The sequence below is a fragment of the Saccoglossus kowalevskii genome, unplaced genomic scaffold, assembly GCF_978046115.1.
Source record: "Saccoglossus kowalevskii unplaced genomic scaffold, keSacKowa6.1 SCAFFOLD_110, whole genome shotgun sequence".
NCBI lineage: Eukaryota > Metazoa > Hemichordata > Enteropneusta > Harrimaniidae > Saccoglossus > Saccoglossus kowalevskii.
In genome coordinates, this window is record NW_028188638.1 from 49,656 (window position 1) to 120,535 (window position 70,880).

General features: G+C 41.5%; 1 non-coding gene and 47 pseudogenes across 1 annotated transcript; all 48 read left to right on the forward strand.

Moving 5' to 3' along the window:
* Positions 1-21,537: 21,537 nt before the first annotated feature.
* On the forward strand, positions 21,538-21,657 carry LOC146726001 (5S ribosomal RNA; annotated as a pseudogene).
* A 96-nt stretch (positions 21,658-21,753) lies between these two features.
* On the forward strand, positions 21,754-21,872 carry LOC146726002 (5S ribosomal RNA; annotated as a pseudogene).
* A 496-nt stretch (positions 21,873-22,368) lies between these two features.
* Positions 22,369-22,488, forward strand: LOC146726003 (5S ribosomal RNA; annotated as a pseudogene).
* Positions 22,489-22,584: 96 nt separating this feature from the next.
* Positions 22,585-22,704, forward strand: LOC146726004 (5S ribosomal RNA; annotated as a pseudogene).
* A 214-nt stretch (positions 22,705-22,918) lies between these two features.
* LOC146726005 (5S ribosomal RNA) lies at positions 22,919-23,038 on the forward strand (annotated as a pseudogene).
* A 96-nt stretch (positions 23,039-23,134) lies between these two features.
* On the forward strand, positions 23,135-23,254 carry LOC146726006 (5S ribosomal RNA; annotated as a pseudogene).
* Positions 23,255-23,350: 96 nt separating this feature from the next.
* On the forward strand, positions 23,351-23,470 carry LOC146726007 (5S ribosomal RNA; annotated as a pseudogene).
* A 96-nt stretch (positions 23,471-23,566) lies between these two features.
* LOC146726008 (5S ribosomal RNA) lies at positions 23,567-23,685 on the forward strand (annotated as a pseudogene).
* Positions 23,686-23,780: 95 nt separating this feature from the next.
* Positions 23,781-23,899, forward strand: LOC146726009 (5S ribosomal RNA; annotated as a pseudogene).
* A 96-nt stretch (positions 23,900-23,995) lies between these two features.
* On the forward strand, positions 23,996-24,115 carry LOC146726010 (5S ribosomal RNA; annotated as a pseudogene).
* Positions 24,116-24,213: 98 nt separating this feature from the next.
* Positions 24,214-24,333, forward strand: LOC146726011 (5S ribosomal RNA; annotated as a pseudogene).
* Positions 24,334-24,429: 96 nt separating this feature from the next.
* Positions 24,430-24,549, forward strand: LOC146726012 (5S ribosomal RNA; annotated as a pseudogene).
* A 283-nt stretch (positions 24,550-24,832) lies between these two features.
* Positions 24,833-24,951, forward strand: LOC146726013 (5S ribosomal RNA; annotated as a pseudogene).
* Positions 24,952-25,047: 96 nt separating this feature from the next.
* Positions 25,048-25,167, forward strand: LOC146726014 (5S ribosomal RNA; annotated as a pseudogene).
* Positions 25,168-25,265: 98 nt separating this feature from the next.
* On the forward strand, positions 25,266-25,385 carry LOC146726015 (5S ribosomal RNA; annotated as a pseudogene).
* A 96-nt stretch (positions 25,386-25,481) lies between these two features.
* On the forward strand, positions 25,482-25,601 carry LOC146726016 (5S ribosomal RNA; annotated as a pseudogene).
* A 98-nt stretch (positions 25,602-25,699) lies between these two features.
* Positions 25,700-25,819, forward strand: LOC146726017 (5S ribosomal RNA; annotated as a pseudogene).
* A 283-nt stretch (positions 25,820-26,102) lies between these two features.
* On the forward strand, positions 26,103-26,222 carry LOC146726018 (5S ribosomal RNA; annotated as a pseudogene).
* Positions 26,223-26,319: 97 nt separating this feature from the next.
* Positions 26,320-26,439, forward strand: LOC146726019 (5S ribosomal RNA; annotated as a pseudogene).
* Positions 26,440-26,535: 96 nt separating this feature from the next.
* On the forward strand, positions 26,536-26,655 carry LOC146726020 (5S ribosomal RNA; annotated as a pseudogene).
* Positions 26,656-26,938: 283 nt separating this feature from the next.
* On the forward strand, positions 26,939-27,058 carry LOC146726021 (5S ribosomal RNA; annotated as a pseudogene).
* Positions 27,059-27,157: 99 nt separating this feature from the next.
* LOC146726022 (5S ribosomal RNA) lies at positions 27,158-27,277 on the forward strand (annotated as a pseudogene).
* A 96-nt stretch (positions 27,278-27,373) lies between these two features.
* On the forward strand, positions 27,374-27,493 carry LOC146726023 (5S ribosomal RNA; annotated as a pseudogene).
* Positions 27,494-27,589: 96 nt separating this feature from the next.
* LOC146726024 (5S ribosomal RNA) lies at positions 27,590-27,709 on the forward strand (annotated as a pseudogene).
* A 283-nt stretch (positions 27,710-27,992) lies between these two features.
* On the forward strand, positions 27,993-28,112 carry LOC146726025 (5S ribosomal RNA; annotated as a pseudogene).
* Positions 28,113-28,211: 99 nt separating this feature from the next.
* On the forward strand, positions 28,212-28,331 carry LOC146726026 (5S ribosomal RNA; annotated as a pseudogene).
* A 96-nt stretch (positions 28,332-28,427) lies between these two features.
* On the forward strand, positions 28,428-28,547 carry LOC146726027 (5S ribosomal RNA; annotated as a pseudogene).
* Positions 28,548-28,858: 311 nt separating this feature from the next.
* LOC146726028 (5S ribosomal RNA) lies at positions 28,859-28,978 on the forward strand (annotated as a pseudogene).
* Positions 28,979-29,074: 96 nt separating this feature from the next.
* LOC146726029 (5S ribosomal RNA) lies at positions 29,075-29,194 on the forward strand (annotated as a pseudogene).
* A 96-nt stretch (positions 29,195-29,290) lies between these two features.
* LOC146726030 (5S ribosomal RNA) lies at positions 29,291-29,410 on the forward strand (annotated as a pseudogene).
* Positions 29,411-29,506: 96 nt separating this feature from the next.
* On the forward strand, positions 29,507-29,626 carry LOC146726031 (5S ribosomal RNA; annotated as a pseudogene).
* A 96-nt stretch (positions 29,627-29,722) lies between these two features.
* Positions 29,723-29,842, forward strand: LOC146726032 (5S ribosomal RNA; annotated as a pseudogene).
* A 96-nt stretch (positions 29,843-29,938) lies between these two features.
* Positions 29,939-30,058, forward strand: LOC146726033 (5S ribosomal RNA; annotated as a pseudogene).
* Positions 30,059-30,154: 96 nt separating this feature from the next.
* LOC146726034 (5S ribosomal RNA) lies at positions 30,155-30,273 on the forward strand (annotated as a pseudogene).
* Positions 30,274-30,370: 97 nt separating this feature from the next.
* On the forward strand, positions 30,371-30,490 carry LOC146726035 (5S ribosomal RNA; annotated as a pseudogene).
* Positions 30,491-30,588: 98 nt separating this feature from the next.
* On the forward strand, positions 30,589-30,708 carry LOC146726036 (5S ribosomal RNA; annotated as a pseudogene).
* Positions 30,709-31,439: 731 nt separating this feature from the next.
* LOC146726037 (5S ribosomal RNA) lies at positions 31,440-31,559 on the forward strand (annotated as a pseudogene).
* A 96-nt stretch (positions 31,560-31,655) lies between these two features.
* Positions 31,656-31,775, forward strand: LOC146726038 (5S ribosomal RNA; annotated as a pseudogene).
* A 96-nt stretch (positions 31,776-31,871) lies between these two features.
* LOC146726039 (5S ribosomal RNA) lies at positions 31,872-31,991 on the forward strand (annotated as a pseudogene).
* A 96-nt stretch (positions 31,992-32,087) lies between these two features.
* LOC146726040 (5S ribosomal RNA) lies at positions 32,088-32,207 on the forward strand (annotated as a pseudogene).
* A 305-nt stretch (positions 32,208-32,512) lies between these two features.
* On the forward strand, positions 32,513-32,632 carry LOC146726041 (5S ribosomal RNA; annotated as a pseudogene).
* Positions 32,633-32,728: 96 nt separating this feature from the next.
* Positions 32,729-32,848, forward strand: LOC146726042 (5S ribosomal RNA; annotated as a pseudogene).
* Positions 32,849-32,944: 96 nt separating this feature from the next.
* LOC146726043 (5S ribosomal RNA) lies at positions 32,945-33,064 on the forward strand (annotated as a pseudogene).
* Positions 33,065-33,160: 96 nt separating this feature from the next.
* LOC146726044 (5S ribosomal RNA) lies at positions 33,161-33,280 on the forward strand (annotated as a pseudogene).
* Positions 33,281-33,376: 96 nt separating this feature from the next.
* On the forward strand, positions 33,377-33,495 carry LOC146726045 (5S ribosomal RNA; annotated as a pseudogene).
* A 96-nt stretch (positions 33,496-33,591) lies between these two features.
* Positions 33,592-33,711, forward strand: LOC146726046 (5S ribosomal RNA; annotated as a pseudogene).
* Positions 33,712-33,807: 96 nt separating this feature from the next.
* On the forward strand, positions 33,808-33,927 carry LOC146726047 (5S ribosomal RNA; annotated as a pseudogene).
* Positions 33,928-34,023: 96 nt separating this feature from the next.
* Positions 34,024-34,143, forward strand: LOC146726048 (5S ribosomal RNA). Its single transcript, XR_014928674.1, has one exon. It is a non-coding gene; the product is annotated as a 5S ribosomal RNA (ribosomal RNA).
* Positions 34,144-70,880: the final 36,737 nt, after the last annotated feature.

The window sequence follows — 70,880 nt, forward strand, 5'->3', positions numbered from 1 at the left end:
TTTTCAGTTCTTTTCCACGACTTTGCCACAACTTTTCAGTACTTTGCCACACTTTTCAGCACATTGCCACAACATTTCAGTACTTTGCCATAACTTTGCCACAACTTTTCAGTACTTTGCCACACATTTCAGTATTTTGCCACCCTTTTCACTACTTTGCAACTGCTTTTCAGTCTTTGCCACTAATTTTCAGCACTTTGCCACAACTTTTCAGTACTTTGCCACACTTTTCAGCACTTTGCCTCAACTTTTTTGTAATTTGCCACACTTTTCAGTACTTTGCCACGACTTTGCCACAACTTTGCAGTACTTTGCCACCCTTTTCAGTACTTTGCAACTGCTTTTCAGTACTTTGCCACTAATTTTCAGCACTTTGCCACAACTTTTCATTACTTTGCCACACTTTTCAGCACTTTGACACTACTTTTCAGTACTTTGCCACTTCTTTTCAGCACTTTGCCACGACTTTGCCGCAACTTTTCAGTACTTTGCCACACTTTTCAGTACTTTGCCACTACTTTTCAGCACTTTGCCACAACTTTTCTGTACTTTGCCACGCTTTTCAGTACTTTGCCACGACTTTGCCACAACTTGTCAGTACTTTGCCACACTTTTCAGCACTTTGCCTCTACTTTTCAGTATTTTGCCACTACTTTTCAGCACTTTTCCACAACTTTTCAGTACTTTGCCACACTTTTCAGTACATTGCCACAACTTTTCAGTACTTTGCCACTGCTTTTCAGTACTTTGACACTACTTTTCAGCACTTTGCCACAACTTTTCAGTACTTTGCCACACTTTTCAGAACTTTGCCACTGCTTTTCAATACTTTGCCACTACTTTTCAGCACTTTGCCACAACTTTTCAGTACTTTGCCAAACTTTTCAGTAATTTGCCTCTACTTTTCAGCATTTTGCCACAACTTTTCAGTACTTTGCCACACTTTTCAGTACTTTGCCACGACATTGCCACAACTTTTCAGTACTTTTCCACACTTTTCAGTACTTTGCCACTGATTTTCAGTACTTTGCCACAACTTGTCAGCACTTTGCCACAACTTTTCATTACTTTGCCACACTTTTTCAGTACTTTGCCACTACTTTTCCGCACTTCGCCACCGCCTCTCAGTACTTTGCCACAACTTTTCAGTACTTTGCCACACTTTTCAGCACTTTGCCAATACTTGTTAGTACTTTGCCACACTTTTCAGTACTTTTCCACGACTTTGCCACAACTTTTCAGTACTTTGCCACTACTTTTCATCACTTTGCCACACTTTTCAACACTTTGTCACTGCTTTTCAGTACTTTGCCACTACTTTTCAGCACTTTGCCACAACTTTTCAGTACTTGGCCACACTTTTCAGGACGTTGCCACACTTTTTAGTACTTTGCCACTACTTTTCAGTACTGTGCCACACTTTTCAGCACTTTGCCACAACTTGTCAGTACTTTGCCACACTTTTCAGTACTTTGCCTCTACTTTTCAGCACTTTGCCACAACTTTTCAGTACTTTGCCACACTTTTCAGTACTTTGCCACTACTTTTCAGCACTTTGCCAAAACTTTTCAGTACTTTGCCACAACTTTTCAGTACTTTGCCACACTGTTTAGTACTTTGTCACTGCTTTTCAGTAATTTGCCACAACTTTTCAGTACTTTGCCACACTTTTTCAGTACTTTGCCACTACTTTTCAGCACTTCGCCACTGAATTGCAGTACTTTGCCACAATTTTTCAGTACTTTGCCACTATATTTCACCACTTTGCCACAACTTTTCAGTACTTTGCCACACTTTTCAGCACTTTGCCACTACTTTTCAGTACTTTGCCACTACTTTTCAGCACTTTGCCACAACTTTTCAGTACTTTGCCACACTTTTCAGCACATTGCCACAACATTTCAGTACTTTGCCATAACTTTGCCACAACTTTTCAGTACTTTGCCACACATTTCAGTATTTTGCCACCCTTTTCACTACTTTGCAACTGCTTTTCAGTCTTTGCCACTAATTTTCAGCACTTTGCCACAACTTTTCAGTACTTTGCCACGACTTTGCCACAACTTTGCAGTACTTTGCCACCCTTTTCAGTACTTTGCAACTGCTTTTCAGTACTTTGCCACTAATTTTCAGCACTTTGCCACAACTTTTCAGTACTTTGCCACACTTTTCAGCACTTTGACACTACATTTCAGTACTTTGCCACTTTTTTCAGCACTTTGCCACGACTTTGCCGCAACTTTTCAGTACTTTGCCACACTTTTCAGTACTTTGCCACTACTTTTCAGCACTTTGCCACAACTTTTCTGTACTTTGCCACGCTTTTCAGTACTTTGCCACGACTTTGCCACAACTTGTCAGTACTTTGCCACACTTTTCAGCTCTTTGCCTCTACTTTTCAGTATTTTGCCACTACTTTTCAGCACTTTTCCACAACTTTTCAGTACTTTGCCACACTTTTCAGTACATTGCCACAACTTTTCAGTACTTTGCCACTGCTTTTCAGTACTTTGCCACTACTTTTCAGCATTTTGCCACAACTTTTCAGTACTTTGCCACACTTTTCAGCACTTTGCCACTACTTTTCAATACTTTGCCACTACTTTTCAGCACTTTGCCACAACTTTTCAGTACTTTGCCAAACTTTTCAGTAATTTGCCTCTACTTTTCAGCATTTTGCCACAACTTTTCAGTACTTTGCCACACTTTTCAGTACTTTGCCACGACATTGCCACAACTTTTCAGTACTTTTCCACACTTTTCAGTACTTTGCCACTGATTTTCAGTGCTTTGCCACAACTTGTCAGCACTTTGCCACAACTTTTCATTACTTTGCCACACTTTTTCAGTACTTTGCCACTACTTTTCCGCACTTCGCCACCGCCTCTCAGTACTTTGCCACAACTTTTCAGTACTTTGCCACACTTTTCAGTACTTTTCCACGACTTTGCCACAACTTTTCAGTACTTTGCCACTACTTTTCATCACTTTGCCACACTTTTCAACACTTTGTCACTGCTTTTCAGTACTTTGCCACTACTTTTCAGCACTTTGCCACAACTTTTCAGTACTTGGCCACACTTTTCAGGACGTTGCCACACTTTTTAGTACTTTGCCACTACTTTTCAGTACTTTGCCACACTTTTCAGCACTTTGCCACAACTTGTCAGTACTTTGCCACACTTTTCAGTACTTTGCCTCTACTTTTCATCACTTTGCCACAACTTTTCAGTACTTTGCCACACTTTTCAGTACTTTGCCACTACTTTTCAACACTTTGCCAAAACTTTTCAGTACTTAGCCACAACTTTTCAGTACTTTGCCACACTTTTTATTACTTTGTCACTGCTTTTCAGTACTTTGCCACAACTTTTCAGTACTTTGCCACACTTTTTCAGTACTTTGCCACTACTTTTCAGCACTTCGCCGCTGAATTGCAGTACTTTGCCACAATTTTTCAGTACTTTGCCACTAATTTTCAGCACTTTGCCACAACTTTTCAGTACTTTGCCACACTTTTCAGCACTTTGACACTACTTTTCAGTACTTTGCCACTTTTTTTCAGCACTTTGCCACGACTTTGCCGCAACTTTTCAGTACTTTGCCACACTTTTCAGTACTTTGCCACACTTTTCAGTACATTGCCACAACTTTTCAGTACTTTGCCACTGCTTTTCAGTACTTTGCCACTACTTTTCAGCATTTTGCCACAACTTTTCAGTACTTTGCCACACTTTTCAGCACTTTGCCACTACTTTTCAATACTTTGCCACTACTTTTCAGCACTTTGCCACAACTTTTCAGTACTTTGCCAAACTTTTCAGTAATTTGCCTCTACTTTTCAGCATTTTGCCACAACTTTTCAGTACTTTGCCACACTTTTCAGTACTTTGCCACGACATTGCCACAACTTTTCAGTACTTTTCCACACTTTTCAGTACTTTGCCACTGATTTTCAGTGCTTTGCCACAACTTGTCAGCACTTTGCCACAACTTTTCATTACTTTGCCACACTTTTTCAGAACTTTGCCACTACTTTTCCGCACTTCGCCACTGCCTCTCAGTACTTTGCCACAACTTTTCAGTACTTTGCCACACTTTTCAGTACTTTTCCACGACTTTGCCACAACTTTTCAGTACTTTGCCACTACTTTTCATCACTTTGCCACACTTTTCAGGACGTTGCCACACTTTTTAGTACTTTGCCACTACTTTTCAGTACTTTGCCACACTTTTCAGCACTTTGCCACAACTTGTCAGTACTTTGCCACACTTTTCAGTACTTTGCCTCTACTTTTCAGCACTTTGCCACAACTTTTCAGTACTTTGCCACACTTTTCAGTACTTTGCCACTACTTTTCAACACTTTGCCAAAACTTTTCAGTACTTAGCCACAACTTTTCAGTACTTTGCCACACTTTTTAGTACTTTGTCACTGCTTTTCAGTACTTTGCCACAACTTTTCAGTACTTTGCCACACTTTTTCAGTACTTTGCCACTACTTTTCAGCACTTCGCCGCTGAATTGCAGTACTTTGCCACAATTTTTCAGTACTTTGCCACTATATTTCACCACTTTGCCACAACTTTTCAGTACTTTGCCACACTTTTCAGCACTTTGCCACTACTTTTCAGTACTTTGCCACTACTTTTCAGCACTTTGCCACAACTTTTCAGTACTTTGCCACACTTTTCAGTACTTTGTCAAGGCTTTTCAGCACTTTGCCACAACTTTTCAGTACTTTGCTACACTTTTCAGTACTTTGCCACTACTTTTCAGCATTTTGACAAAACTTTTCAGTACTTTGCCACGACTTTGCCACAACTTTGCCACGACTTTGCCACAACTTTTCAATACATTGCCTCACTTTTCATTACTTTGCCACTGCTTTTCAGTACTTTGCCACTACTTTTCAGCACATTGCTACAACTTTTCAGTACTTTGCCACACTTTTCATCACTTTGCCACTACTTTTCAGAACTTTGCCACAACTTTTCAGTACTTTGCCACACTTTTCAGTACTTTGCCACGACTTTGTCACAATTTTTCAGTACTTTGCCACACTTTTCAGTACTTTGCCACACTTTTTCAGTACTTTTCCACGACTTTGCCACAACTTTTCAGTACTTTGCCACACTTTTCAGCACATTGCCACAACATTTCAGTACTTTGCCATGACTTTGCCACAACTTTTCAGTACTTTGCCACACATTTCAGTACTTTGCCACTACTTTTCATTACTTTGCCACAACTTTGCAGTATTTTGCCACCCTTTTCAGTACTTTGCAACTGCTTTTCAGTCTTTGCCACTAATTTTCAGCACTTTGCCACAACTTTTCAGTACTTTGCCACACTTTTCAGCACTTTGCCACAACTTTTCTGTAATTTGCCACACTTTTCAGTACTTTGCCACGACTTTGCCACAACTTTGCAGTACTTTGCCACCCTTTTCAGTACTTTGCAACTGCTTTTCAGTACTTTGCCACTAATTTTCAGCACTTTGCCACAACTTTTCAGTACTTTGCCCCTTCTTTTCAGCACTTTGCGACGACTTTGCCGCAACTTTTCAGTACTTTGCCACACTTTTCAGTACTTTGCCACTAATTTTCAGCACTTTGCCACAACTATTCTGTACTTTGCAACGCTTTTCAGTACTTTGCCACGACTTTGCCACAACTTGTCAGTACTTTGCCACACTTTTCAGTACTTTGCCACTACTTTTCAGCACATTGCTACAACTTTTCAGTACTTTGCCACACTTTTCATCACTTTGCCACTACTTTTCAGAACTTTGCCACAACTTTTCAGTACTTTGCCACACTTTTCAGTACTTTGCCACGACTTTGCCACAATTTTCAGTACTTTGCCACAGTTTTCAGCACATTGCCACAACATTTCAGTACTTTGCCATGACTTTGCCACAACTTTTCAGTACTTTGCCACACATTACAGTACTTTGCCACTACTTTTCATTACTTTGCCACAACTTTGCAGTATTTTGCCACCCTTTTCAGTACTTTGCAACTGCTTTTCAGTCTTTGCCACTAATTTTCAGCACTTTGCCACAACTTTTCAGTATTTTGCCACACTTTTCAGCACTTTGCCACAACTTTTCTGTAATTTGCCACACTTTTCAGTACTTTGCCACGACTTTGCCACAACTTTGCAGAACTTTGCCACCCTTTTCAGTACTTTGCAACTGCTTTTCAGTACTTTGCCACTAATTTTCAGCACTTTGCCACAACTTTTCAGTACTTTGCCACACTTTTCAGCACTTTGACACTACTTTTCACTACTTTGCCACTTCTTTTCAGCACTTTGCCACGTCTTTGCCGCAACTTTTCAGTACTTTGCCACACTTTTCAGTACTTTGCCACTACTTTTCAGCACTTTGCCACAACTTTTCTGTACTTTGCCACGCTTTTCAGTACTTTGCCACTAATTTTCAGCACTTTGCCACGACTTGTCAGTACTTTGCCACACTTTTCAGCACTTTGCCTCTACTTTTCAGTATTTTGCCACTACTTTTCAGCACTTTTCCACAACTTTTCAGTACTTTGCCACACTTTTCAGTATATTGCCACACTTTTCAGTACTTTGCCACTGCTTTTCAGTACTTTGCCACGACATTGCCACAACTTTTCAGTACTTTTCCACACTTTTCAGTACTTTGCCACTGATTTTCATTACTTTGCCACAACTTGTCAGCACTTTGCCACAACTTTTCATTACTTTGCCACACTTTTTCAGTACTTTGCCACTACTTTTCCGCACTTCGCCACCGCCTCTCAGTACTTTGCCACAACTTTTCAGTACTTTGCCACACTTTTCAGCACTTTGCCAATACTTGTTAGTACTTTGCCACACTTTTCAGTACTTTTCCACGACTTTGCCACAACTTTTCAGTACTTTGCCACTACTTTTCATCACTTTGCCACACTTTTCAACACTTTGTCACTGCTTTTCAGTACTTTGCCACTACTTTTCAGCACTTTGCCACAACTTTTCAGTACTTGGCCACACTTTTCAGGACGTTGCCACACTTTTTAGTACTTTGCCACTACTTTTCAGTACTGTGCCACACTTTTCAGCACTTTGCCACAACTTGTCAGTACTTTGCCACACTTTTCAGTACTTTGCCTCTACTTTTCAGCACTTTGCCACAACTTTTCAGTACTTTGCCACACTTTTCAGTACTTTGCCACTACTTTTCAGCACTTTGCCAAAACTTTTCAGTACTTTGCCACAAATTTTCAGTACTTTGCCACACTGTTTAGTACTTTGTCACTGCTTTTCAGTAATTTGCCACAACTTTTCAGTACTTTGCCACACTTTTTCAGTACTTTGCCACTACTTTTCAGCACTTCGCCACTGAATTGCAGTACTTTGCCACAATTTTTCAGTACTTTGCCACTATATTTCACCACTTTGCCACAACTTTTCAGTACTTTGCCACACTTTTCAGCACTTTGCCACTACTTTTCAGTACTTTGCCACTACTTTTCAGCACTTTGCCACAACTTTTCAGTACTTTGCCACACATTTCAGTATTTTGCCACCCTTTTCACTACTTTGCAACTGCTTTTCAGTCTTTGCCACTAATTTTCAGCACTTTGCCACAACTTTTCAGTACTTTGCCACGACTTTGCCACAACTTTGCAGTACTTTGCCACCCTTTTCAGTACTTTGCAACTGCTTTTCAGTACTTTGCCACTAATTTTCAGCACTTTGCCACAACTTTTCAGTACTTTGCCACACTTTTCAGCACTTTGACACTACATTTCAGTACTTTGCCACTTTTTTCAGCACTTTGCCACGACTTTGCCGCAACTTTTCAGTACTTTGCCACACTTTTCAGTACTTTGCCACTACTTTTCAGCACTTTGCCACAACTTTTCTGTACTTTGCCACGCTTTTCAGTACTTTGCCACGACTTTGCCACAACTTGTCAGTACTTTGCCACACTTTTCAGCTCTTTGCCTCTACTTTTCAGTATTTTGCCACTACTTTTCAGCAATTTTCCACAACTTTTCAGTACTTTGCCACACTTTTCAGTACATTGCCACAACTTTTCAGTACTTTGCCACTGCTTTTCTGTACTTTGCCACTACTTTTCAGCATTTTGCCACAACTTTTCAGTACTTTGCCACACTTTTCAGCACTTTGCCACTACTTTTCAATACTTTGCCACTACTTTTCAGCACTTTGCCACAACTTTTCAGTACTTTGCCAAACTTTTCAGTAATTTGCCTCTACTTTTCAGCATTTTGCCACAACTTTTCAGTACTTTGCCATACTTTTCAGTACTTTGCCACGACATTGCCACAACTTTTCAGTACTTTTCCACACTTTTCAGTACTTTGCCACTGATTTTCAGTGCTTTGCCACAACTTGTCAGCACTTTGCCACAACTTTTCATTACTTTGCCACACTTTTTCAGTACTTTGCCACTACTTTTCCGCACTTCGCCACCGCCTCTCAGTACTTTGCCACAACTTTTCAGTACTTTGCCACACTTTTCAGTACTTTTCCACGACTTTGCCACAACTTTTCAGTACTTTGCCACTACTTTTCATCACTTTGCCACACTTTTCAACACTTTGTCACTGCTTTTCAGTACTTTGCCACTACTTTTCAGCACTTTGCCACAACTTTTCAGTACTTGGCCACACTTTTCAGGACGTTGCCACACTTTTTAGTACTTTGCCACTACTTTTCAGTACTTTGCCACACTTTTCAGCACTTTGCCACAACTTGTCAGTACTTTGCCACACTTTTCAGTACGTTGCCTCTACTTTTCAGCACTTTGCCACAACTTTTCAGTACTTTGCCACACTTTTCAGTACTTTGCCACTACTTTTCAACACTTTGCCAAAACTTTTCAGTACTTAGCCACAACTTTTCAGTACTTTGCCACACTTTTTATTACTTTGTCACTGCTTTTCAGTACTTTGCCACAACTTTTCAGTACTTTGCCACACTTTTTCAGTACTTTGCCACTACTTTTCAGCACTTCGCCGCTGAATTGCAGTACTTTGCCACAATTTTTCGGTACTTTGCCACTAATTTTCAGCACTTTGCCACAACTTTTCAGTACTTTGCCACACTTTTCAGCACTTTGACACTACTTTTCAGTACTTTGCCACTTTTTTTCAGCACTTTGCCACGACTTTGCCGCAACTTTTCAGTACTTTGCCACACTTTTCAGTACTTTGCCACACTTTTCAGTACATTGCCACAACTTTTCAGTACTTTGCCACTGCTTTTCAGTACTTTGCCACTACTTTTCAGCATTTTGCCACAACTTTTCAGTACTTTGCCACACTTTTCAGCACTTTGCCACTACTTTTCAATACTTTGCCACTACTTTTCAGCACTTTGCCACAACTTTTCAGTACTTTGCCAAACTTTTCAGTAATTTGCCTCTACTTTTCAGCATTTTGCCACAACTTTTCAGTACTTTGCCACATTTTTCAGTACTTTGCCACGACATTGCCACAACTTTTCAGTACTTTTCCACACTTTTCAGTACTTTGCCACTGATTTTCAGTGCTTTGCCACCGCTTGTCAGCACTTTGCCACAACTTTTCATTACTTTGCCACACTTTTTCAGTACTTTGCCACTACTTTTCCGCACTTCGCCACCGCCTCTCAGTACTTTGCCACAACTTTTCAGTACTTTGCCACACTTTTCAGTACTTTTCCACGACTTTGCCACAACTTTTCAGTACTTTGCCACTACTTTTCATCACTTTGCCACACTTTTCAGGACGTTGCCACACTTTTTAGTACTTTGCCACTACTTTTCAGTACTTTGCCACACTTTTCAGCACTTTGCCACAACTTGTCAGTACTTTGCCACACTTTTCAGTACTTTGCCTCTACTTTTCAGCACCTTGCCACAACTTTTCAGTACTTTGCCACACTTTTCAGTACTTTGCCACTACTTTTCAACACTTTGCCAAAACTTTTCAGTACTTAGCCACAACTTTTCAGTACTTTGCCACACTTTTTAGTACTTTGTCACTGCTTTTCAGTACTTTGCCACAACTTTTCAGTACTTTGCCACACTTTTTCAGTACTTTGCCACTACTTTTCAGCACTTCGCCGCTGAATTGCAGTACTTTGCCACAATTTTTCAGTACTTTGCCACTATATTTCACCACTTTGCCACAACTTTTCAGTACTTTGCCACACTTTTCAGCACTTTGCCACTACTTTTCAGTACTTTGCCACTACTTTTCAGCACTTTGCCACAACTTTTCAGTACTTTGCCACACTTTTCAGTACTTTGTCAAGGCTTTTCAGCACTTTGCCACAACTTTTCAGTACTTTGCTACACTTTTCAGTACTTTGCCACTACTTTTCAGCATTTTGACAAAACTTTTCAGTACTTTGCCACGACTTTGCCACAACTTTGCCACGACTTTGCCACAACTTTTCAATACATTGCCTCACTTTTCATTACTTTGCCACTGCTTTTCAGTACTTTGCCACTACTTTTCAGCACATTGCTACAACTTTTCAGTACTTTGCCACACTTTTCATCACTTTGCCACTACTTTTCAGAACTTTGCCACAACTTTTCAGTACTTTGCCACACTTTTCAGTACTTTGCCACGACTTTGTCACAATTTTTCAGTACTTTGCCACACTTTTCAGTACTTTGCCACACTTTTTCAGTACTTTTCCACGACTTTGCCACAACTTTTCAGTACTTTGCCACACTTTTCAGCACATTGCCACAACATTTCAGTACTTTGCCATGACTTTGCCACAACTTTTCAGTACTTTGCCACACATTTCAGTACTTTGCCACTACTTTTCATTATTTTGCCACAACTTTGCAGTATTTTGCCACCCTTTTCAGTACTTTGCAACTGCTTTTCAGTCTTTGCCACTAATTTTCAGCACTTTGCCACAACTTTTCAGTACTTTGCCACACTTTTCAGCACTTTGCCACAACTTTTCTGTAATTTGCCACACTTTTCAGTACTTTGCCACGACTTTGCCACAACTTTGCAGTACTTTGCCACCCTTTTCAGTACTTTGCAACTGCTTTTCAGTACTTTGCCACTAATTGTCAGCACTTTGCCACAACTTTTCAGTACTTTGCCCCTTCTTTTCAGCACTTTGCGACGACTTTGCCGCAACTTTTCAGTACTTTGCCACACTTTTCAGTACTTTGCCACTAATTTTCAGCACTTTGCCACAACTTTTCTGTACTTTGCCACGCTTTTCAGTACTTTGCCACGACTTTGCCACAACTTGTCAGTACTTTGCCACACTTTTCAGTACTTTGCCACTACTTTTCAGCACATTGCTACAACTTTTCAGTACTTTGCCACATTTTTCATCACTTTGCCACTACTTTTCAGAACTTTGCCACAACTTTTCAGTACTTTGCCACACTTTTCAGTACTTTGCCACGACTTTGCCACAATTTTCAGTACTTTGCCACACTTTTCAGTACTTTGCCACACTTTTCAGTACTTTTCCACGACTTTGCCACAACTTTTCAGTATTTTGCCACACTTTTCAGCACATTGCCACAACATTTCAGTACTTTGCCATGACTTTGCCACAACTTTTCAGTACTTTGCCACACATTTCAGTACTTTGCCACTACTTTTCATTACTTTGCCACAACTTTGCAGTATTTTGCCACCCTTTTCAGTACTTTGCAAATGCTTTTCAGTCTTTGCCACTAATTTTCAGCACTTTGCCACAACTTTTCAGTATTTTGCCACACTTTTCAGCACTTTGCCACAACTTTTCTGTAATTTGCCACACTTTTCAGTACTTTGCCACGACTTTGCCACAACTTTGCAGAACTTTGCCACCCTTTTCAGTACTTTGCAACTGCTTTTCAGTACTTTGCCACTAATTTTCAGCACTTTGCCACAACTTTTCAGTACTTTGCCACACTTTTCAGCACTTTGACACTACTTTTCACTACTTTGCCACTTCTTTTCAGCACTTTGCCACGTCTTTGCCGCAACTTTTCAGTACTTTGCCACACTTTTCAGTACTTTGCCACTACTTTTCAGCACTTTGCCACAACTTTTCTGTACTTTGCCACGCTTTTCAGTACTTTGCCACTAATTTTCAGCACTTTGCCACGACTTGTCAGTACTTTGCCACACTTTTCAGCACTTTGCCTCTACTTTTCAGTATTTTGCCACTACTTTTCAGCACTTTTCCACAACTTTTCAGTACTTTGCCACACTTTTCAGTATATTGCCACACTTTTCAGTACTTTGCCACTGCTTTTCAGTACTTTGCCACTACTTTTCAGCACTTTGCCACAACTTTTCAGTACTTTGCCACACTTTTCAGCACTTTGCCACTACTTTTCAATACTTTGCCACTACTTTTCAGCACTTTGCCACAACTTTTCAGTACTTTGCCAAACTTTTCAGTAATTTACCTCTACTTTTCAGCACTTTGCCACAACTTTTCAGTACTTTGCCACACTTTTCAGCACTTTGCCACAACTTTTCTGTAATTTGCCACACTTTTCAGTACTTTGCCACGACTTTGCCACAACTTTGCAGTACTTTGCCACCCTTTTCAGTACTTTGCAACTGCTTTTCAGTACTTTGCCACTAATTTTCAGCACTTTGCCACAACTTTTCAGTACTTTGCCACACTTTTCAGCACTTCGACACTACTTTTCACTACTTTGCCACTTCTTTTCAGCACTTTGCCACGACTTTGCCGCAACTTTTCAGTACTTTGCCACACTTTTCAGTACTTTGCCACTACTTTTCAGCACTTTGCCACAACTTTTCTGTACTTTGCCACGCTTTTCAGTACTTTGCCACTAATTTTCAGCACTTTGCCACGACTTTTCAGTATTTTGCCACTACTTTTCAGCACTTTTCCACAACTTTTCAGTACTTTGCCACACTTTTCAGTATATTGCCACACTTTTCAGTACTTTGCCACTGCTTTTCAGTACGTTGCCACTACTTTTCAGCACTTTGCCACAACTTTTCAGTACTTTGCCACACTTTTCAGCACTTTGCCACTACTTTTCAATACTTTGCCACTACTTTTCAGCACTTTGCCACAACTTTTCAGTACTTTGCCAAACTTTTCAGTAATTTACCTCTACTTTTCAGCACTTTGCCACAACTTTTCAGTACTTTGCCACACTTTTCAGTACTTTGCCACGACATTGCCACAACTTTTCAGTACTTTTCCACACTTTTCAGTACTTTGCCACTGATTTTCAGTACTTTGCCACAACTTGTCAGCACTTTGACACTACTTTTCAGTACTTTGCCACTTCTTTTCAGCACTTTGCCACGACTTTGCCGCAACTTGTCAGTACTTTGCCACACTTTTCAGCACTTTGCCTCTACTTTTCAGTATTTTGCCACTACTTTTCAGCACTTTTCCACAACTTTTCAGTACTTTGCCACACTTTTCAGTACATTGCCACAACTTTTCAGTACTTTGCCACACTTTTCAGTACTTTGCCACTGCTTTTCAGTACTTTGCCACTACTTTTCAGCACTTTGCCACAACTTTTCAGTACTTTGCCACACTTTTCAGCACTTTGCCACTACTTTTCAATACTTTGCCACTACTTTTCAGCACTTTGCCACAACTTTCAGTACTTTGCCTCTACTTTTCAGTATTTTGCCACTACTTTTCAGCACTTTTCCACAACTTTTCAGTATTTTGCCACACTTTTCAAGTACATTGCCACAACTTTTCAGTACTTTGCCACACTTTTCAGTACTTTGCCACTGCTTTTCAGTACTTTGCCACTACTTTTCAGCATTTTGCCACAACTTTTCAGTACTTTGCCACACTTTTCAGCACTTTGCCACTACTTTTCAATACTTTGCCACTACTTTTCAGCACTTTGCCACAACTTTTCAGTACTTTGCCACACTTTTCAGTACTTTGCCACGACATTGCCACAACTTTTCAGTACTTTTCCACACTTTTCAATACTTTGCCACTGATTTTCAGTACTTTGCCACAACTTGTCAGCACTTTGCCACAACTTTTCAGTACTTTGCCACGCTTTTTCAGTACTTTGCCACTACTTTTCCGCACTTCGCCCCCGCCTCTCAGTACTTTGCCACAACTTTTCAGTACTTTGCTACTACTTTTCAGCACTTTGCCACAACTTTTCGGTACTTTGCCACACTTTTCAGCACTTTGCCACTACTTGTTAGTACTTTGCCACACTTTTCAGTACTTTTCCACGACTTTGCCACAACTTTTCAGTACTTTGCCACACTTTTCAGCACATTGCCACAACATTTCAGTACTTTGCCATGACTTTGCCACAACTTTTCAGTACTTTGCCACACATTTCAGTACTTTGCCACTACTTTTCAGCACTTTGCCTCAACTTTGCAGTATTTTGCCACCCTTTTCACTACTTTGCAACTGCTTTTCAGTCTTTGCCACTAATTTTCAGCACTTTGCCACAACTTTTCAGTACTTTGCCACACTTTTCATCACTTTGCCACAACTTTTCTGTAATTTGCCACACTTTTCAGTACTTTGCCACGAATTTGCCACAACTTTGCAGTACTTTGCCACCCTTTTCAGTACTTTGCAACTGCTTTTCATTACTTTGCCACTAATTTTCAGCACTTTGCCACAACTTTTCAGTACTTTGCCACACTTTTCAGCACTTTGACACTACTTTTCAGTACTTTGCCACTTCTTTTCAGCACTTTGCAACGACTTTGCCGCAACTTTTCAGTACTTTGCCACACTTTTCAGTACTTTGCCACTAATTTTCAGCACTTTGCCACAACTTTTCTGTACTTTGCCACGCTTTTCAGTACTTTGCCACGACTTTGCCACAACTTGTCAGTACTTTGCCACACTTTTCAGCACTTTGCCTCTACTTTTCAGTATTTTGCCACTACTTTTCAGCACTTTTCCACTACTTTTCAGCACATTGCCACAACTTTTCAGTACTTTGCCACACTTTTCAGCACTTTGCCACTACTTGTCAATACTTTGCCACTACTTTTCAGCACTTTGCCACAACTTTTCATTACTTTGCCAAACTTTTCAGTAATTTACCTCTACTTTTCAGCACTTTGCCACAACTTTTCAGTACTTTGCCACACTTTTCAGTACTTTGCCACGACATTGCCACAACTTTTCAGTACTTTTCCACAATTTTCAGTACTTTGCCACTGATTTTCAGTACTTTGCCACAACTTGTCAGCACTTTGCCACAACTTTTCAGTTCTTTGCCACACTTTTTCAGTACTTTGCCACTACTTTTCCGCACTTCGCCACCGCCTCTCAGTACTTTGCCACAACTTTTCAGTACTTTGCTACTACTTTTCAGCACTTTGCCACAACTTTTCGGTACTTTGCCACACTTTTCAGCACTTTGCCACTACTTGTTAGTACTTTGCCACACTTTTCAGTACTTTTCCACGACTTTGCCACAACTTTTCAGTACTTTGCCACACTTTTCAGCACATTGCCACAACATTTCAGTACTTTGCCATGACTTTGCCACAACTTTTCAGTACTTTGCCACACATTTCAGTACTTTGCCACTACTTTTCAGCACTTTGCCTCAACTTTGCAGTATTTTGCCACCCTTTTCACTACTTTGCAACTGCTTTTCAGTCTTTGCCACTAATTTTCAGCACTTTGCCACAACTTTTCAGTACTTTGCCACACTTTTCATCACTTTGCCACAACTTTTCTGTAATTTGCCACACTTTTCAGTACTTTGCCACGAATTTGCCACAACTTTGCAGTACTTTGCCACCCTTTTCAGTACTTTGCAACTGCTTTTCATTACTTTGCCACTAATTTTCAGCACTTTGCCACAACTTTTCAGTACTTTGCCACACTTTTCAGCACTTTGACACTACTTTTCAGTACTTTGCCACTTCTTTTCAGCACTTTGCAACGACTTTGCCGCAACTTTTCAGTACTTTGCCACACTTTTCAGTACTTTGCCACTAATTTTCAGCACTTTGCCACAACTTTTCTGTACTTTGCCACGCTTTTCAGTACTTTGCCACGACTTTGCCACAACTTGTCAGTACTTTGCCACACTTTTCAGCACTTTGCCTCTACTTTTCAGTATTTTGCCACTACTTTTCAGCACTTTTCCACTACTTTTCAGCACATTGCCACAACTTTTCAGAACTTTGCCACACTTTTCAGCACTTTGCCACTACTTGTCAATACTTTGCCACTACTTTTCAGCACTTTGCCACAACTTTTCATTACTTTGCCAAACTTTTCAGTAATTTACCTCTACTTTTCAGCACTTTGCCACAACTTTTCAGTACTTTGCCACACTTTTCAGTACTTTGCCACGACATTGCCACAACTTTTCAGTACTTTTCCACAATTTTCAGTACTTTGCCACTGATTTTCAGTACTTTGCCACAACTTGTCAGCACTTTGCCACAACTTTTCAGTTCTTTGCCACACTTTTTCAGTACTTTGCCACTACTTTTCCGCACTTCGCCACCGCCTCTCAGTACTTTGCCACAACTTTTCAGTACTTTGCTACTACTTTTCAGCACTTTGCCACAACTTTTCGGTACTTTGCCACACTTTTCAGCACTTTGCCACTACTTGTTAGTACTTTGCCACACTTTTCAGTACTTTTCCACGACTTTGCCACAACTTTTCAGTACATTGCCACAACATTTCAGTACTTTGCCATGACTTTGCCACAACTTTTCAGTACGTTGCCACACATTTCAGTACTTTGACACTACTTTTCAGCACTTTGCCTCAACTTTGCAGTATTTTGCCACCCTTTTCACTACTTTGCAACTGCTTTTCAGTCTTTGCCACTAATTTTCAGCACTTTGCCACAACTTGTCAGTACTTTGCCACACTTTTCATCACTTTGCCACAACTTTTCTGTAATTTGCCACACTTTTCAGTACTTTGCCACGAATTTGCCACAACTTTGCAGTACTTTGCCACCCTTTTCAGTACTTTGCAACTGCTTTTCAGTACTTTGCCACTAATTTTCAGCACTTTGCCACAACTTTTCAGTACTTTGCCACACTTTTCAGCACTTTGACACTACTTTTCAGTACTTTGCCACTTCTTTTCAGCACTTAGCCACGACTTTGCCGCAACTTTTCAGTACTTTGCCACACTTTTCAGTACTTTGCCACTACTTTTCAGCACTTTGCCACAACTTTTCTGTACTTTGCCACGCTTTTCAGTACTTTGCCACGACTTTGCCACAACTTGTCAGTACTTTGCCACACTTTTCAGCACTTTGCCTCTACTTTTCAGTATTTTGCCTCTACTTTTCAGCACTTTTCCACAACTTTTCAGTACTTTGCCACACTTTTCAGTACATTGCCACAACTTTTCAGTACTTTGCCACTGCTTTTCAGTACTTTGCCACTACTTTTCAGCACTTTGCCACAACTTTTCAGTACTTTGCCACACTTTTCAGCACTTTGCCACTACTTTTCAATACTTTGCCACTACTTTTCAGCACTTTGCCACAACTTTTCAGTACTTTGCCAAACTTTTCAGTAATTTGCCTCTACTTTTCAGCACTTTGCCACAACTTTTCAGTACTTTTCCACACTTTTCAGTACTTTGCCACTGATTTTCAGTACTTTGCCACAACTTGTCAGCACTTTGCCACAACTTTTCAGTACTTTGCCACACTTTTTCAGTACTTTGCCACTACTTTTCCGCACTTCGCCACCGCCTCTCAGTACTTTGCCACAACTTTTCAGTACTTTTCCACGACTTTGCCACAAATTTTCAGTACTTTGCCACACTTTTCAGCACATTACCACAACATTTCAGTACTTTGCCATGACTTTGCCACAACTTTTCAGTACTTTGCCACACATTTCAGTACTTTGCCACTACTTTTCAGCACTTTGCCACAACTTTGCAGTACTTTGCCACCCTTTTCAGTACTTTGCAACTGCTTTTCAGTACTTTGCCACTAGTTTTCAGCACTTTGCCACAACTTTTCAATACTTTGCCACACTTTTCAGCACTTTGCCACAACTTTTCTCTAATTTGCCACACTTTTCAGTACTTTGCCACGACTTTGCCACAATTTTGCAGTACTTTGCCATCCTTTTCTGTACTTTGCAACTGCTTTTCAGTACTTTGCCACTAATTTTCAGCACTTTGCCACAACTTTTCAGTACTTTGCCACACTTTTCGGCACTTTGCCACTACTTTTCAGTACTTTGCCACTTCTTTTCAGCACTTTGCCACGACTTTGCCTCAACTTTTCTGTACTTTGCCACACTTTTCAGTACTTTGCCACTACTTTTCAGCACTTTGCCACAATGTTTCTGTACTTTGCCACGCTTTTCAGTATTTTGCCACGACTTTGCCACAATTTGTCAGTACTTTGCCACACTTTTAAGCACTTTGCCACTACTTTTCAGTACTTTGCCACTACTTTTCAGCTCTTTGCCACAACTTTTCTGTACTTTGCCACACTTTTCAGCACTTTGCCACAACTTTTCAGTACTTTGCCACACTTTTCAGTACTTTGCCACGACTTTGCCACAACTTTTCAGTACTTTTCCACACTTTTCAGTATTTTGCCACTGATTTTCAGTACTTTGCCACTACATTTCAGCAATTTGCCACAACTTTTCAGTACTTTGCCACAATTTTAAGTACTTTGCCACGACTTTGCCACAACTTTTCAGTACTTTGCCACACTTTTCAGTACTTGGCCACACTTTTCAGGACTTTGCCACTGCTTTTCAGTACATTGCCACTACTTTTCAGCAATTTGCCACAAATTTTCAGTACTTTGCCACACTTTTGAGTACTTTGCCACGACATTGCCACAACTTTTGAGTACTTTGCCACACTTTTCAGTACTTTGCCACTAATTTTCAGCACTTTGCCACAACTTTTCAGTACTTTGCCACTACTTTTCATCACTTTGCCACACTTTTCAACACTTTGCCACTGCTTTTCAGTACTTTGCAACTAATTTTCAGCCCTTTGCAACAACTTTTCAGTACTTTGCCACACTTTTCAGTACTTTGCCACGACTTTGCCACAACTTTTCAGTACTTTTCCACACTTTTCAGTACTTTGCCACTGATTTTCAGGACTTTGCCACAACTTGTCAGCACTTTGCAACAACTTTTCAGTACTTTGCCACACTTTTTCAGTACTTTGCCACTACTTTTCTGCACTTCGCCACCGCCTCTCAGTACTTTGCCACAACTTTTCAGTACTTTGCTACTACTTTTCAGCACTTTGCCACAACTTTTCAGTACTTTGCCACAACTTTCAGCACTTTGCCACTACTTTTCAGTACTTTGCCACAATTTTCAGCACATTGTCACAACATTTCAGTACTTTTCCACGACTTTGCCACAACTTTTCAGTACTTTGCCGCACTTTTCAGCACATTGTCACAACATTTCAGTACTTTGCCATGACTTTGCCACAACGTTTCACTACGTTGCCACTCTTTTCAGTACTTTGCAACTGCTTTTCAGTACTTTGCCACTAATTTCCAGCACTTTGCCACAACTTTTCAGTACTTTGCCACACTTTTCAGCACTTTGCCACAACTTTTCTGTAATTTGCCACACTTTTCAGTACTTTGCCACGACTTTGCCACAACTTTCCAGTACTTTGCCACCCTTTTCAGTACTTTGCAACTGCTTTTCAGTACTTTGCCACTAATTTTCAGCACTTTGCCACAACTTTTCAGTACTTTGCCACACTTTTCAGCACTTTGCCACAACTTTTCTCTAATTTGCCACACTTTTCAGTACTTTGCCACGACTTTGCCACAATTTTGCAGTACTTTGCCACCCTTTTCAGTACTTTGCAACTGCTATTCAGTACTTTGCCACTAATTTTCAGCACTTTGCCACAACTTTTCAGTACTTTGCCACACTTTTCGGCACTTTGCCACTACTTTTCAGTACTTTGCTACTTCTTTTCAGCACTTTGCCACGACTTTGCCACAACTTTTCAGTACTTTGCCACACTTTTCAGTACTTTGCCACTACTTTTCAGCACTTTGCCACAATGTTTCTGTACTTTGCCACGCTTTTCAGTATTTTGCCACGACTTTGCCACACTTTGTCAGTACTTTGCCACACTTTTAAGCACTTTGCCACTACTTTTCAGTACTTTGCCACTACTTTTCAGCACTTTGCCACAACTTTTCTGTACTTTGCCACACTTTTCAGCACTTTGCCACAACTTTTCAGTACTTTGCCACACTTTTCAGTACTTTGCCACGACTTTGCCACAACTTTTCAGTACTTTTCCACACTTTTCAGTATTTTGCCACTGATTTTCAGTACTTTGCCACTACATTTCAGCAATTTGCCACAACTTTTCAGTACTTTGCCACAATTTTAAGTACTTTGCCACGACTTTGCCACAACTTTTCAGTACTTTGCCACACTTTTCAGTACTTGGCCACACTTTTCAGGACTTTGCCACTGCTTTTCAGTACATTGCCACTACTTTTCAGCAATTTGCCACAAATTTTCAGTACTTTGCCACACTTTTGAGTACTTTGCCACGACATTGCCACAACTTTTGAGTACTTTGCCACACTTTTCAGTACTTTGCCACTAATTTTCAGCACTTTGCCACAACTTTTCAGTACTTTGCCACTACTTTTCATCACTTTGCCACACTTTTCAACACTTTGCCACTGCTTTTCAGTACTTTGCAACTAATTTTCAGCCCTTTGCAACAACTTTTCAGTACTTTGCCACACTTTTCAGTACTTTGCCACGACTTTGCCACAACTTTTCAGTACTTTTCCACACTTTTCAGTACTTTGCCACTGATTTGCAGTACTTTGCCACAATTTTCAGCACATTGTCACAACATTTCAGTACTTTTCCACGACTTTGCCACAACTTTTCAGTACTTTGCCGCACTTTTCAGCACATTGTCACAAAATTTCAGTACTTTGCCATGACTTTGCCACAACGTTTCACTACGTTGCCACTCTTTTCAGTACTTTGCAACTGCTTTTCAGTACTTTGCCAGTAATTTCCAGCACTTTGCCACAACTTTTCAGTACTTTGCCACACTTTTCAGCACTTTGCCACAACTTTTCTGTAATTTGCCACACTTTTCAGTACTTTGCCACGACTTTGCCACAACTTTCCAGTACTTTGCCACCCTTTTCAGTACTTTGCAACTGCTTTTCAGTACTTTGCCACTAATTTTCAGCACTTTGCCACAACTTTTCAGTACTTTGCCACACTTTTCAGCACTTTGCCACTACTTTTCAGTACTTTGCCACTACTTTTCAGCACTTTGCCACAACTTTTCAGTACTTTGCCACTACATGTCATCACTTTGCCACACTTTTCAACACTTTGTCAACCGATTACTGAAGTTAAGCTGCATCAGGCGTGGTTAGTACTTGCATGGGAGACCGGCTAGGAATACCACGTGCAGTAGGCTTATCAACATTTTCATTCCACATTACATACCAACTTTTTCCCGGGATTGTTTGCCTAGCCGAAGCATTAAACGACATCCAATTCTGACGAATATTCAGCCTACTGTCAAACCATTGCAGAATACACCAGTTCTCGTCCGATCACTGAAGTTAAGGTGCATCGGGCGTGGTTAGTATTTGCATGGGAGACCGGATGGGAATATCACGTGCAGTAGGCTCATCAACATTTGTATTCCACATTACAAACTATCTATTTCCCATGATTTTTTGCCTAGCCGTAGCATTAAATGACATCCACTTCCGACGAGTATTCAGCCTACTGCCAAACCATTGCAGAATACACCAATTCTCGTCCGATCACTGAAGTTAAGCTCACCGGACGTGGTTAGTACTTGCATGGGAGACCAGCTGAGAATAACACGTGCAGTAGGCTCATCAACATTTGTATTCCACATTACATACTATCTTTTTTCCATGATTTTTTGCCTAGCCGAAGCATTAAATGACATTCAATTGCGACGAATATTCAGCCTACTGCCAAACCAATGCAGAATACACCAGTTCTCGTCCGATCACTGAAGTTAACCTGCATCGGGCATGGTTAGTACTTGCATGGGAGAATAACACATGCTGTAAGATCATCAACATTTTTATTCCACCGTACATAGTAACTTTTTCCAGGGATTTTTTGCATAGCCAAAGCATAAACGACATCCAATTCCAACGACCATTGCAGAATACACCAATTATCGTCCGATCACTGAAGTTAAGCTCACCGGACGTGGTTAGTACTTGCCTGGGAGACCGGCTGGGAATACCACGTGCAGTAGGCTTATCATCATTTTTATTCCACCGTACATACCAACATTTTCCCGGGATTTTTTGCCTAGCCGAAGCGTTAAACGACATCCAATTCTGACGAACACACAGCCTACAGCCAAATCATTGCAGAACACACCAGTTCTTGTCCGATCACTGAAGTTAAGCTGCATCGGACGTGGTAAGTACTTGAATGGGAGACCGGCTGGGAATGCCACGTGCAGTAGGCTCATCAACATTTTTATTCCACATTACATACTAACTTTTTCCTATGATTTTTTGCCTAGCCGTAGCATTAAATGACATCCAATTCCGAAGAATATTCAGCCTACTGCCAAACCATTGCAGAATACACCAATTCTCGTCCGATCACTGAAGTTAAGCTGCTTCGGGCGTGGTTAGTACTTGCATGGGAGACGAGCTGGGAATACCACGTGCAGTAGGCTGATGAACATTTTTATTGCAGAATACACCAGTTCTCGTCCGATCACTGAAGTTCAGCCGCATCGAGCGTGGTTAGTTCTTGCATGCGAGACCGGCTGGGAACACCACGTGCAGTAGGCTCATCAACATTTTTATTCCACATTACATAGCAACTTTTTCCCATGATTTTTTGCCTAGACGAAGCATTAAATGACATACAATTCGGACGAATATTCAGCCTACTGCCAAACCATTGCAGAATACACCAGTTCTCGTCCGATCACTGAAGTTAAGCTGCATCGGGCGTGGTTAGTACTTGCATGGGAGACCGGCTGGGAATACCACTTGCAGTAGGCTCATCAACATTTTTATTCCACATTACATACTAACTTTTACCCATGATTTTTTGCCTAGCCTTAGCATTAAATGACATCCAATTCCGACGAATATTCAGCCTACTGCAAAACCATTGCAGAATACACCAGTTCTCGTCGGATCATTGAAGTTAAGCTGCATCGGGCGTGGTTAGTACTAGCATGGGAGACCGGCTGGGAATACCACGTGCAGTAGGCTCATCACCATTTTTATTCCACATTACATACTAACTTTTTCCTATGATTTTTTGCCTAGCCGTAGCATTAAATGACATCCAATTCCGACGAATATTCAGCCTACTGCCAAACCAATGCAGAATACACCAGTTCTTGTCCGATCACTGAAGTTAAGCTGCATTGGGCGTGGTTAGTACTTGCATTGGAGACCGGCTGGGAAAACCTCGTGCATTAGGCTCATCAACATTTTTATTCCACCATACATACTAACTTTTTCCCGGGATTGTTTGCCTAGCCGAAGTATTAAATTACATCCAATTCCGACGAATATCCAGCCTACTGCCAAACCATTGCAGAATACACAAGTTCTTGTCCGATCACTGAAGTTAAGCTGCATGGGGCGTGGTTAGTACTTGCATGGAGACTGGCTGGGAATACCATGTGCAGTAGGCTTCTCAACATTTTTATTCCACATTACATACTAACTTTTACCCATGATTTTTGCCTAGCCGAAGTATTAAATTACATCCAATTCCGACGAATATTCAGCCTGCTGCAAACCATTGCAGAATACACCAGTTCTCATCGGATCACTGAAGTTAAGCTGCATCGGGCGTGGTTAGTACTAGCATGGGAGACCGGCTGGGAATACCACGTGCAGTAGGCTTCTCAACATTTTTATTCCACCGTACATACCAACTTTTTCCCGGGATTTTTTGCCTTACCGAAGCGTTAAACGACATGCAATTCTGACGAATATTCAGCCTACTGTCAAACCATTGCAGAACACACCAGTTCTTGTCCGATCACTGAAGTTAAGCTGCGTCGGGCGTGGTTAGTACTTGCATTGGAGACAGGCTGGGAATACCACGTGCAGTAGGCTCATCAACAGTTTTATTCCACATTACATACTAACTTTTACCCAACATTTTTTTTTGCTAGCCGTAGCATTAAATGACATCCAATTCCGACGAACATTCAGCCTACTGCCAAACCATTGCAGAATACACCAGTTCTCGTCGGATCACTGAAGTTAAGCTGCATCGGGCGTGGTGAGTACTTGCGTGGGAGACCGGCTGGGAATACCACGTGCAGTAGGCTCATCAACATTTTTTTCCACATTACATACTAACTTTTACCCAATTTTTTTTTGCCAAGCCGTAGCATTAAATGACATCCAATTCCGACGAATATTCAGCCTACTGCCAAACCATTGCAGAATACACCAGTTCTCGTCCGATCAATGAAGTTAAGCTACATCGGGCGTGGTTACTACTTGCATGGGAGACCGGCTGGGAATACCACGTGCAGTAGGCTCATCAACATTTTTATTCCACATTACATACTTACTTTTTCCTAAGATTTTTTGTCTAGCCGTAGCATTAAATGACATCCAATTCCGACGAATATTCAGCCTACTGACAAACAAATGCAGAATACACCAGTTCTCGTCCGATCACTGAAGTTAAGCTGCATTGGGCGTGAATACCACGTGCAGTAGGCTTATCAACATTGTTATTCCACCGTACATACCAAATTTTTCTCGGGATTTTTTGCCTTGCCGAAGCGTTAAACGACATGCAATTCTGACGAATATTCAGCCTACTGTCAAACCATTGCAGAACACACCAGTTCTTGTCCGATCACTGAGTTAAGCTGCATCGGGCGTGGTTAGTACTTGCATGGGAGACCGGCTGGGAATACCACGTGCAGTAGGCTCATCAACATTTTTATTCCACATTACATACTAACTTTTACCCATTTTTTTTTGCCTAGCCGTAGCATTAAATGACATCCAATTCCGACGAATATTCAGCCTACTGCTAAACCATTGCAGAACACACCAGTTCTCGTCGGATCACTGAAGTTAAGCTGCATCGGGCGTGGTGAGTACTTGCGTGGGAGACCGGCTGGGAATACCACGTGCAGTAGGCTCATCAACATTTTTATTCCACATTACATACTAACTTTTACCCAATTTTTTTTTTGCCAAGCCGTAGCATTAAATGACATCCAATTCCGACGAATATTCAGTCTACTGCCAAACCATTGCAGAAAACACCAGTTCTCGTCGGATCACTGAAGTTAAGCTACATCGGGTGTGGTTACTACTTGCATGGGAGACCGGCTGGGAATACCACGTGCAGTAGGCTCATCAACATTTTTATTCCACATTACATACTAACTTTTTCCTATGATTTTTTGCCTAGCCGGAGCATTAAATGACATCCAATTCCGACGAATATTCAGCCTACTGCTAAACCATTGCAGAACACACCAGTTCTCGTCGGATCACTGAAGTTAAGCTGCATCGGGCGTGGTGAGTACTTGCGTGGGAGACCGGCTGGGAATACCACGTGCAGTAGGCTCATCAACATTTTTATTCCACATTACATACTAACTTTTACCCAATTTTTTTTTTGCCAAGCCGTAGCATTAAATGACATCCAATTCCGACGAATATTCAGTCTACTGCCAAACCATTGCAGAAAACACCAGTTCTCGTCGGATCACTGAAGTTAAGCTACATCGGGCGTGGTTACTACTTGCATGGGAGACCGGCTGGGAATACCACGTGCAGTAGGCTCATCAACATTTTTATTCCACATTACATACTAACTTTTTCCTATGATTTTTTGCCTAGCCGGAGCATTAAATGACATCCAATTCCGACGAATATTCAGCCTACTGACAAACCAATGCAGAATACACCAGTTCTTGTCCGATCACTGAAGTTAAGCTGCATTGGGCGTGAATACCACGTGCAGTAGGCTTATCAACATTGTTATTCCACCGTACATACCAACTTTTTCTCGGGATTTTTTGCCTTGCCGAAGCGATAAACGGCATGCAATTCTGACGAATATTCAGCCTACTGTCAAACGATTGCAGAACACACCAGTTCTTGTCCGATCACTGAAGTTAAGCTGCATCGGGCGTGGTTAGTACTTGCATGGGAGACCGGCTGGGAATACCACGTGCAGTAGGCTCATCAACATTTTTATTCCACATTACATACTAACTTTTACCCAACATTTTTTTTGCTAGCCGTAGCATTAAATGACATCCAATTCCGACGAATATTCAGTCTACTGCCAAACCATTGCAGAATACACCAGTTCTCGTCGGATCACTGAAGTTAAGCTGCATCGGGCGTGGTGAGTACTTGCGTGGGAGACCGGCTGGGAATACCACGTGCAGTAGGCTCATCAACATTTTTATTCCACATTACATACTAACTTTTACCCATTTTTTTTTGCCAAGCCGTAGCATTAAATGACATCCAATTCCGACGAATATTCAGCCTACTGCCAAACCATTGCAGAATACACCAGTTCTCGTCGGATCACTGAAGTTAAGCTACATCGGGCGTGGTTACTACTTGAATGGGAGACCGGCTGGGAATACCACGTGCAGTAGGCTCATCAACATTTTTATTCCACATTACATACTAACTTTTTCCTATGATTTTTTGCCTAGCCGTAGCATTAAATGACATCCAATTCCGACGAATACTCAGCCTACTGACAAACAAATGCAGAATACTCCTGTTCTCGTCCGATCACTGAAGTTAAGCTGCGTTGGGCGTGAATACCACGTGCAGTAGGCTTATCAACATTGTTATTCCACCGTACATACCAACTTTTTCTCGGGATTTTTTGCCTTGCCGAAGCGTTAAACGACATGCAATTCTGACGAATATTTAGCCTACTGTCAAACCATTGCAGAACACACCAGTTCTTGTCCGATCACTGAAGTTAAGCTGCATCGGGCGTGGTTAGTACTTGCATGGGAGACCGGCTGGGAATACCACGTGCAGTAGGCTCATCAACATTTTTATTCCACATTACATATTAACTTTTACCCAACATTTTTTTTTGCCTAGCCGTAGCATTAAATTACATCCAATTCCGCCGAATATTCAGCCTACTGCCAAACCATTGCAGAATACACCAGTTCTCATCCGATATCTGAAGTTAAGCTGCATCGGGCGTGGTTAATACTTGCATGGGAGACCGGCTTGGAATACCACGTGTAGTAGGCTTATCAACATTTTTAATACACCGTACATGCCAAATTTTTCCCGGGATTTTTTGCCTAGCGAAAGCGTTAAACGACATGCAATTCTGACGAATATTCAGCCTACAGTCAAACCATTGCAGAACACACCAGTTCTCGTTCGATCACTGAATTTAAGCTGCATCGGGCGTGGTTAGTACTTGCATGGGAGACCGGCTGGGAATACCACGTGCAGTAGGCTCATCAACATTTTTATTCCACATTACATACTAACTTTTACCCATTTTTTTTTGCCAAGCCGTAGCATTAAATGACATCCAATTCCGACGAATATTCAGCCTACTGCCAAACCATTGCAGAATACACCAGTTCTCGTCGGATCACTGAAGTTAAGCTACATCGGGCGTGGTTACTACTTGAATGGGAGACCGGCTGGGAATACCACGTGCAGTAGGCTCATCAACATTTTTATTCCACATTACATACTAACTTTTTCCTATGATTTTTTGCCTAGCCGTAGCATTAAATGACATCCAATTCCGACGAATACTCAGCCTACTGACAAACAAATGCAGAATACTCCTGTTCTCGTCCGATCACTGAAGTTAAGCTGCGTTGGGCGTGAATACCACGTGCAGTAGGCTTATCAACATTGTTATTCCACCGTACATACCAACTTTTTCTCGGGATTTTTTGCCTTGCCGAAGCGTTAAACGACATGCAATTCTGACGAATATTTAGCCTACTGTCAAACCATTGCAGAACACACCAGTTCTTGTCCGATCACTGAAGTTAAGCTGCATCGGGCGTGGTTAGTACTTGCATGGGAGACCGGCTGGGAATACCACGTGCAGTAGGCTCATCAACATTTTTATTCCACATTACATACTAACTTTTACCCAACATTTTTTTTTGCCTAGCCGTAGCATTAAATTACATCCAATTCCGCCGAATATTCAGCCTACTGCCAAACCATTGCAGAATACACCAGTTCTCATCCGATATCTGAAGTTAAGCTGCATCGGGCGTGGTTAATACTTGCATGGGAGACCGGCTTGGAATAGCACGTGTAGTAGGCTTATCAACATTTTTAATACACCGTACATGCCAAATTTTTCCCGGGATTTTTTGCCTAGCGAAAGCGTTAAACGACATGCAATTCTGACGAATATTCAGCCTACAGTCAAACCAATACAGAACACACCAGTTCTCGTTCGATCACTGAATTTAAGCTGCATCGGGCGTGGTTAGTACTTGCATAGGATACTGGCTGAGAATACCACGTGCAGTAGGCTCATCAACATTTGTATTCCACCGTACATTCTGAATTTTTACCGGGATTTTTTGACTAGCCGAAGTATTAAATTACATCAAATTCCGACGAATATTCAGCCTACTGACAAACCATTGCAGAATACACCAGTTCTCCTCCGATAACTGAAGTTAAGCCCACTGGACGTGGTTAGTACTTGCATGGGAGACCGGCTGAGAATACCACATGCAGTTACGATAATCAACATTTTTATTCCACCGCACATACTAACTTTTTCGCGGGATTTTTTGCATAGCCGAAGCATAAACGACATCCAATTCCGACGAATATTCAGCCTACTGCCAACCCATTGCATAATGCACCAGTTCTCATCCGATCACTGAAGTTAAGCTGCATCGGGCGTGGTTATTACTTGCATGGGAGACCGGCTGGGAATACCTCGTGCAGTAGGCTCATCAACTTTTTTATTCCACATTACATACTAACTTTTTCCCATAATTTTTTGCCTAGACGAAGCATTAAATGACATACAATTCGGACGAAAATTCAGCCTACTGCCAAACCATTGCAGAATACACCAGTTCTCGTCCGATCACTGAAGTTAAGCTGCATTGGACGTCGTAAGTACTTGAATGGGAGAACGGCTGGGAATGCCACGTGCAGTAGGCTCATCAACATTTTTATTCCACCGTACATACTAAATTTTTACCTGGATTTTTTGCCTAGCAGAAGTATTAAATTACATCCAATTCTGACGAATACTCAGCCTACTGCCAAACCATTGCAGAACACACCAGTTCTCGTCTGATCACTGAAGTTAAGCTGCATTGGGCGTGGTGAGTACTTGCATGGGAGACCGGCTGGGAATACCACTTGCAGTAGGCTCATCAACATTTTTATTCCACATTACATGCCAACGTTTTATCGGGATTTGTTGCCTAGCTGAAGTATTAAATTACATCCAATTCCGACGAATATTCAGCCTACTGCCAAACCATTGCGGAATACACCAGTTCTCATCCGATATCTGAAGTTAAGCTGCATCGGGCGTGGTTAATACTTGCATGGGAGACCGGCTGGGAATACCACGTGTAGTAGGCTTATCAACATTTTTAGTCCACCGTACATGCCAAATTTTTCCCGGGATTTTTTGCCTAGCGAAAGCGTTAAACGACATGCAATTCTGACGAATATTCAGCCTACTGTCAAACCATTGCAGAACACACCAGTTCTCGTCCAATCACTGAATTTAAGCTGCACCAGGCGTGGATAGTACTTGCATGGGACACCGGCTGGGAATACCACGTGCAGTAGGTTCATCAACATTTTTATTCCACTGTACATACTAACTTTTTCCCGGGATTGTTTGCCTAGCCGAAGTATTAAATTACATCCAATTCCGACGAATATTCAGCCTACAGTCAAACCATTGCAGAACACACCAGTTCTCGTTCGATCACTGAATTTAAGCTGCATCGGGCGTGGTTAGTACTTGCATGGGATACTGGCTGAGAATACAACGTGCAGTAGGCTCATCAACATTTTTATTCCACCGTACATTCTAACTTTTTCCCGGGATTTTTTGACTAGCCGAAGTATTAAATTACATCAAATTCCGACGAATATTCAGCCTATTGACAAACCATTGCAGAATACACCAGTTCTCCTCTGATCACTGAAGTTAAGCCCACTGGACGTGGTTAGTACTTGCATGGGAGACCGGCTGGGAATACCACGTGCAGTAGGCTCATCAACATTTTTATTCCACATTACATACTAACTTTTACCCAACATTTTTTTTGCTAGCCGTAGCATTAAATGACATCCAATTCCGACGAATATTCAGCCTACTGCCAAACCATTGCAGAATACACCAGTTCTCGTCGGATCACTGAAGTTAAGCTGCATCGGGCGTGGTGAGTACTTGCGTGGGAGACCGGCTGGGAATACCACGTGCAGTAGGCTCATCAACATTTTTATTCCACATTACATACTAACTTTTACCCAATTTTTTTTTTGCCAAGCCGTAGCATTAAATGACATCCAATTCCGACGAATATTCAGCCTACTGCCAAACCATTGCAGAATACACCAGTTCTCGTCGGATCACTGAAGTTAAGCTACATCGGGCGTGGTTACTACTTGAATGGGAGACCGGCTGGGAATACCACGTGCAGTAGGCTCATCAACATTTTTATTCCACATTACATACTAACTTTTTCCTATGATTTTTTGCCTAGCCGTAGCATTAAATGACATCCAATTCCGACGAATACTCAGCCTACTGACAAACAAATGCAGAATACTCCAGTTCTCGTCCGATCACTGAAGTTAAGCTGCATCGGGCGTGGTTGCATGGGAGACCGGCCTGGAATACCATGTGCATTAGGCTCATCAACATTTTTTATTCCACCATACATGCTAACTTTTTCCCGGGATTTTTTGCCTAGCCGAAGTATTAAATTACATCCAATTCCGACGAATATTCAGCCTACTGCCAAACCATTGCAGAATACACCAGTTCTCGTCCGATCACTGAAGTTAAGCTGCATCGGGCGTGGTTGCATGGGAGACCGGCCTGGAATACCATGTGCATTAGGCTCATCAACATTTTTATTCCACCATACATACTAACTTTTTCCCGGGATTTTTTGCCTAGCCGAAGTATTAAATTACATCCAATTCCGACGAATATTCAGCCTACTGACAAACCATTGCAGAGTACACCAGTTCTCGTCCGATCACCGAAGTTAAGCGGCATCGGGCATGGTTAGGACTTCCACGTGGGACCGGCTGGGAATACCACGTGCAGTAGGCCCATCAACATTTTTATTCCACATTACATTCTAACTTTTTCCCATGATTTTTTGCCTAGACGGAGCATTAAATGACATAAAATTCGGACGAATATTCAGCCTACTGCCAAACCATTGCAGAATACAGCAGTTCTCGTCCGATCACTGAAGTTAAGCTGCATCGGGCGTGGTTAGCACTTGCATAGGAGACCTGCTGGGAATACCACGTGCAGTAGGCTTATCAACATTTTTATTCCAAAATACATGCTATCTTCTTCCCGTGATTTTTTGCCTAGCCGAAGCATTAATTGAAATCCAATTCCGACAAATATTCAGCCTACTGCCAAACCATTGCAGAATACACCAGTTCTCGTCCGATCACTGATGCTAAGCTGCATCGGGCGTGGTTAGTACTTGCACGGGAGACGGGCTGGGAACACCACGTGCAGTAGGCTGATGAACATTTTTATTCCACCGTACATACTAACATTTTACCGTGATTTTTTGCCTAGCCGAAGTATTAAATTACATCCAATTCCGACGAATATTCAGCCTACTGCCAAACCATTGCAGAATACACCAGTTCTCGTCCGATCACTGAAGTTAAGCTGCATCGGGCGTGGTTAGTACTTGCATGGGAGACCGGCTGGGAATACCACGTGCAGTAAGCTCATCAACATTTTTATTCCACATTACATAATAACTTATACCCATGATTTTTTGCCTAGGCGTAGCATTAAATGACATCAAATTCCGACGAATATTCAGCCTACTGCCAAACCATTGCAGAATACACCAGTTCTCGTCCGATCACTGAAGTTAAGCCGCATCGGGCATGGTTAGGACTTGCACGGGAGACTGGCTGGGAATACCACGTGCAGTAGGTCCATCAACATTTTTATTCCACATTACATTCTAACGTTTTCCCATGATTTTTTGCCTAGACGAAGCATTAAATGACATAAAATTCGGACGAATATTCAGCCTACTGCCAAACCATTGCAGAATACACCAGTTCTCGTCCGATCACTGAAGTTAAGCTGCATCGGGCGTGGTTGCATCGGAGACCGGCCTGGAATACCATGTGCATTAGGCTCATCAACATTTTTATTCCACCATACATACTAACTTTTTCCCGGGATTTTTTGCCTAGCCGAAGTATTAAATTACATCCAATTCCGACGAATATTCAGCCTACTGCCAAACCATTGCAGAATACAGCAGTTCTCGTCCGATCACAGAAGTTAAGATGCATCGGGCGTGGTTAGTACTTGCATTGGAGACCTGCTGGGAATACCACGTGCAGTAGGCTTATCAACATTTTTATTCCACCATACATACTATCTTTTTCCCGAGATTTTTTGCCTAGCCGAAGCATTAACTGAAATCCAATTCCGACAAATAATCAGCCTACTGCCAAACCATTGCAGAATACACCAGTTCTCGTCCGATCACTGAAGTTAAGCTGCATCGGGCGTGGTTAGTACTTGCATGGGAGACCGGCTGTGAATACCACGTGCAGTAGGCTTATCAACATTTTTATTCCACCGTACATACTATCTTTTTCCCTTGATTTTTTGCCTAGCCGAAACATTAATTGAAATCCAATTCCGACGAATATTCAGCCTACTGCCAAACCATTGCAGAATACACCAGTTCTCGTCCGATCACTGAAGTTAAGCTGCATCGGGCGTGGTTAGTACTTGCATGGGAGACCGGCTGGGAATACAACGTGCAGTAGGCTGATGAACATTTTTATTCCACCGTACATACTAACTTTTTCCCGGAATTTTTTGCCTAGCCGAAGTATTAAATTACATCCAATTCCGACGAATATTCAGCCTACTGCTAAACCATAGCAAAATACACCAGTTCTCGTCCGACCACTGAAGTTAAGCTGCATCGGGCATGGTTAGGACTTGCACGGGAGACCGGCTGGGAATACCACGTGCAGTAGGCCCATCAACATTTTTATTCCTCATTACATTCTAACATTTTCCCATGATTTTTTGCCTAGACGAAGCATTAAATGACAGAAAATTCGGAAGAATATTCAACCTACTGCCAAACCATTGCTGAATACACCAGTTCTCGTCCGATCACAGAAGTTAAGCTGCATCGGGCGGGTTTGTACTTGCATGGGAGACCCGCTGAGAATACAAAGTGCAGTAGGCTGATGAACATTTTTATTCCACCGTACATACTAACATTTTCCCGGGATTTTTTGCCTAGCCGAAGTATTACATTACATCCAATTCCAACGAATATTCAGCCTACTGCCAAACCATTGCAGAATGCACTAGTTCTCGTCCGATCACTGAAGTTAAGCTGCATCGGGCGTGCTTAGTACTTGCATGGGAGACTGGTTGGAAATACCACGTGCAGTAGGCTCTTTAACATTTTTATTCCACCGTATATACTAAATTTTTCCCGGGATTTTTTGCCTAGCCGAAGTATTAAATTACATCCAATTCCGACGAATATTCAGCCTACTGCCAAACCATTGCTGAATACACCAGTTCTCGTCCGACCACTGAAGTTAACCTGCATCGGGCATGGTTAGGACTTGTACGGGAGACCGGCTGGGAATACCACGTGCAGTAGGCCCATCAACATTTTTATTCCACATTACATTCTAACTTTTTCCCATGATTTTTTGCCTAGACGAAGCATTAAATGACATAAAATTCGGACGAATATTCAGCCTACTGCCAAACCATTGCAGAATACACCAGTTCTCGTCCGATCACTGAAGTTAAGCTGCATCGGGCGTGGTTAGTACTAGCATGGGAGACCGGCTGGGAATACCACGTGCAGTAGGCTTATCAACATTTTTATTACACCGTACATACTATCTTTTTCCCTTGATTTTTTGCCTAGCCGAAACATTAATTGAAATCCAATTCCGACGAATATTCAGCCTACTGCCAAACCATTGCAGAATACACCAGTTCTCGTCCGATCACTGAAGTTAAGCCGCTTCGGGCATGGTTAGGACTTGCATGGGAGACCAGCTGGGAATACCACCGTTTTCAGTACTTTGCAACTGCTTTTCAGTACTTTGCCACTAATTTTCAGCACTTTGCCACAACTTTGCAGTACTTTGCCACCCTTTTCAGTTCTTTGCAACTGCTTTTCAGTACTTTGCCACTAATTTTCAGCACTTTGCCACAACTTTTCAGTACTTTGCCACAACTTTTCAGTACTTTGCCACAGTTTTCAGTACTTTGCCACGACTTTGCCACAATTTCGCAGTACTTTGACACCGTTTTCAGTACTTTGCAACTGCTTTTCAGTACTTTGCCACTAATTTTCAGCACTTTGCCACAACTTGTCAGTACTTTGCCACACTTTTCAGCACTTTGCCACTACCTTTCAGTACTTTGCCACTACTTTTCAGATTTTTGCCACAACTTTTCAGTACTTTGCCACAGTTTTCAGTACTTTGCCACGACTTTGCCACAACTTCGCAGTACTTTGTCACCCTTTTCAGTACTTTGCAACTGCTTTTCAGTACTTTGTCACTAATTGTCAGCACTTTGCCGCAACTTTTCATTACTTTGCCACACTTTTCAGCACTTTGCCACTACTTTTCAAAACTTTGCCACTAATTGTCAGCACTTTGCCACAACTTTTCAGTACTTTGCCACACTTTCCAGCACTTTGCCACTACTTTTCAGTACTTTGCCACTACTTTTCAGTACTTTGCCACTACTTTTCAGCATTTTGACAAACTTTTCAGTACTTTGCCACACTTTTCAGTACTTTGCCACGACTTTGCCAAAACTTTTCAGTACTTTGCCACACTTTTCAGTACTTTGCCACTGCTTTTCAGTACTTTGACACTATTTTTCAGCACTTTGCCACAACTTTTCAGTACTTTGACACACTTTTCAGCACTTTGGCACTACCTTTCAGTACTTTGCCACTACTTTTCAGAACTTTGCCACAACTGTTCAGTACTTTGCCACACTTTTCAGTACTTTGCCACTGCTTTTCAGTACTTTGCCACTATTTTTCAGCACTTTGCCACAACTTTTCAGTACTTTGCCACACTTTTCAGTACTTTGCCACAACTGTTCAGTACTTTGCCACACTTTTCAGTACTTTGCCACTGCTTTTCAGTACTTTGCCACTATTTTTCAGCACTTTGCCACAACTTTTCAGTACTTTGCCACACTTGTCAGTACTTTGCCACACTTTTCAGCACTTTGCCACAACATTTCAGTACTTTGTCACGACTTTGCCACAACTTTGCAGTACTTTGCCACCCTTTTCAGTTCTTTGCAACTGCTTTTCAGTACTTTGCCACTAATTTTCAGAACTTTGCCACAACTTTTCAGAACTTTGCCACAACTTTTCAGTACTTTGCCACAGTTTTCAGTACTTTGCCACGACTTTGCCACAACTTCGCAGTACTTTGACACCGTTTTCAGTACTTTGCAACTGCTTTTCATTACTTTGCCACTAATTTTCAGCACTTTGCCACAACTTTTCAGTACTTTGCCACACTTTTCAGCACTTTGCCACACTTTTCAGTACTTTGCCACGACATTGCCACAACTTTTCAGTACTTTGCCACACTTTTCAGCATTTTGACAAACTTTTCAGTACTTTGCCACTACTTTTCAGCATTTTGACAAACTTTTCAGTACTTTGCCACACTTTTCAGTACTTTGCCACGACTTTGCCAAAACTTGTCAGTACTTTGCCACACTTTTCAGTAATTTGCACTGCTTTTCAGTACTTTGACACTATTTTTCAGCACTTTGCCACAACTTTTCAGTACTTTGACACACTTTTCAGCACTTTGGCACTACCTTTCAGTACTTTGCCACTACTTTTCAGAACTTTGCCACAACTGTTCAGTACTTTGCCACACTTTTCAGTACTTTGCCACTGCTTTTCAGTACTTTGCCACTATTTTTCAGCACTTTGCCACAACTTTTCAGTACTTTGCCACACTTTTCAGTACTTTGCCACAACTGTTCAGTACTTTGCCACACTTTTCAGTACTTTGCCACTGCTTTTCAGTACTTTGCCACTATTTTTCAGCACTTTGCCACAACTTTTCAGTACTTTGCCACACTTGTCAGTACTTTGCCACACTTTTCAGCACTTTGCCACAACATTTCAGTACTTTGTCACGACTTTGCCACAACTTTGCAGTACTTTGCCACCCTTTTCAGTTCTTTGCAACTGCTTTTCAGTACCTTGCCACTAATTTTCAACACTTTGCCACAACTTTTCAGAACTTTGCCACAACTTTTCAGTACTTTGCCACAGTTTTCAGTACTTTGCCACGACTTTGCCACAACTTCGCAGTACTTTGACACCGTTTTCAGTACTTTGCAACTGCTTTTCAGTACTTTGCCACTAATTTTCAGCACTTTGCCAAAACTTTTCAGTACTTTGCCACACTTTTCAGCACTTTGCCACACTTTTCAGTACTTTGCCACGACATTGCCAAAATTTTTCAGTACTTTGCCACACTTTTCAGTACACTTCCACGACTTTGCCACAACTTTTCAGTCCTTTGCCACACTTTTCAGCACTTTGCCACAACATTTCAGTACTTTGCAACGACTTTGCCACACTTTTCAGCACTTTGCCACTACTTTTCAGTACTTTGCCACTACTTTTCAGCACTTTGCCACGAATTTGCCACAACTTTTCAGTACTTTGCCACACTTTTCAGTACTTTGCCACTACTTTTCAGCACTTTGCCACAACTTTTCTGTACTTTGCCACACTTTTTATTACTTTGCCACGACTTTGCCACAACTTGTCAGTACTTTGCCACACTTTTCAGCACTTTGCCAAAACATTTCAGTACTTTGCCACGACTTTGCCACAACTTTGCAGTACTTTGCCACCCTTTTCAGTACTTTGCAAATGCTTTTCAGTACTTTGCCACTAATTTTCAGCACTTTGCCACAACTTTTCAGTACTTTGCCACACTTTTCAGCACTTTGACACTACCTTTCAGTACTTTGCCACTACTTTTCAGAACTTTGCCAAAACTTTTCAGTACTTTGCCACAGTTTTCAGTACTTTGCCACGACTTTGCCACAACTTCGCAGTACTTTGCCACCCTTTTCAGTACTTTGCAACTGCTTTTCAGTACTTTGCCACTAATTGTTAGCACTTTGCCACAACTTTTCAGTACTTTGCCACACTTTCCAGCACTTTGCCACTACTTTTCAGTACTTTGCCACTACTTTTCAGTACTTTGTCACACTTTACAGTACTTTGCCACTACTTTTCAGCATTTTGACAAACTTTTCAGTACTTTGCCACACTTTTCAGTACTATGCCACGACTTTGCCAAAACTTTTCAGTACTTTGCCACACTTTTCAGTACTTTGCCACTGCTTTTCAGTACTTTGCCACTATTTTTCAGCACTTTGCCACAACTTTTCAGTACTTTGACAAACTTTACAGCACTTTGCCACTACCTTTCAGTACTTTGCCACTACTTTTCAGAACTTTGCCACAACTTTTCAGTACTTTGCCACACGTTTCAGTACTTTGCCACGACATTGCCACAACTTTTCAGTACTTTGCCACACTATTCAGTACTTTGCCACACTTTTCATTACTTTTCCACGACTTTGCCACAACTTTTCAGTACTTTGCCTCACTTTTCAGCACTTTGCCACAACATTTCAGTACATTGCCGCGACTTTGCCACACTTTTCAGCACTTTGCCACTACTTTTCAGTACTTTGCCACTACTTTTCAGCACTTTGCCACGAATTTGCCACAACTTTTCTGTACTTTGCCACACTTTTCAGTACTTTGCCACTACTTTTCAGCACTTTGCCACAACATTTCAGTACTTTGTCACGACTTTGCCACAACTTTGCAGTACTTTGCCACCCTTTTCATTTCTTTGCAACTGCTTTCAGTACTTTGCCTCTAATTTTCAGCACTTTGCCACAACTTTTCAGAACTTTGCCACAACTTTTCAGTACTTTGCCACAGTTTTCAGTACTTTGCCACGACTTTGCCATAACTTCGCAGTACTTTGACACCGTTTTCAGTACTTTGCAACTGCTTTTCAGTACTTTGCCACTAATTTTCAGCACTTTGCCACAACTTTTCAGTACTTTGCCACACTTTTCAGCACTTTGCCACTACCTTTCAGTACTTTGCCACTACTTTTCAGAATTTTGCCACAACTTTTCAGTACTTTGCCCCAGTTTTCAGTACTTTGCCACGACTTTGCCACAACTTCGCAGTACTTTGTCACCCTTTTCAGTACTTTGCAACTGCTTTTCAGTACTTTGTCACTAATTGTCAGCACTTTGCCGCAACTTTTCAGTACTTTGCCACACTTTCCAGCACTTTGCCACTACTTTTCAAAACTTTGCCACTAATTGTCAGCACTTTGCCACAACTTTTCAGTACTTTGCCACACTTTCCAGCACTTTGCCACTACTTTTCAGTACTTTGCCACTACTTTTCAGTACTTTGCCACTACTTTTCAGCATTTTGACAAACTTTTCAGTACTTTGCCACACTTTTCAGTACTTTGCCACGACTTTGCCAAAACTTTGCAGTACTTTGCCACACTTTTCAGTACTTTGCCACTGCTTTTCAGTACTTTGCCACTATTTTTCAGCACTTTGCCACAACTTTTCAGTACTTTGACACACTTTTCAGCACTTTGGCACCAACTTTCAGTACTTTGCCACTACTTTTCAGAACTTTGCCACAACTGTTCAGTACTTTGCCACAATTTTCAGTACTTTGCCACGACATTGCCACAACTTTTCAGTACTTTGCCACACTTTTCAGTACTTTGCCACACTTTTCAGTACTTTTCCACGACTTTGCCACAACTTTTCAGTACTTTGCCACACTTTCAGCACTTTGCCACAACATTTCAGTACTTTGCCGCGACTTTGCCACAACTTTGCAGTACTTTGCCACCCTTTTCAGTACTTTGCAACTGCTTTTCAGTACTTTGCCACTAATTTTCAGCACTTTGCCACAACTTTTCAGTACTTTGCCACACATTTCAGCACTTTGCCACATTGCCACAACTTTTCTCTAATTTGCCACACTTTTCAGTACTTTGCCCCGACTTTGCCACAACTTTGCAGTACTTTGCCACCCTTTTCAGTACTTTGCTACTGCTTTTCAGTACTTTGCCACTAATTGTCAGCACTTTGCCACAACTTTTCAGTACTTTGCCACACTTTCCAGCACTTTGCCACTACTTTTCAGTACTTTGCCACAACTTTCCAGTACTTTGCCACACTTTTCAGGACTTTGCCACTACTTTTCAGCATTTTGACAAAACTTTTCAGTACTTTGCCACACTTTTCAGTACTTTGCCACGACTTTGCCAAAACTTTTCAGTACTTTGCCACACTTTTCAGTACTTTGCCACTGCTTTTCAGTACTTTGCCACTATTTTTCAGCACTTTGCCCCAACTTTTCAGTACTGTGCCACACTTTTCAGCACTTTGCCACTACCTTTCAGTACTTTGCCACTACTTTTCAGAACTTTGCCACAACTTTTCATTACTTTGCCACACTTTTCAGTATTTTGCCACGACATTGCCACAACTTTTCAGTACTTTGCCACACTTTTCAATACTTTGCCACACTTTTCAGTACTTTTCCACGACTTTCCCACAACTTTTCAGTACTTTGCCACACTTTTCAGCACTTTGCCACAACATTTCAGTACTTTGCCGCGACTTTGCCACAACTTTGCAGTACTTTGCCACCCTTTTCAGTACTTTGCAACTGCTTTTCAGTACTTTGCCACTAATTTTCAGCACTTTGCCACAACTTTTCAGTACTTTGCCACACTTTTCAGCACTTTGCCACAACTTTTCTGCAATTTGCCACACTTTTCAGTACTTTGCCCCGACTATGCCACAACTTTGCAGTACTTTGCCACCCTTTTCAGTACTTTGCAACTGCTTTTCAGTACTTTGCCACTAATTGTCAGCACTTTGCCACAACTTTTCAGTACTTTGCCACACTTTCCAGCACTTTGCCACTACTTTTCAGTACTTTGCCACAACTTTCCAGTACTTTGCCACACTTTTCAGGACTTTGCCACTACTTTTCAGCATTTTGACAAAACTTTTCAGTACTTTGCCACACTTTTCCGTACTTTGCCACGACATTGCCACAACTTTTCAGTACTTTGCCACACTTTTCAGTACTTTTCCACGACTTTTCCATAACTTTTCAGTACTTTGCCACACTTTTCAGCACTTTGCCACAACATTTCAGTACTTTGCCGCGACTTTGCCACAACTTTGCCGTACTTTGCCACCCTTTTCAGTACTTTGCCACTACCTTTCAGTACTTTGCCACTATTTTTCAGAACTTTGCCGCAACTTTTCAGTACTTTGCCACACTTTTCAGTATTTTGCCACGACATTGCCACAACTTTTCAGTACTTTGCCACACTTTTCAATACTTTGCCACACTTTTCAGTACTTTTCCACGACTTTCCCACAACTTTTCAGTACTTTGCCACACTTTTCAGCACTTTGCCACAACATTTCAGTACTTTGCCGCGACTTTGCCACAACTTTGCAGTACTTTGTCACCCTTTTCAGTACTTTGCAACTGCTTTTCAGTACTTTGTCACTAATTGTCAGCACTTTGCCGCAACTTTTCAGTACTTTGCCACACTTTCCAGCACTTTGCCACTACTTTTCTGTAATTTGCCACACTTTTCAGTACTTTGCCCCGACTATGCCACAACTTTGCAGTACTTTGCCACCCTTTACAGTACTTTGCAACTGCTTTTCAGTACTTTGCCACTAATTGTCAGCACTTTGCCACAACTATTCAGTACTTTGCCACACTTTCCAGCACTTTGCCACTACTTTTCAGTACTTTGCCACAACTTTCCAGTACTTTGCCACACTTTTCAGGACTTTGCCACTACTTTTCAGCATTTTGACAAAACTTTTCAGTACTTTGCCACACTTTTCCGTACTTTGCCACGACATTGCCACTACTTTTCAGTACTTTGCCACACTTTTCAATACTTTGCCACACTTTTCAGTACTTTTCCACGACTTTCCCATAACTTTTCAGTACTTTGCCACACTTTTCAGCACTTTGCCACAACATTTCAGTACTTTGCCGCGACTTTGCCACAACTTTGCAGTACTTTGCCACCCTTTTCAGTACTTTGCAACTGCTTTTCAGTACTTTGCCATTAATTTTCAGCACTTCGACACAACTTTTCAGTACTTTGCCACACTTTTCAGTACTTTGCCACGACTTTGCCACAACTTTGCAGTACTTTGCCACCCTTTTCAGTACTTTGCCACTAATTGTCAGCACTTTGCCACAAATTTTCAGTACTTTGCCACACTTTTCAGCACTTTGCCACTACTTTTCAGTACTTTGCCACTACTTTTCAGCTCTTTGCCACGAATTTGCCACAATTTTTCAGTACTTTGCCACACTTTTCAGTACTTTGCCACTACTTTTCAGCTCTTTGTCACAACTTTTCTGTACTTTGCCACGCTTTTCAGTACTTTGCCACGACTTTGCCACAACTTTTCAGTACTTTGCCACACTTTCCAGCACTTTGCCACTACTTTTCAGTACTTTGCCACAACTTTTCAGTACTTTGCCACACTTTCCAGCACTTTGCCACTACTTTTCAGTACTTTGCCACACTTTTCAGTACTTTGCCACGACTTTGCCAAAACTTTTCAGTACTTTGCCACACTTTTCAGTACTTTGCCACTGCTTTTCAGTACTTTGCCACTATTTTTCAGCACTTTGCCACAACTTTTCAGTACTTTGACACACTTTTCAGCACTTTGCCACTACCTTTCAGTACTTTGCCACTACTTTTCAGAACTTTGCCACAACTTTTCAGTACTTTGCCACACGTTTCAGTACTTTGCCACGACATTGCCACAACTTTTCAGTACTTTGCCACACTATTCAGTACTTTGCCACACTTTTCATTACTTTGCCACGACTTTGCCACAACTTGTCAGTACTTTGCCACACTTTTCAGCACTTTGCCACAACATTTCAGTACTTTGTCACGACTTTGCCACAACTTTGCAGTACTTTGCCACCCTTTTCAGTTCTTTGCAACTGCTTTTCAGTACTTTGCCACTAATTTTCAGCACTTTGCCACAACTTTTCAGAACTTTGCCACAAATTTCAGTACTTTGCCACAGTTTTCAGTACTTTGCCACGACTTTGCCACAACTTCGCAGTACTTTGACACCGTTTTCAGTACTTTGCAACTGCTTTTCAGTACTTTGCCACTAATTTTCAGCACTTTGCCACAACTTTTCAGTACTTTGCCACACTTTTCAGCACTTTGCCACTACCTTTCAGTACTTTGCCACTACTTTTCAGAATTTTGCCACAACTTTTCAGTACTTTGCCACAGTTTTCAGTACTTTGCCACGACTTTGCCACAACTTCGCAGTACTTTGTCACCCTTTTCAGTACTTTGCAACTGCTTTTCAGTACTTTGTCACTAATTGTCAGCACTTTGCCGCAACTTTTCAGTACTTTGCCACACTTTCCAGCACTTTGCCACTACTTTTCAAAACTTTGCCACTAATTGTCAGCACTTTGCCACAACTTTTCAGTACTTTGCCACACTTTCCAGCACTGTGCCACTACTTTTCAGTACTTTGCCACTACTTTTCAGTACTTTGCCACGACTTTTCAGCATTTTGACAAACTTTTCAGTACTTTGCCACACTTTTCAGTACTTTGCCACGACTTTGCCAAAACTTTGCAGTACTTTGCCACACTTTTCAGTACTTTGCCACTGCTTTTCAGTACTTTGCCACTATTTTTCAGCACTTTGCCACAAATTTTCAGTACTTTGACACACTTGTTAGCACTTTGGCACTACCTTTCAGTACTTTGCCACTACTTTTCAGAACTTTGCCACAACTGTTCAGTACTTTGCCTCACTTTTCAGTACTTTGCCACGACATTGCCACAACTTTTCAGTACTTTGCCACACTTTTCAGTACTTTGCCACATTTTTCAGTACTTTTCCACGACTTTGCCACAACTTTTCAGTACTTTGCCACACTTTTCAGCACTTTGCCACAACATTTCAGTACTTTGCCGCGACTTTGCCACAACTTTGCAGTACTTTGCCACCCTTTTCAGTACTTTGCCACTACTTTTCAGTACTTTGCCACAACTTTTCAGTACTTTGCCACACTTTCCAGCACTTTGCCACTACTTTTCAGTACTTTGCCACTACTTTTCAGCTCTTTATCACAACTTTTCTGTACTTTGCCACGCTTTTCAGTACTTTGCCACGACTTTGCCACAACTTTTCAGTACTTTGCCACACTTTCCAGCACTTTGCCACTACTTTTCAGTACTTTGCCACAACTTTTCAGTACTTTGCCACACTTTCCAGCACTTTGCCACTACTTTTCAGTACTTTGCCACACTTTTCAGTACTTTGCCACGACTTTGCCAAAACTTTTCAGTACTTTGCCACACTTTTCAGTACTTTGCCACTGCTTTTCAGTACTTTGCCACTATTTTTCAGCACTTTGCCACAACTTTTCAGTACTTTGACACACTTTTCAGCACTTTGCCACTACCTTTCAGTACTTTGCCACTACTTTTCAGAACTTTGCCACAACTTTTCAGTACTTTGCCACACGTTTCAGTACTTTGCCACGACATTGCCACAACTTTTCAGTACTTTGCCACACTATTCAGTACTTTGCCACACTTTTCATTACTTTTCCACGACTTTGCCACAACTTTTCTGTACTTTGCCACACTTTTCAGCACTTTGCCACAACATTTCAGTACTTTGCCGCGACTTTGCCACACTTTTCATTACTTTGCCACTACTTTTCAGCACTTTGCCACAACTTTACTGTACTTTGCCACACTTTTCATTACTTTGCCACGACTTTGCCACAACTTGTCAGTACTTTGCCACACTTTTCAGCACTTTGCCACAACATTTCAGTACTTTGTCACGACTTTGCCACAACTTTGCAGTACTTTGCCACCCTTTTCAGTTCTTTGCAACTGCTTTTCAGTACTTTGCCACTAATTTTCAGCACTTTGCCACAACTTTTCAGAACTTTGCCACAAATTTCAGTACTTTGCCACAGTTTTCAGTACTTTGCCACGACTTTGCCACAACTTCGCAGTACTTTGACACCGTTTTCAGTACTTTGCAACTGCTTTTCAGTACTTTGCCACTAATTTTCAGCACTTTGCCACAACTTTTCAGTACTTTGCCACACTTTTCAGCACTTTGCCACTACCTTTCAGTACTTTGCCACTACTTTTCAGAATTTTGCCACAACTTTTCAGTACTTTGCCACAGTTTTCAGTACTTTGCCACGACTTTGCCACAACTTCGCAGTACTTTGTCACCCTTTTCAGTACTTTGCAACTGCTTTTCAGTACTTTGTCACTAATTGTCAGCACTTTGCCGCAACTTTTCAGTACTTTGCCACACTTTCCAGCACTTTGCCACTACTTTTCAAAACTTTGCCACTAATTGTCAGCACTTTGCCACAACTTTTCAGTACTTTGCCACACTTTCCAGCACTGTGCCACTACTTTTCATTACTTTGCCACTACTTTTCAGTACTTTGCCACTACTTTTCAGCATTTTGACAAACTTTTCAGTACTTTGCCACACTTTTCAGTACTTTGCCACGACTTTGCCAAAACTTTGCAGTACTTTGCCACACTTTTCAGTACTTTGCCACTGCTTTTCAGTACTTTGCCACTATTTTTCAGCACTTTGCCACAACTTTTCAGTACTTTGACACACTTGTTAGCACTTTGGCACTACCTTTCAGTACTTTGCCACTACTTTTCAGAACTTTGCCACAACTGTTCAGTACTTTGCCACCCTTTTCAGTACTTTGCCTCGACATTGCCACAACTTTTCAGTACTTTGCCACACTTTTCAGTACTTTGCCACACTTTTCAGCACTTTGCCACAACATTTCAGTACTTTGCCGCGACTTTGCCACAACTTTGCAGTACTTTGCCACCCTTTTCAGTACTTTGCCACTACTTTTCAGTACTTTGCCACAACTTTTCAGTACTTTGCCACACTTTCCAGCACTTTGCCACTACTTTTCAGTACTTTGCCACTACTTTTCAGCTCTTTGTCACAACTTTTCTGTACTTTGCCACGCTTTTCAGTACTTTGCCACGACTTTGCCACAACTTTTCAGTACTTTGCCACACTTTCCAGCACTTTGCCACTACTTTTCAGTACTTTGCCACAACTTTTCAGTACTTTGCCACACTTTCCAGCACTTTGCCACTACTTTTCAGTACTTTGCCACACTTTTCAGTACTTTGCCACGACTTTGCCAAAACTTTTCAGTACTTTGCCACACTTTTCAGTACTTTGCCACTGCTTTTCAGTACTTTGCCACTATTTTTCAGCACTTTGCCACAACTTTTCAGTACTTTGACACACTTTTCAGCACTTTGCCACTACCTTTCAGTACTTTGCCACTACTTTTCAGAACTTTGCCACAACTTTTCAGTACTTTGCCACACGTTTCAGTACTTTGCCACGACATTGCCACAACTTTTCAGTACTTTGCCACACTATTCAGTACTTTGCCACACTTTTCATTACTTTTCCACGACTTTGCCACAACTTTTCTGTACTTTGCCACACTTTTCAGCACTTTGCCACAACATTTCAGTACTTTGCCGCGACTTTGCCACACTTTTCATTACTTTGCCACTACTTTTCAGCACTTTGCCACAACTTTACTGTACTTTGCCACACTTTTCATTACTTTGCCACGACTTTGCCACAACTTGTCAGTACTTTGCCACACTTTTCAGCACTTTGCCACAACATTTCAGTACTTTGTCACGACTTTGCCACAACTTTGCAGTACTTTGCCACCCTTTTCAGTTCTTTGCAACTGCTTTTCAGTACTTTGCCACTAATTTTCAGCACTTTGCCACAACTTTTCAGAACTTTGCCACAAATTTCAGTACTTTGCCACAGTTTTCAGTACTTTGCCACGACTTTGCCACAACTTCGCAGTACTTTGACACCGTTTTCAGTACTTTGCAACTGCTTTTCAGTACTTTGCCACTAATTTTCAGCACTTTGCCACAACTTTTCAGTACTTTGCCACACTTTTCAGCACTTTGCCACTACCTTTCAGTACTTTGCCACTACTTTTCAGAATTTTGCCACAACTTTTCAGTACTTTGCCACAGTTTTCAGTACTTTGCCACGACTTTGCCACAACTTCGCAGTACTTTGTCACCCTTTTCAGTACTTTGCAACTGCTTTTCAGTACTTTGTCACTAATTGTCAGCACTTTGCCGCAACTTTTCAGTACTTTGCCACACTTTCCAGCACTTTGCCACTACTTTTCAAAACTTTGCCACTAATTGTCAGCACTTTGCCACAACTTTTCAGTACTTTGCCACACTTTCCAGCACTGTGCCACTACTTTTCATTACTTTGCCACTACTTTTCAGTACTTTGCCACTACTTTTCAGCATTTTGACAAACTTTTCAGTACTTTGCCACACTTTTCAGTACTTTGCCACGACTTTGCCAAAACTTTGCAGTACTTTGCCACACTTTTCAGTACTTTGCCACTGCTTTTCAGTACTTTGCCACTATTTTTCAGCACTTTGCCACAACTTTTCAGTACTTTGACACACTTGTTAGCACTTTGGCACTACCTTTCAGTACTTTGCCACTACTTTTCAGAACTTTGCCACAACTGTTCAGTACTTTGCCACACTTTTCAGTACTTTGCCTCGACATTGCCACAACTTTTCAGTACTTTGCCACACTTTTCAGTACTTTGCCACATTTTTCAGTACTTTTCCACGACTTTGCCACAACTTTTCAGTACTTTGCCACACTTTTCAGCACTTTGCCACAACATTTCAGTACTTTGCCGCGACTTTGCCACAACTTTGCAGTACTTTGCCACCCTTTTCAGTACTTTGCCACTACTTTTCAGTACTTTGCCACAACTTTTCAGTACTTTGCCACACTTTCCAGCACTTTGCCACTACTTTTCAGTACTTTGCCACTACTTTTCAGCTCTTTGTCACAACTTTTCTGTACTTTGCCACGCTTTTCAGTACTTTGCCACGACTTTGCCACAACTTTTCAGTACTTTGCCACACTTTCCAGCACTTTGCCACTACTTTTCAGTACTTTGCCACAACTTTTCAGTACTTTGCCACACTTTCCAGCACTTTGCCACTACTTTTCAGTACTTTGCCACACTTTTCAGTACTTTGCCACGACTTTGCCAAAACTTTTCAGTACTTTGCCACACTTTTCAGTACTTTGCCACTGCTTTTCAGTACTTTGCCACTATTTTTCAGCACTTTGCCACAACTTTTCAGTACTTTGACACACTTTTCAGCACTTTGCCACTACCTTTCAGTACTTTGCCACTACTTTTCAGAACTTTGCCACAACTTTTCAGTACTTTGCCACACGTTTCAGTACTTTGCCACGACATTGCCACAACTTTTCAGTACTTTGCCACACTATTCAGTACTTTGCCACACTTTTCATTACTTTTCCACGACTTTGCCACAACTTTTCTGTACTTTGCCACACTTTTCAGCACTTTGCCACAACATTTCAGTACTTTGCCGCGACTTTGCCACACTTTTCATTACTTTGCCACTACTTTTCAGCACTTTGCCACAACTTTACTGTACTTTGCCACACTTTTCATTACTTTGCCACGACTTTGCCACAACTTGTCAGTACTTTGCCACACTTTTCAGCACTTTGCCACAACATTTCAGTACTTTGTCACGACTTTGCCACAACTTTGCAGTACTTTGCCACCCTTTTCAGTTCTTTGCAACTGCTTTTCAGTACTTTGCCACTAATTTTCAGCACTTTGCCACAACTTTTCAGAACTTTGCCACAAATTTCAGTACTTTGCCACAGTTTTCAGTACTTTGCCACGACTTTGCCACAACTTCGCAGTACTTTGACACCGTTTTCAGTACTTTGCAACTGCTTTTCAGTACTTTGCCACAACTTTTCAGTACTTTGCCACACTTTCCAGCACTTTGCCACTACTTTTCAGTACTTTGCCACAACTTTTCAGTACTTTGCCACACTTTCCAGCACTTTGCCACTACTTTTCAGTACTTTGCCACACTTTTCAGTACTTTGCCACGACTTTGCCACAACTTTTCAGTACTTTGCCACACTTTCCAGCACTTTGCCACTACTTTTCAGTACTTTGCCACAACTTTTCAGTACTTTGCCACACTTTCCAGCACTTTGCCACTACTTTTCAGTACTTTGCCACACTTTTCAGTACTTTGCCACGACTTTGCCAAAACTTTTCAGTACTTTGCCACACTTTTCAGTACTTTGCCACTGCTTTTCAGTACTTTGCCACTATTTTTCAGCACTTTGCCACAACTTTTCAGTACTTTGACACACTTTTCAGCACTTTGCCACTACCTTTCAGTACTTTGCCACTACTTTTCAGAACTTTGCCACAACTTTTCAGTACTTTGCCACACGTTTCAGTACTTTGCCACGACATTGCCACAACTTTTCAGTACTTTGCCACACTATTCAGTACTTTGCCACACTTTTCATTACTTTTCCACGACTTTGCCACAACTTTTCTGTACTTTGCCACACTTTTCAGCACTTTGCCACAACATTTCAGTACTTTGCCGCGACTTTGCCACACTTTTCATTACTTTGCCACTACTTTTCAGCACTTTGCCACAACTTTACTGTACTTTGCCACACTTTTCATTACTTTGCCACGACTTTGCCACAACTTGTCAGTACTTTGCCACACTTTTCAGCACTTTGCCACAACATTTCAGTACTTTGTCACGACTTTGCCACAACTTTGCAGTACTTTGCCACCCTTTTCAGTTCTTTGCAACTGCTTTTCAGTACTTTGCCACTAATTTTCAGCACTTTGCCACAACTTTTCAGAACTTTGCCACAAATTTCAGTACTTTGCCACAGTTTTCAGTACTTTGCCACGACTTTGCCACAACTTCGCAGTACTTTGACACCGTTTTCAGTACTTTGCAACTGCTTTTCAGTACTTTGCCACTAATTTTCAGCACTTTGCCACAACTTTTCAGTACTTTGCCACACTTTTCAGCACTTTGCCACTACCTTTCAGTACTTTGCCACTACTTTTCAGAATTTTGCCACAACTTTTCAGTACTTTGCCACAGTTTTCAGTACTTTGCCACGACTTTGCCACAACTTCGCAGTACTTTGTCACCCTTTTCAGTACTTTGCAACTGCTTTTCAGTACTTTGTCACTAATTGTCAGCACTTTGCCGCAACTTTTCAGTACTTTGCCACACTTTCCAGCACTTTGCCACTACTTTTCAAAACTTTGCCACTAATTGTCAGCACTTTGCCACAACTTTTCAGTACTTTGCCACACTTTCCAGCACTGTGCCACTACTTTTCAGTACTTTGCCACTACTTTTCAGTACTTTGCCACTACTTTTCAGCATTTTGACAAACTTTTCAGTACTTTGCCACACTTTTCAGTACTTTGCCACGACTTTGCCAAAACTTTGCAGTACTTTGCCACACTTTTCAGTACTTTGCCACTGCTTTTCAGTACTTTGCCACTATTTTTCAGCACTTTGCCACAACTTTTCAGTACTTTGACACACTTGTTAGCACTTTGGCACTACCTTTCAGTACTTTGCCACTACTTTTCAGAACTTTGCCACAACTGTTCAGTACTTTGCCACACTTTTCAGTACTTTGCCTCGACATTGCCACAACTTTTCAGTACTTTGCCACACTTTTCAGTACTTTGCCACATTTTTCAGTACTTTTCCACGACTTTGCCACAACTTTTCAGTACTTTGCCACACTTTTCAGCACTTTGCCACAACATTTCAGTACTTTGCCGCGACTTTGCCACAACTTTGCAGTACTTTGCCACCCTTTTCAGTACTTTGCCACTACTTTTCAGTACTTTGCCACAACTTTTCAGTACTTTGCCACACTTTCCAGCACTTTGCCACTACTTTTCAGTACTTTGCCACACTTTTCAGTACTTTGCCACGACTTTGCCAAAACTTTTCAGTACTTTGCCACACTTTTCAGTACTTTGCCACTGCTTTTCAGTACTTTGCCACTATTTTTCAGCACTTTGCCACAACTTTTCAGTACTTTGACACACTTTTCAGCACTTTGCCACTACCTTTCAGTACTTTGCCACTACTTTTCAGAACTTTGCCACAACTTTTCAGTACTTTGCCACACGTTTCAGTACTTTGCCACGACATTGCCACAACTTTTCAGTACTTTGCCACACTATTCAGTACTTTGCCACACTTTTCATTACTTTTCCACGACTTTGCCACAACTTTTCTGTACTTTGCCACACTTTTCAGCACTTTGCCACAACATTTCAGTACTTTGCCGCGACTTTGCCACACTTTTCATTACTTTGCCACTACTTTTCAGCACTTTGCCACAACTTTACTGTACTTTGCCACACTTTTCATTACTTTGCCACGACTTTGCCACAACTTGTCAGTACTTTGCCACACTTTTCAGCACTTTGACACAACATTTCAGTACTTTGTCACGACTTTGCCACAACTTTGCAGTACTTTGCCACCCTTTTCAGTTCTTTGCAACTGCTTTTCAGTACTTTGCCACTAATTTTCAGCACTTTGCCACAACTTTTCAGAACTTTGCCACAAATTTCAGTACTTTGCCACAGTTTTCAGTACTTTGCCACGACTTTGCCACAACTTCGCAGTACTTTGACACCGTTTTCAGTACTTTGCAACTGCTTTTCAGTACTTTGCCACTAATTTTCAGCACTTTGCCACAACTTTTCAGTACTTTGCCACACTTTTCAGCACTTTGCCACTACCTTTCAGTACTTTGCCACTACTTTTCAGAATTTTGCCACAACTTTTCAGTACTTTGCCACAGTTTTCAGTACTTTGCCACGACTTTGCCACAACTTCGCAGTACTTTGTCACCCTTTTCAGTACTTTGCAACTGCTTTTCAGTACTTTGTCACTAATTGTCAGCACTTTGCCGCAACTTTTCAGTACTTTGCCACACTTTCCAGCACTTTGCCACTACTTTTCAAAACTTTGCCACTAATTGTCAGCACTTTGCCACAACTTTTCAGTACTTTGCCACACTTTCCAGCACTGTGCCACTACTTTTCAGTACTTTGCCACTACTTTTCAGTACTTTGCCACTACTTTTCAGCATTTTGACAAACTTTTCAGTACTTTGCCACACTTTTCAGTACTTTGCCACGACTTTGCCAAAACTTTGCAGTACTTTGCCACACTTTTCAGTACTTTGCCACTGCTTTTCAGTACTTTGCCACTATTTTTCAGCACTTTGCCACAACTTTTCAGTACTTTGACACACTTGTCAGCACTTTGGCACTACCTTTCAGTACTTTGCCACTACTTTTCAGAACTTTGCCACAACTGTTCAGTACTTTGCCACACTTTTCAGTACTTTGCCACGACATTGCCACAACTTTTCAGTACTTTGCCACACTTTTCAGTACTTTGCCATATTTTTCAGTACTTTTCCACGACTTTGCCACAACTTTTCAGTACTTTGCCACACTTTTCAGCACTTTGCCACAACATTTCAGTACTTTGCCGCGACTTTGCCACAACTTTGCAGTACTTTGCCACCCTTTTCAGTACTTTGCAACTGCTTTTCAGTACTTTGCCACTAATTTTCAGCACTTTGCCACAACTTTTCAGTACTTTGCCACACATTTCAGCACTTTGCCACAACTTTTCTGTAATTTGCCACACTTTTCAGTACTTTGCCCCGACTTTGCCACAACTTTGCAGTACTTTGCCACCCTTTTCAGTACTTTGCAACTGCTTTTCAGTACTTTGCCACTAATTCTCAGCACTTTGCCACAACTTTTCAGTTCTTTGCCACACTTTCCAGCACTTTGCCACTACTTTTCAGTACTTTGCCACAACTTTCCAGTACTTTGCCACACTTTTCAGGACTTTGCCACTACTTTTCAGCATTTTGACAAAACTTTTCAGTACTTTGCCACACTTTTCAGTACTTTGCCACGACTTTGCCAAAACTTTTCAGTACTTTGCCACACTTTTCAGTACTTTGCCACTGCTTTTCAGTACTTTGCCACTATTTTTCAGCACTTTGCCCCAACTTTTCAGTACTGTGCCACACTTTTCAGCACTTTGCCACTACCTTTCAGTACTTTGCCACTACTTTTCAGAACTTTGCCGCAACTTTTCAGTACTTTGCCACACTTTTCAGTATTTTGCCACGACATTGCCACAACTTTTCAGTACTTTGCCACACTTTTCAATACTTTGCCACACTTTTCAGTACTTTTCCACGACTTTCCCACAACTTTTCAGTACTTTGCCACACTTTTCAGCACTTTGCCACAACATTTCAGTACTTTGCCGCGACTTTGCCACAACTTTGCAGTACTTTGCCACCCTTTTCAGTACTTTGCAACTGCTTTTCAGTACTTTGCCACTAATTTTCAGCACTTTGCCACAACTTTTCAGTACTTTGCCACACTTTTCAGCACTTTGCCACAACTTTTCTGTAATTTGCCACACTTTTCAGTACTTTGCCCCGACTATGCCACAACTTTGCAGTACTTTGCCACCCTTTTCAGTACTTTGCAACTGCTTTTCAGTACTTTGCCACTAATTGTCAGCACTTTGCCACAACTTTTCAGTACTTTGCCACACTTTCCAGCACTTTGCCACTACTTTTCAGTACTTTGCCACAACTTTCCAGTAATTTGCCACACTTTTCAGGACTTTGCCACTACTTTTCAGCATTTTGACAAAACTTTTCAGTACTTTGCCACACTTTTCCGTACTTTGCCACGACATTGCCACAACTTTTCAGTACTTTGCCACACTTTTCAATACTTTGCCACACTTTTCAGTACTTTTCCACGATTTTTCCATAACTTTTCAGTACTTTGCCACACTTTTCAGCACTTTGCCACAACATTTCAGTACTTTGCCGCGACTTTGCCACAACTTTGCAGTACTTTGCCACCCTTTTCAGTACTTTGCCACTACCTTTCAGTACTTTGCCACTATTTTTCAGAACTTTGCCGCAACTTTTCAGTACTTTGCCACACTTTTCAGTATTTTGCCACGACATTGCCACAACTTTTCAGCACTTTGCCACACTTTTCAATACTTTGCCACACTTTTCAGTACTTTTCCACGACTTTCCCACAACTTTTCAGTACTTTGCCACACTTTTCAGCACTTTGCCACAACATTTCAGTACTTTGCAGCGACTTTGCCACAACTTTGCAGTACTTTGCCACCCTTTTCAGTACTTTGCAACTGCTTTTCAGTAATTTGCCACTAATTTTCAGCACTTTGCCACAACTTTTCAGTACTTTGCCACACTTTTCAGCACTTTGCCACAACTTTTCTGTAATTTGCCACACTTTTCAGTACTTTGCCCCGACTATGCCACAACTTTGCAGTACTTTGCCACCCTTTACAGTACTTTGCAACTGCTTTTCAGTACTTTGCCTCTAATTGTCAGCACTTTGCCACAACTTTTCAGTACTTTGCCACACTTTCCAGCACTTTGCCACTACTTTTCAGTACTTTGCCACAACTTTCCAGTACTTTGCCACACTTTTCAGGACTTTGCCACTACTTTTCAGCATTTTGACAAAACTTTTCAGTACTTTGCCACACTTTTCCGTACTTTGCCACGACATTGCCACTACTTTTCAGTACTTTGCCACACTTTTCAATACTTTGCCACACTTTTCAGCACTTTGCCACAACATTTCAGTACTTTGCCGCGACTTTGCCACAACTTTGCAGTACTTTGCCACCCTTTTCAGTACTTTGCAACTGCTTTTCAGTACTTTGCCATTAATTTTCAGCACTTTGCCACAACTTTTCAGTACTTTGCCACACTTTTCAGTACTTTGCCACGACTTTGCCACAACTTTGCAGTACTTTGCCACCCTTTTCAGTACTTTGCCACTAATTGTCAGCACTTTGCCAAAACTTTTCAGTACTTTGCCAAACTTTTCAGTACTTTGCCACTGCTTTTCAGTACTTTGCCACTATTTTTCAGCACTTTGCCCCAACTTTTCAGTACTGTGCCACACTTTTCAGCACTTTGCCACTACCTTTCAGTACTTTGCCACTACTTTTCAGAACTTTGCCGCAACTTTTCATTACTTTGCCACACTTTTCAGTATTTTGCCACGACATTGCCACAACTTTTCAGTACTTTGCCACACTTTTCAATACTTTGCCACACTTTTCAGTACTTTTCCACGACTTTCCCACAACTTTTCAGTACTTTGCCACACTTTTCAGCACTTTGCCACAACATTTCAGTACTTTGCCGCGACTTTGCCACAACTTTGCAGTACTTTGCCACCCTTTTCAGTACTTTGCAACTGCTTTTCAGTACTTTGCCACTAATTTTCAGCACTTTGCCACAACTTTTCAGTACTTTGCCACACTTTTCAGCACTTTGCCACAACTTTTCTGTAATTTGCCACACTTTTCAGTACTTTGCCCCGACTATGCCACAACTTTGCAGTACTTTGCCACCCTTTTCAGTACTTTTCAACTGCTTTTCAGTACTTTGCCACTAATTGTCAGCACTTTGCCACAACTTTTCAGTACTTTGCCACACTTTCCAGCACTTTGCCACTACTTTACTGTACTTTGCCACACTTTTCATTACTTTGCCACGACTTTGCCACAACTTGTCAGTACTTTGCCACACTTTTCAGCACTTTGCCACAACATTTCAGTACTTTGTCACGACTTTGCCACAACTTTGCAGTACTTTGCCACCCTTTTCAGTTCTTTGCAACTGCTTTTCAGTACTTTGCCACTAATTTTCAGCACTTTGCCACAACTTTTCAGAACTTTGCCACAAATTTCAGTACTTTGCCACAGTTTTCAGTACTTTGCCACGACTTTGCCACAACTTCGCAGTACTTTGACACCGTTTTCAGTACTTTGCAACTGCTTTTCAGTACTTTGCCACTAATTTTCAGCACTTTGCCACAACTTTTCAGTACTTTGCCACACTTTTCAGCACTTTGCCACTACCTTTCAGTACTTTGCCACTACTTTTCAGAATTTTGCCACAACTTTTCAGTACTTTGCCACAGTTTTCAGTACTTTGCCGCGACTTTGCCACAACTTTGCAGTACTTTGCCACCCTTTTCAGTACTTTGCCACTACCTTTCAGTACTTTGCCACTATTTTTCAGAACTTTGCCACTACTTTTCAGTACTTTGCCACACTTTTCAGTATTTTGCCACGACATTGCCACAACTTTTCAGCACTTTGCCACACTTTTCAATACTTTGCCACACTTTTCAGTACTTTTCCACGACTTTCCCACAACTTTTCAGTACTTTGCCACACTTTTCAGCACTTTGCCACAACATTTCAGTACTTTGCAGCGACTTTGCCACAACTTTGCAGTACTTTGCCACCCTTTTCAGTACTTTGCAACTGCTTTTCAGTAATTTGCCACTAATTTTCAGCACTTTGCCACAACTTTTCAGTACTTTGCCACACTTTTCAGCACTTTGCCACAACTTTTCTGTAATTTGCCACACTTTTCAGTACTTTGCCCCGACTATGCCACAACTTTGCAGTACTTTGCCACCCTTTACAGTACTTTGCAACTGCTTTTCAGTACTTTGCCACTAATTGTCAGCACTTTGCCACAACTTTTCAGTACTTTGCCACACTTTCCAGCACTTTGCCACTACTTTTCAGTACTTTGCCACAACTTTCCAGTACTTTGCCACACTTTTCATGACTTTGCCACTACTTTTCAGCATTTTGACAAAACTTTTCAGTACTTTGCCACACTTTTCCGTACTTTGCCACGACATTGCCACTACTTTTCAGTACTTTGCCACACTTTTCAATACTTTGCCACACTTTTCAGCACTTTGCCACAACATTTCAGTACTTTGCCGCGACTTTGCCACAACTTTGCAGTACTTTGCCACCCTTTCCAGTACTTTGCAACTGCTTTTCAGTACTTTGCCATTAATTTTCAGCACTTTGCCACAACTTTTCAGTACTTTGCCACACTTTTCAGTACTTTGCCACGACTTTGCCACAACTTTGCAGTACTTTGCCACCCTCTTCAGTACTTTGCCACTAATTGTCAGCACTTTGCCACAACTGTTCAGTACTTTGCCACACTTTTCAGCACTTTGCCACTACTTTTCAGTACTTTGCCACTACTTTTCAGCTCTTTGCCACGAATTTGCCACTATTTTTCAGAACTTTGCCACACTTTTCAGTACTTTGCCACTACTTTTCAGCTCTTTGTCACGACATTGCCACAACTTTTCAGTACTTTGCCACACTTTTCAATACTTTGCCACACTTTTCAGTACTTTTCCACGACTTTCCCACAACTTTTCAGTACTTTGCCACACTTTTCAGCACTTTGCCACAACATTTCTGTACTTTGCCGCGACTTTGCCACAACTTTGCAGTACTTTGCCACCCTTTTCAGTACTTTGCAACTGCTTTTCAGTACTTTGCCACTAATTTTCAGCACTTTGCCACAACTTTTCAGTACTTTGCCACACTTTTCAGCACTTTGCCACAACTTTTCTGTAATTTGCCACACTTTTCAGTACTTTGCCCCGACTATGCCACAACTTTGCAGTACTTTGCCACCCTTGACAGCACTTTGCAACTGCTTTTCAGTACTTTGCCACTAATTGTCAGCACTTTGCCACAACTTTTCAGTACTTTGCCACACTTTCCAGCACTTTGCCACTACTTTTCAGTACTTTGCCACAACTTTCCAGTACTTTGCCACACTTTTCAGGACTTTGCCACTACTTTTCAGCATTTTGACAAAACTTTTCAGTACTTTGCCACACTTTTCCGTACTTTGCCACGACATTGCCACTACTTTTCAGTACTTTGCCACACTTTTCAATACTTTGCCACACTTTTCAGTACTTTTCCACGATTTTCCCATAACTTTTCAGTACTTTGCCACACTTTTCAGCACTTTGCCACAACATTTCAGTACTTTGCCGCGACTTTGCCACAACTTTGCAGTACGTTGCCACCCTTTTCAGTACTTTGCAACTGCTTTTCAGTACTTTGCCATTAATTTTCAGCACTTTGCCACAACTTTTCAGTACTTTGCCACACTTTTCAGTACTTTGCCACGACTTTGCCACAACTTTGCAGTACTTTGCCACCCTTTTCAGTACTTTGCCACTAATTGTCAGCACTTTGCCACAACTTTTCAGTACTTTGCCACACTTTTCAGCACTTTTCCACTACTTTTCAGTACTTTGCCACTACTTTTCAGCTCTTTGCCACGAATTTGCCACAATTTTTCAGTACTTTGCCACACTTTTCAGTACTTTGCCACTACTTTTCAGCTCTTTGTCACAACTTTTCTGTACTTTGCCACGCTTTTCAGTACTTTGCCACGACTTTGCCACAACTTTTCAGTACTTTGCCACACTTTCCAGCACTTTGCCACTACTTTTCAGTACTTTGCCACAACTTTTCAGTACTTTGCCACACTTTCCAGCACTTTGCCACTACTTTTCAGTACTTTGCCACACTTTTCAGTACTTTGCCACGACTTTGCCAAAACTTTTCAGTACTTTGCCACACTTTTCAGTACTTTGCCACTGCTTTTCAGTACTTTGCCACTATTTTTCAGCACTTTGCCACAACTTTTCAGTACTTTGACACACTTTTCAGCACTTTGCCACTACCTTTCAGTACTTTGCCACTACTTTTCAGAACTTCGCCACAACTTTTCAGTACTTTGCCACACGTTTCAGTACTTTGCCACGACATTGCCACAACTTTTCAGTACTTTGCCACACTATTCAGCACTTTGCCACAACATTTCAGTACTTTGCCGCGACTTTGCCACACTTTTCAGCACTTTGCCACTACTTTTCAGTACTTTGCCACTACTTTTCAGCACTTTGCCACGAATTTGCCACAACTTTTCTGTACTTTGCCACACTTTTCAGTACTTTGCCACTACTTTTCAGCACTTTGCCACAACTTTACTGTACTTTGCCACACTTTTCACTACTTTGCCACGACTTTGCCACAACTTGTCAGTACTTTGCCACACTTTTCAGCACTTTGCCACAACATTTCAGTACTTTGTCACGACTCTGCCACAACTTTGCAGTACTTTGCCACCCTTTTCAGTTCTTTGCAACTGCTTTTCAGTACGTTGCCACTAATTTTCAGCACTTTGCCACAACTTTTCAGAACTTTGCCACAAATTTCAGTACTTTGCCACAGTTTTCAGTACTTTGCCACGACTTTGCCACAACTTCGCAGTACTTTGACACCGTTTTCAGTACTTTGCAACTGCTTTTCAGTACTTTGCCACTAATTTTCAGCACTTTGCCACAAATTTTCAGTACTTTGCCACACTTTTCAGCACTTTGCCACTACCTTTCAGTACTTTGCCACTACTTTTCAGAATTTTGCCACAACTTTTCAGTACTTTGCCACAGTTTTCAGTACTTTGCCACGACTTTGCCACAACTTCGCAGTACTTTGTCACCCTTTTCAGTACTTTGCAACTGCTTTTCAGTACTTTGTCACTAATTGTCAGCACTTTGCCGCAACTTTTCAGTACTTTGCCACACTTTCCAGCACTTTGCCACTACTTTTCAAAACTTTGCCACTAATTGTCAGCACTTTGCCACAACTTTTCAGTACTTTGCCACACTTTCCAGCACTTTGCCACTACTTTTCAGTACTTTGCCACTACTTTTCAGTACTTTGCCACTACTTTTCAGCATTGTGACAAACTTTTCAGTACTTTGCCACACTTTTCAGTACTTTGCCACGACTTTGCCAAAACTTTGCAGTACTTTGCCACACTTTTCAGTACTTTGCCACTGCTTTTCAGTACTTTGCCACTATTTTTCAGCACTTTGCCACAACTTGTCAGTACTTTGACACACTTTTCAGCACTTTGGCACTACCTTTCAGTACTTTGCCACTACTTTTCAGAACTTTGCCACAACTGTTCAGTACTTTGCCACACTTTTCAGTACTTTGCCACGACATTGCCACAACTTTTCAGTACTTTGCCACACTTTTCAGTACTTTGCCACACTTTTCAGTACTTTTCCACAACTTTGCCACAACTTTTCAGTACTTTGCCACACTTTTCAGCACTTTGCCACAACATTTCAGTACTTTGCCGCGACTTTGCCACAACTTTGCAGTACTTTGCCACCCTTTTCAGTACTTTGCAACTGCTTTTCAGTACTTTGCCACTAATTTTCAGCACTTTGCCACAACTTTTCAGTACTTTGCCACACATTTCAGCACTTTGCCACAACTTTTCTGTAATTTGCCACACTTTTCAGTACTTTGCCCCGACTTTGCCACAACTTTGCAGTACTTTGCCACCCTTTTCAGTACTTTGCAACTGCTTTTCAGTACTTTGCCACTAATTGTCAGCACTTTGCCACAACTTTTCAGTACTTTGCCACACTTTCCAGCACTTTGCCACTACTTTTCAGTACTTTGCCACAACTTTCCAGTACTTTGCCACACTTTTCAGGACTTTGCCACTACTTTTCAGCATTTTGACAAAACTTTTCAGTACTTTGCCACACTTTTCAGTACTTTGCCACGACTTTGCCACAACTTCGCAGTACTTTGACACCGTTTTCAGTACTTTGCAACTGCTTTTCAGTACTTTGCCACTAATTTTCAGCACTTTGCCACAACTTTTCAGTACTTTGCCACACTTTTCAGCACTTTGCCACTACCTTTCAGTACTTTGCCACTACTTTTCAGAGTTTTGCCACAACTTTTCAGTACTTTGCCACAGTTTTCAGTACTTTGCCACGACTTTGCCACAACTTCGCAGTACTTTGTCACCCTTTTCAGTACTTTGCAACTGCTTTTCAGTACTTTGTCACTTATTGTCAGCACTTTGCCGCAACTTTTCAGTACTTTGCCACACTTTCCAGCACTTTGCCACTACTTTTCAAAACTTTGCCACTAATTGTCAGCACTTTGCCACAACTTTTCAGTACTTTGCCACACTTTCCAGCACTTTGCCACTACTTTTCAGTACTGTGCCACTACTTTTCAGTACTTTGCCACTACTTTTCAGCATTTTGACAAACTTTTCAGTACTTTGCCACACTTTTCAGTACTTTGCCACGACTTTGCCAAAACTTTGCAGTACTTTGCCACACTTTTCAGTACTTTGCCACTGCTTTTCAGTACTTTGCCACTATTTTTCAGCACTTTGCCACAACTTTTCAGTACTTTGACACACTTTTCAGCACTTTGGCACTACCTTTCAGTACTTTGCCACTACTTTTCAGAACTTTGCCACAACTGTTCAGTACTTTGCCACACTTTTCAGTACTTTGCCACGACATTGCCACAACTTTTCAGTACTTTGCCACACTTTTCAGTACTTTGCCACACTTTTCAGTACTTTTCCACGACTTTGCCACAACTTTTCCGTACTTTGCCACACTTTTCAGCACTTTGCCACAACATTTCAGTACTTTGCCGCGACTTTGCCACAACTTTGCAGTACTTTGCCACCCTTTTCAGTACTTTGCAACTGCTTTTCAGTACTTTGCCACTAATTTTCAGCACTTTGCCACAACTTTTCAGTACTTTGCCACACATTTCAGCACTTTGCCACAACTTTTCTGTAATTTGCCACACTTTTCAGTACTTTGCCCCGACTTTGCCACAACTTTTCAGTACTTTGCAACTGCTTTTCAGTACTTTGCCATTAATTTTCAGCACTTTGCCACAACTTTTCAGTACTTTGCCACACTTTTCAGTACTTTGCCACGACTTTGCCACAACTTTGCAGTACTTTGCCACCCTTTTCAGTACTTTGCCACTAATTGTCAGCACTTTGCCACAACTTTTCAGTACTTTGCCACACTTTTCAGCACTTTTCCACTACTTTTCAGTACTTTGCCACTACTTTTCAGCTCTTTGCCACGAATTTGCCACAATTTTTCAGTACTTTGCCACACTTTTCAGTACTTTGCCACTACTTTTCAGCTCTTTGTCACAACTTTTCTGTACTTTGCCACGCTTTTCAGTACTTTGCCACGACTTTGCCACAACTTTTCAGTACTTTGCCACACTTTCCAGCACTTTGCCACTACTTGTCAGTACTTTGCCACAACTTTTCAGTACTTTGCCACACTTTCCAGCACTTTGCCACTACTTTTCAGTACTTTGCCACACTTTTCAGTACTTTGCCACGACTTTGCCAAAACTTTTCAGTACTTTGCCACACTTTTCAGTACTTTGCCACTGCTTTTCAGTACTTTGCCACTATTTTTCAGAACTTTGCCACAACTTTTCAGTACTTTGACACACTTTTCAGCACTTTGCCACTACCTTTCAGTACTTTGCCACTACTTTTCAGAACTTTGCCACAACTTTTCAGTACTTTGCCACACGTTTCAGTACTTTGCCACGACATTGCCACAACTTTTCAGTACTTTGCCACACTATTCAGTACTTTGCCACACTTTTCATTACTTTTCCACGACTTTGCCACAACATTTCAGTACTTTGCCACACTTTTCAGCACTTTGCCACAACATTTCAGTACTTTGCCGCGACTTTGCCACACTTTTCAGCACTTTGCCACTACTTTTCAGTACTTTGCCACTACTTTTCAGCACTTTGCCACGAATTTGCCACAACTTTTCTGTACTTTGCCACACTTTTCAGTACTTTGCCACTACTTTTCAGCACTTTGCCACAACTTTACTGTACTTTGCCACACTTTTCACTACTTTGCCACGACTTTGCCACAACTTGTCAGTACTTTGCCACACTTTTCAGCACTTTGCCACAACATTTCAGTACTTTGTCACGACTTTGCCACAACTTTGCAGTACTTTGCCACCCTTTTCAGTTCTTTGCAACTGCTTTTCAGTACGTTGCCACTAATTTTCAGCACTTTGCCACAACTTTTCAGAACTTTGCCACAAATTTCAGTACTTTGCCACAGTTTTCAGTACTTTGCCACGACTTTGCCACAACTTCGCAGTACTTTGACACCGTTTTCAGTACTTTGCAACTGCTTTTCAGTACTTTGCCACTAATTTTAAGCACTTTGCCACAAATTTTCAGTACTTTGCCACACTTTTCAGCACTTTGCCACTACCTTTCAGTACTTTGCCACTACTTTTCAGAATTTTGCCACAACTTTTCAGTACTTTGCCACAGTTTTCAGTACTTTGCCACGACTTTGCCACAACTTCGCAGTACTTTGTCACCCTTTTCAGTACTTTGCAACTGCTTTTCAGTACTTTGCCACACTTTCCAGCACTTTGCCACTACTTTTCAAAACTTTGCCACTAATTGTCAGCACTTTGCCGCAACTTTTCAGTACTTTGCCACACTTTCGAGCACTTTGCCACTACTTTTCAAAACTTTGCCACTAATTGTCAGCACTTTGCCACAACTTTTCAGTACTTTGCCACACTTTCCAGCACTTTGCCACTACTTTTCAGTACTGTGCCACTACTTTTCAGTACTTTGCCACTACTTTTCAGCATTTTGACAAACTTTTCAGTACTTTGCCACACTTTTCAGTACTTTGCCACGACTTTGCCAAAACTTTGCAGTACTTTGCCACACTTTTCAGTACTTTGCCACTGCTTTTCAGTACTTTGCCACTATTTTTCAGCACTTTGCCACAACTTTTCAGTACTTTGACACACTTTTCAGCACTTTGGCACTACCTTTCAGTACTTTGCCACTACTTTTCAGAACTTTGCCACAACTGTTCAGTACTTTGCCACACTTTTCAGTACTTTGCCACGACATTGCCACAACTTTTCAGTACTTTGCCACACTTTTCAGTACTTTGCCACACTTTTCAGTACTTTTCCACGACTTTGCCACAACTTTTCCGTACTTTGCCACACTTTTCAGCACTTTGCCACAACATTTCAGTACTTTGCCGCGACTTTGCCACAACTTTGCAGTAATTTGCCACCCTTTTCAGTACTTTGCAACTGCTTTTCAGTACTTTGCCACTAATTTTCAGCACTTTGCCACAACTTTTCAGTACTTTGCCACACATTTCAGCACTTTGCCACAACTTTTCTGTAATTTGCCACACTTTTCAGTACTTTGCCCCGACTTTGCCACAACTTTGCAGTACTTTGCCACCCTTTTCAGTACTTTGCAACTGCTTTTCAGTACTTTGCCACTAATTGTCAGCACTTTGCCACAACTTTTCAGTACTTTGCCACACTTTCCAGCACTTTGCCACTACTTTTCAGTACTTTGCCACAACTTTCCAGTACTTTGCCACACTTTTCAGGACTTTGCCACTACTTTTCAGCATTTTGACAAAACTTTTCAGTACTTTGCCACACTTTTCAGTACTTTGCCACGACTTTGCCACAACTTCGCAGTACTTTGACACCGTTTTCAGTACTTTGCAACTGCTTTTCAGTACTTTGCCACTACTTTTCAGAGTTTTGCCACAACTTTTCAGTACTTTGCCACAGTTTTCTGTACTTTGCTACGACTTTGCCACAACTTCGCAGTACTTTGTCACCCTTTTCAGTACTTTGCAACTGCTTTTCAGTACTTTGTCACTAATTGTCAGCACTTTGCCGCAACTTTTCAGTACTTTGCCACACTTTCGAGCACTTTGCCACTACTTTTCAAAACTTTGCCTTTAATTGTCAGCACTTTGCCACAACTTTTCAGTACTTTGCCACACTTTCCAGCACTTTGCCACTACTTTTCAGTACTGTGCCACTACTTTTCAGTACTTTGCCACTACTTTTCAGCATTTTGACAAACTTTTCAGTACTTTGCCACACTTTTCAGTACTTTGCCACGACTTTGCCAAAACTTTGCAGTACTTTGCCACACTTTTCAGTACTTTGCCACTGCTTTTCAGTACTTTGCCACTATTTTTCAGCACTTTGCCACAACTTTTCAGTACTTTGACACACTTTTCAGCACTTTGGCACTACCTTTCAGTACTTTGCCACTACTTTTCAGAACTTTGCCACAACTGTTCAGTACTTTGCCACACTTTTCAGTACTTTGCCACGACATTGCCACAACTTTTCAGTACTTTGCCACACTTTTCAGTACTTTGCCACACTTTTCAGTACTTTTCCACGACTTTGCCACAACTTTTCCGTACTTTGCCACACTTTTCAGCACTTTGCCACAACATTTCAGTACTTTGCCGCGACTTTGCCACAACTTTGCAGTACTTTGCCACCCTTTTCAGTACTTTGCAACTGCTTTTCAGTACTTTGCCACTAATTTTCAGCACTTTGCCACAACTTTTCAGTACTTTGCCACACATTTCAGCACTTTGCCACAACTTTTCTGTAATTTGCCACACTTTTCAGTACTTTGCCCCGACTTTGCCACAACTTTGCAGTACTTTGCCACCCTTTTCAGTACTTTGCAACTGCTTTTCAGTACTTTGCCACTAATTGTCAGCACTTTGCCACAACTTTTCAGTACTTTGCCACACTTTCCAGCACTTTGCCACTACTTTTCAGTACTTTGCCACAACTTTCCAGTACTTTGCCACACTTTTCAGGACTTTGCCACTACTTTTCAGCATTTTGACAAAACTTTTCAGTACTTTGCCACGCTTTTCAGTACTTTGCCACGACTTTGCCAAAACTTTTCAGTACTTTGCCACACTTTTCAGTACTTTGCCACTGCTTTTCAGTACTTTGCCACTATTTTTCAGCACTTTGCCCCAACTTTTCAGTACTGTACCACACTTTTCAGCACTTTGCCACTACCTTTCAGTACTTTGCCACTACTTTTCAGAACTTTGCCGCAACTTTTCAGTACTTTGCCACACTTTTCATTATTTTGCCACGACATTGCCACAACTTTTTAGTACTTTGCCACACTTTTCAATACTTTGCCACACTTTTCAGTACTTTTCCACGACTTTCCCACAACTTTTCAGTACTTTGCCACACTTTTCAGCACTTTGCCACAACATTTCAGTACTTTGCCGCGACTTTGCCACAACTTTGCAGTACTTTGCCACCCTTTTCAGTACTTTGCAACTGCTTTTCAGTACTTTGCCACTAATTGTCAGCACTTTGCCACAACTTTTCAGTACTTTGCCACACTTTTCAGCACTTTGCCACAACTTTTCTGTAATTTGCCACACTTTTCAGTACTTTGCCCCGACTATGCCACAACTTTGCAGTACTTTGCCACCCTTTTCAGTACTTTGCAACTGCTTTTCAGTACTTTGCCACTAATTGTCAGCACTTTGCCACAACTTTTCAGTACTTTGCCACACTTTCCAGCACTTTGCCACTACTTTTCAGTACTTTGCCACAACTTTCCAGTACTTTGCCACACTTTTCAGGACTTTGCCACTACTTTTCAGCATTTTGACAAAACTTTTCAGTACTTTGCCACACTTTTCCGTACTTTGCCACGACATTGCCACTACTTTTTAGTACTTTGCCACACTTTTCAATACCTTGCCACACTTTTCAGTACTTTTCCACGACTTTCCCACAACTTTTCAGTACTTTGCCACTATTTTTCAGCACTTTGCCCCAACTTTTCAGTACTGTACCACACTTTTCAGCACTTTGCCACTACCTTTCAGTACTTTGCCACTACTTTTCAGAACTTTGCCGCAACTTTTCAGTACTTTGCCACACTTTTCAGTATTTTGCCACGACATTGCCACAACTTTTTAGTACTTTGCCACACTTTTCAATACTTTGCCACACTTTTCAGTACTTTTCCACGACTTTCCCACAACTTTTCAGTACTTTGCCACACTTTTCAGCACTTTGCCACAACATTTCAGTACTTTGCCGCGACTTTGCCACAACTTTGCCGTACTTTCCCACTACTTTGCAGTACTTTGCCACTACTTTGCAGTACTTTGCCACTGCTTTGCACTACTTTGCCACTACTTTGCCGTACTTTGCCACTACTTTGCAGTACTTTGCCACTACTTTGCCGTACTTTGCCACTACTTTGCCACTACCTTACCATACTTTGTCACTACTTTGTAGTATTTTGCCACCACTTTGCCACTACTTTGCCGTACTTTGCCACTATTTTGCCGTACATTGCCACTACTTTGCCGTGCTTTGCCACTACTTTGAAGTACTTTGCCACTACTTTGCCACTACCTTACCATACTTTGTCACTACTTTGTAGTATTTTGCCACCACTTTGCCACTACTTTGCCGTACTTTGCCACTATTTTGCCGTACATTGCCACTACTTTGCCGTACTTTGCTACTACTTTGCAGTACTTTGCCACTACTTTGCCGTACTTTGCCACTACTTTGCCACTACCTTACCATACTTTATCACTACCTTGTAGTATTTTGCCACCACTTTGCCACTACTTTGCCGTACTTTGCCACTACTTTGCCGTGCTTTGCCACTACTTTGTAGTGCTTTGCCACTACTTTGCCGTACTTTGCCACTACTTTGCCACTACCTTACCATACATTGTCACTACTTTTAGTATTTTGCCACCACTTTGCCACTACTTTGCCGTACTTTGCCACTATTTTGCCGTACATTGCCACTACTTTGCCGTGCTTTGCCACTACTTTGAAGTACTTTGCCACTACCTTACCATACTTTGGCACTACTTTGCAGTATTTTTCCACCACTTGCCACTACTTTGCCGTACTTTGCCGTACTTTGCCACTACTTTGCCGTTATTTGCCACTACTTTGCCGTGCTGTGCAACTACTTTGAAGTACTTTGCCACTACTTTGCCGTGCTTTGCTACTACTTTGACGTACTTTGCCACTACTTTGCTGAACTTTGCCACTACTTTGCCACTACATTGCCGTACTTTGCTTCTACTTTGACGTACTTTGCCACTATTTTGCACTACTTTACCACTACTTTGCCGTACTTTGCCACTACTTTGCAGTACTTTGCCTCTATTTTCCGTTCTTTGCCAATACTTTGCCGTGCTTTGCCACTACTTTGCCGTGCTTTGCTGCTACTTTGCCATACGTTGCCACTACTTTGCCACTACTTTGCAGTGCTGTGCCACTACTTTGACATACTTTGCCACTACTTTGCCACTACTTTGCCCTACTTTGCCACTATTTTGCACTACTTTGCCACTACTTTGCCGTACTTTGCCACTACTTTGTCATGCTTTGCCACTATTTTGCACTACTTTGCCACTACTTTGCCGTACTTTGCCACTACTTTGCTGTACTTTGCCACTACTTTGCCACTACTTTGCCGAACTTTGCTTCTACTTTGCCACTACTTTGCCGTGCTTTGCCACTACTTTGACGTACTTTGCCACTAGATTGCCACTACTTTGCTGTACTTTGCCACTACTTTTCCATTACTTTGCCGTACTTTGATTCTACTTTGCAACTACTTTGCAGTACTTTGCCTCCACTTTTCCGTTCTTTACCAATACTTTGCCGTGCTTTGCCACTACTTTGCCGTGCTTTGCCACAACTTTGTCATGCTTTGCCACTACTTTGAAATACTTTGCCACTACTTTACGTACTTTGCCACTACTTTGCCGTACTTTGCCACCACTTTGCCGTACTTTGCCAATACTTTGTCATGCTTTGCCACTACTTTGAATTACTTTGCCACTACTTTGCCGTACTTTGCCACTACTTTGCCGTACTTTCCCACTACTTTGCAGTACTTTGCCACTATTTTGCAGTACTTTGCCACTGCTTTGCACTACTTTTCCACTACTTTGCCGTACTTTGCCACTACTTTGCAGTACTTTGCCACTACTTTGCAGTATTTTGCCACTACTTTGCCGTACTTTGCCACTACTTTGCCACTACCTTACCATACTTTGTCACTACTTTGTAGTATTTTGCCACCACTTTGCCACTACTTTGACGTACTTTGCCACTATTTTGCCGTACATTGCCACTACTTTGCCGTGCTTTGCCACTACTTTGAAGTACTTTGCCACTACCTTACCATACTTTATCACTCACAACCTTGTAGTATTTTGCCACCACTTTGCCACTACTTTGCCGTACTTTGCCACTACTTTGCCGTGCTTTGCCACTACTTTGTAGTACTTTGCCACTACTTTGCCACTACCTTACCATACTTTGTCACTACTTTGTAGTATTTTGCCACCACTTTGCCACTACTTTGCCGTACTTTGCCACTATTTTGCCGTACATTGCCACTACTTTGCCGTGCTTTGCCACTACTTTGAAGTACTTTGCCACTACCTTACCATACTTTGGCACTACTTTGCAGTATTTTTCCACCACTTGCCACTACTTTGCCGTACTTTGCCACTACTTTGCCGTAATTTGCCACTATTTTGCCGTACATTGCCACTACTTTGCCGTACTTTGCCACTACTTTGCAGTACTTTGCCAATGCTTTGCCATACCTTCCGACTACTTTGCAGTACTTTGCCACTACTTTGCCGTACTTTGCCACTACTTTGCCACTACCTTACCATACATTGTCACTACTTTGTAGTATTTTGCCACCACTTTGCGACTACTTTGCCGTACTTTGCCACTACTTTGCCGTACTTTGCCACTACTTTGCCGTACTTTGCCACTACTTTGCCGTGCTTTGCCACTACTTTGAAGTACTTTGCCACTACTTTGGCGTGCTTTGCCACTACTTTGACGTACTTTGCCACTACTTTGCCTCTACTTTGCTGTACTTTGCCACTACATTGCCGAACTTTGCCACTACCTTGCAGTACTTTGCATACATTTTTCCTTTCTTTGCAATACTTTGCCATGCTTTGCCACTACTTTGCCGTTCTTTGCCACTACTTTGTCATGCTTTGCCACAACTTTGAAGTACTTTGCCACTGCTTTGCCGTACTTTCCCACTACTTTGCCGTACATTCCCACTACTTTGCAGTACTTTGCCACTATTTTGCAGTACTTTGTCACTGCTTTGCACTACTTTGCAACTACTTTGCCGTACTTTGCCACTACTTTGCCACTACCTTACCATACTTTGGCATTACTTTGTAGTATTTTGCCACCACTTTGCAACTAATTTGCCGTACTTTGCCGTACTTTGCCGTACTTTGCCACTACTTTGCCGTACTTTGCCACTACTTTGCCGTACTTTGCCGTACTTTGCCAATACTTTATCATGGTTTGCCACTACTTTGAAGTACTTTGCCACTACTTTGCCGTACTTTGCCACAACTTTGCCGTACTATCCCACTACTTTGCAGTACTTTGCCACTATTTGGCAGTACTTTGCCACTGCTTTGCACTACTTTGCCACTACTTTGCCGTACTTTGCCACTACTTTGCAGTACTTTGCCACTACTTTGCCGTACTTTGCCACTATTTTGCCGTACATTGCCACTACTTTGCCGTGCTTTGCCACTACTTTGAAGTACTTTGCCACTACCTTACCATACTTTAACACTACCTTGTAGTATTTTGCCACCACTTTGCCACTACTTTGCCGTACTTTGCCACTACTTTGCCTTGCTTTGCCACTACTTTGTAGTACTTTGCCAATACTTTGCCGTGCTTTGCCACTACTTTGACATACTTTGCCACTACTTTGCCACTACGTTGCTGTACTTTGCCACTACTTTGCCACTGATTTGCCGTACTTTGTTTCTACTTTGCCACTATTTTGCCGTACTTTGCCACTACTTTGCAGAACTTTGTCTCTATTTTTCCTTTCTTTGCCAATACTTTGCCGTGCTTTGCCACTACTTTGCCGTGCATTGCCACTACTTTGTCATGCTTTGCCACTACTTTGAAGTACTTTGCCACTACTTTGCCGTACTTTGCCACTACTTTGCCGTACTTTGCCACTACTTTGCAGTACTTTGCCACTATTTTGCAGTACTTTGCCACTGCTTTGCACTACTTTGCCACTACTTTGCTGTACTTTGCCACTACTTTGCCACTACCTTACCATACTTTGGCACTACTTTGTAGTATTTTGCCACCACTTGCCACTACTTTGCCGTACTTTGCCGTACTTTGCCACTACTTTGCCGTTCTTTGCCACTACTTTGACGTACTTTGCCACTACTTTGATGTACTTTGCCACTACTTTGCCACTACTTTGCCGTACTTTGCTTGAACTTTGCCATACTTTGCCACTATTTTGCGCTACTTTGCCACTACTTTGCCGTACTTTGCCACTACTTTGCAGTACTTTGCCTCTATTTTTCCGTTCTTTGCCAATACTTTGCCGTGCTTTACCACTACTTTGACGTACTTTGCCACTACTTTGCTTCTACTTTTCTGTACTTTGCCACTGCCTTACCATACTTTGCTTCTACTTTGCCACTACTTTGCCGTGCTTTGCCACTACTTTGAAGTACTTTGCCACTACCTTACCATACCTTATCACTACCTTGTAGTATTTTGCCACCACTTTGCCACTACCTTACTGTACTTTGCCACTACATTGCCGTACTTTGCCACTACTTTGCAGTACTTTGCCTCTATTTTTCCTTT